Source organism: Dasypus novemcinctus, chromosome 17 (assembly GCF_030445035.2).
Source record: "Dasypus novemcinctus isolate mDasNov1 chromosome 17, mDasNov1.1.hap2, whole genome shotgun sequence".
Lineage (NCBI taxonomy): Eukaryota > Metazoa > Chordata > Mammalia > Cingulata > Dasypodidae > Dasypus > Dasypus novemcinctus.
This window is the reverse complement of record NC_080689.1, coordinates 14,081,224-14,147,580: the sequence shown is the minus strand read 5'-3', so window position 1 is coordinate 14,147,580 and position 66,357 is coordinate 14,081,224. Positions and strand designations below refer to the sequence as shown.

Below are 66,357 nucleotides of genomic sequence, written 5' to 3'. Positions count from 1 at the left end.
GATTTTGCATGTTTTTATCCCACTTCCAATTTACAGTGCACTTTTTCTGATTTTTATTATGTTTGTGAGGATCACATAATTTTTGCCCACTTATGATAATTACCATGCAAGGAACTTGTGGATCCTCACTCTGATGCTTACTGAAATAATAAAATAATAAACTAACATTTATTAAAAGCTATTATATATTGGGTCCAAATTTAAGTGCTTACTTATATTAATGTAATTTTAAAATCCTGACCACAGTCTTGCCAGGTAGATGTTATCATTGTTCCCATTTTACAAGTGAGGAATCTAAGGCATAAAGCGCTTAGAAAGCCTACTCAAGGTCACACAGCTGGTAAGGGATTTGAACCAAGGCAGATGAGGTTCAAAACCTCTTAATCATAATACTGTTAATACTCTGTCTGCAATGGAAAGAGAGGCCTCAATTGTAAAAAGGATTAATGCAGCTCAGTGCCAGGAAGTTGACACTGGAAAATGGAATTGGATCTACTGAATCTAGTTCTCTGGGAGTGTAGGATATCTGGAAATTCCCCACATGAATCCACTGCACAACAAGGGTGAAAAAACAATGACACTAAAGGAGATTAGATTATCAAACTTTTGTCTGAATAATATATATTTCAAAATTTTACATGTTAAAATGATAATTTTGGAAGCCTATCAATATACACATACAGTTATATCTATATCTATATAATGTTGCTAAACCAATATCCATAGACATAAAAGAATTTAAATTCTAAAATAGTATGTGTTTGATCTCAATTTACTTCAAATTTGTTTGTTCTTCAAGAGTGAAATGTGAGAAACAGTAAACTTCCTCTTTACAGGTATTGGCATCTTTTGGAACTTTTATGCTCTGGACTTTCAGGGATACTATTAATACTCAAGTCTTGTGCTCCATACCTGGAATGAAAATGGTGGTTATCTGAACAATGTGTGTTTACTTGTGAGTCACCAATAAAGCTTTAAACAATTGTGCTGATTCTGTTGCCCATGTACAAATGCCTTAGCATTTCTAACTGGAAGAGGCAATGGGAGGGATGGCAGAATAACAAAGGGGGAATGATCCAAGGAAGCCAGATTGCTGCTCACATCTGGAGCACAATAGTTGAGAAAGGACATGCTTATTCGAAGGGTACAGGTGAGTGGAATACAGAACATAGAACTTTATTCAGATAATTCTGAAGTAGAAAATTAGTATGGAGTTTTTATGCCTCAACTTTATAGGTAGATAGGTTGCCTTTATTTGTTCATTTACTCATCCATCCATCCAACAAATATTCATTGAGCACTTTCTATGTGCTAGGCATTACTTGTGTGTTGGTGTTGCAGGGGTGAAACTTCCAGTCTAGTGTGGGGAATTAGATAATAACAAAATAATAAACCATATTGTTGCAGGGGTTTGCAATGAAGGAAAAAAGGAGACTTATTGACGTCAGAATTTGGACCTGAAGAGTGAGAAGGAGTCAAGCTGGTGAAGAGACTTGACCAGGAAGAGGGAAAGGTGGGCTCTAAGACCCTGAGGCAGAGATGAGCTTGGCTGCCTGCAGAACTAATAGAATAATATCAGGAAAGAGTGCCAGGGGATGGGATCAGAAAGGGAAAAAATAATAAATTAAGATTTACTAAAAAGCTAATATATATTGGGTCCAAGCTGAAGTGCTTTACTTGTATTATTGTACAAGTAATACAAGTAAGGAGGCTTGGTGGACTTCGGGAGTGGGGAAGAATTTGGGCTTTATTTTAAATCAAGAGGGATCCTTTGGAGAGTTTAGACTCCTTTCTTAAAATGAGGGGTCTGATTGACATTTGACAGCACACTGGTTGCAGTTGGAGAATGGTTTGTAGGGGACAGAAATGGCTGTGGTGAGTCAGTTTAAAAACATATCTGCAGCTAAATAATTGCTCACTGGATTTTATTTAACCTTGCAGTAACCTTTTATTCAACCTTTGAGTAAACGTAAAAGGCCATTCAGTTTATGGACAATTTCTGCATTTAAAGTTTCGGCATTGGTTATGGGAGCATATGCTTGCCTAGCATTATTATAGATCCGTGTTGTCCACAAGGAAAGAATCAGACACAAATGCCAGCTCTCTTACCTGTTGGCCTCTTTTCAGTTAAAACACCTGTTAGTACATATTTAGTTACCACTTGGACATCTGCAGGGATCATTTATTTCTCCTCACAATGAAAATGTTTTCAGGGAAAGCCAAACTCACTGCTCAGTTACCTGGGGGATTTACATGCTTTCGTCAGTGGTGAAAATAAGCTCAATCATGTGCACACATAAAAGGATTAAAAAATTGTTTACCTGCTTATGAGGAGGGAGAACACATTTAGGAGCCTGTGAACAGGTGGATGAAGCAGTTGTGGAGAGTGGGGCTTGGTGGGGCTACCCAATAACTTCCTTCTTCCTTACTGCACGAAGAGGAATAAATGCAGTTGAGTGAAATTCACCTCTCAGAAAGGACTAGGACTATAATTTTAGGTAGATCTATATTAGAAAAAACAAAACAAAACAAAATAAAAGAACTCCCCAGGGGAGAAAGAGTAAACTTCTCTGAGAGATGGAGTCCCATCATCAGGAAAGTTGGGATCATTTGATTTCCTTCATGGACTCTTTTATAAGAATATTCTTGAGATCAGGGCCTGCATCTTATCTTTGTGTCCCCAGTACCTGTTATTTTTACTAGCTTGGATCTTTTGAAAATCAGCAAAAGGAGATGGCAGTTGATATGAGAAAAGAACTCTGTGGGGAGGGTCCCAGAGATGTTGGAAAATGACTCTGGATTTTAGAATGGGTGCAAGTTCTCTTAACGGGAGATTCTTGATGCCCAAGCCAGAAGATGCTGGGTCAGGCAAAAACACCTGGTTCTCTAACTCCAGAGTTGAATCAGAAGCAAATTGGTCTTGACCAATGGACACTCATTATGATGTGGAGACTTTTAAGAGCTATACAGTTAAAGCTTCCAGGCAGTGCCACTGACGACAACAGAAGCGGACAAAGAAACAAGACGCAGCAAAAAGACACAGACAACAGACAACCGGGGGGGAGGGGGTGTGTGTGAATTAAAAAAAAAAAAAAAGCTTCCGGACAACTTCTGAGCTCTCTTTTCTAATCAGGGCAGAACAATGCTTGCAGTGAGTTTCCTCTAGGTAAATTTGAAAGTTTTTAACCTCAGCTCTCAGCTGCTCTTGGCAGGTACAGCAGGAAACTAGACAGCTCAAAACAGAGTTGAGAAATAAGCTGAGATAAATTGGTTATAGGTCAAGGGAAATAAGTTTCAGTGTAAACCTTAGCAACATACTCTTTACTTCTGAATAAACTTGCTAGCATAGTAGAATAAACTTACTAGCATTGAATGAAAATGAAAGAAAAATTTAAAAAGTACAAAGGCGTAATATGGAAAGTCAAATTTATTCCCACTCTCAGTTCTTCTCTCCAGAAGTAAAACAACTGTCAGCAGTGTCTAGTGCCTCTTTCCATTAGAAAGTTATGCATATCTGTCTGTTTGTCTGTCTATCTAACCAGCTCTATCTCTCTCTATCTGTCATCTATCTGTATCTATTTCTCTATCATCTAGTTATCAGTCTATCTTTCCATATCTATCCAACTCTCTCCATCTTTTATCATTGATCTATTTTGTTTACCAAAAGGAGGTCATCCTAAAGAACACACAGTTCTTTAGCTTGCTTTTTAAAAAAAACTTAATATAGCTCATAGATCTTTCCATATCACTGCTTACAAATATTCTCTCCCCCTCTTAAACTTTTGAAGGCTTACTCTGTATTCTGTTCCATAGATGCACCGTAATTTATTTAACCATTTAGCCAGTCCTCTAAACTGTAAAGGATATCCTTGGATGTGATTTTTTTTTTTAAATTTAGGACTAGATTGGTCTGTACTGTGAATTCTTATTACTGTGATATGGGGCAAGGAATGTACCTTAAAAATTTTTGATAGATACAGTCAAATTGTCCTTTAAAAAAATGTGGCCACTATTTATACTTTCACGAGTGTGTGGGGGTGCTTATTTTCTACACCCTTTACAGGACTGGGCCTTGCCCAACTTAATCGTTTTTGTCAATCTGCTAGGAGAAACTTGTTTTGTATAGATGTCATTTAAATCTAAGAAAGAATAATATCCTTTTGTGAATTTGTTGACTTTCTTTTGTATTTTTCTTTTATCCACCACATCATTTTTTCTGTTGGCTTGTTTTCTTTTCCCTATTATTTTATATGACTTGTTTGTGATTTAATGAAGTTGACTATTTGTTTTCATATACATTGCACTTATTGTTTCCCCAGTTTATCATTTGACTTTTAAATTTGTTTATGGCAAGGGTTCTTAACCAGAGGTCTGTGAGCTTGAATTGAAATTAAAAAAACATTATTCTTGTGGGGACATAATGGTGCGGGTGTGTTATATTTATTAAATAAAACACAACATAGTGTGGACTGAGTAAGGGGCCTGTGGTTTTCACCTGACTGGCAAAGGGGTCCATGGAACAGAAAAGGTTAAGAGCCCCTGATTAATGGTATTTATCTTCTGAAATGAAAAATATAAATATAGTTATGTGTTCAAATTTACCAATATTTTCCTTTAAGATTTCTGGGTCTGTGTTCTGCTTTGCAAGGGATTCTTTACTCTGAGATTAATTTAAATTGTACTTTCTTCTTCAAATTTTTATTTCTTGTTACATTTCATTCTATGCTAATCAGGAATTAACTTTGATGGGAAAACTGTGGTGAAGCTCTAGCTTTATTTTGTCATATGTTAGCCAGTAGTTTCAATATATTTTATTGAATCCATCTTTCCCCCACTGATTTGAAGTGCTACTTTTATCATAAGCTAAATTCCTACATGAGTTTGGATCTCTCTATTTTGTTCCAAAGATCTATTTATTCTCCATGGTAAAACTTAATTTTCACGTACCATTACAATATGTTTGTTCTATTAGATGTAGGCCTATTTCTTCCTCTACACTCTTCCAGCATTTCCCCAGCTATTCTCATATGTTTATTGATAAAGGATTGTGCTATCAAATTAAAAGAAAATTAAATAATGGAAAAAATAAATATGGAAAAAATAAGGAAAATAATAAAAAAGGAAAGATAAATGATTGAACAATTTTCACTATGGAGCCGTCCTATCAAAAGCACAGTATGTTTTTAAAATTACTTAAGTCTTTTTTAATATCTAGGGATCCTTAATGCAAAATGTAATAGCCATCAATATTTACACACTAAAGAACATTGCATTAAAATATACAAAGTAAGCATTGCTGGTTTAACAGAACTTCTGTAGAATTGATCACATCTTTCTCTGAATTTGGGAAATCATATAGGTAATAATACACGAGGGTGATTTTGGGGATTGAATCATGTCCCCAACAAAACCATATTTAAGTCCTAACTTCTTGTCCTGTGAGTGTGGACCCATTTGTGAATAGGACTGTTGAAGATTTTATTAGTTAGGGTGTGGATTCATTTGGGAGTGAGATCATCAAAGATCCTCTTTAGATAGGACTGAATGGAAGCAGGGTGAGTCTTACATCATAGGAGTGAAGCCCTTACGCAGAGGAAATATGGATGAAGTCAGTCAGTAGAGGCTAGAAACCTGGAGAAGCCAGACAATGAGGCAAATTTGCATGTGACATTGGCAGAGATGCAAGCCTGTGGAGACCGTGAGGCAACGCATTCCTGTAGCTTTAGCCAACCTGTTTTGTATTATTTGTCATAGCAGCCCTTGCAAACTAAGACAGGTATAGAGCAGGGAGTAAACTCAAATACTTCAAGGACAGGCTGTCATTGTGTGGGAGGACATATAGTAAACTGGAGTGTTCTCAGGCATTCAAATTTAAGAAATATTTCCTTGAGGATAAAAACAGATTTATTGTATTTTTTTCTTTGTGTGTGAATAAGACATTTTTGTTGGCTCACAAATTGAGTATAAGGAGATATAAGGTAGAAATGGTTACCACTTGGAATCTTGCTATCCAAAGAAAACCACCAATAATATATTGATGACCATCCTTTTGTATATCTCATCTCTACATGCATTCAAACATAAATATTGTCTAAAGTTATACAATGTAAATATACCGATGTATATTTATATTTGCATATATACATATAATTATTTTTATATAGATGGTATTATATCATAGAGAACTTTTATGTTTTTACCCTTTAAAAATTTGATGTGTGTATGCTTCCTTCCTTCCTCTCTGTCTTTACTACGTCTTCACAACCCTTTAGTTAACTAATAACCTGATATATGGCCTCTTTCATGCTTCAGTTTTACATAAAGTGTATATGTGCATACTTATTATTTACTTTGTAAAAAATATTTTACATTTTATACACTAGTTTGCATTTCTTAAATCCCTAGTTACATCTTGCTGAGCTCACTTGTTTTAATGGCTGAATACCAGTCTATGATGAGCATGCATGGGGAAATAAAACTTTTTTGGGTTTCTTAGTGATCCTGTTAAAAAAAAATCTAGCCTCCTGAGACTTCTCCCATAATGAGGATTAGATCTGTAGCTATTTGTCTAGTTAATTGGACTAACTTAAAAGAATAAAAGGATAATAAAACATCTCTTTTCTCTTCCACTGGTTACAGCCTGGACCAGGTCCCCAATTAAGCCCCAGGGTGCCAGGAGGACTGGAGCATCTGTCTTCCTGGGTATTTACATTTCAAGGAGGATGAGCCCCAGAACTTGAAGACATTTCTAGGTCATAAAAGCTGTATGGGACTATTTGGCTCCTAGAGAGATTTTAAGATTTTAGCTTTTTAAAATTTTTATTTATGGAAAGGAGGAGGACAGATATGTTCTTTCTCTTTATAATCAGAAAACAACATTTTTTTTCCCTTTCCTCCCTTGGCTATGGAGTGTCCTGCTACTAGTTTATTAGGTTTTCCCATCTGCCTCTCATCGGGCCACCCCAGGGGTAAGATCTAGTGGAAGCAGTGAGAGTGGTGAACACATGTTATAATTATAGTAAGGGAATTAAGAAATCTGTCTCTGATCCAGAACACCTTGTGTGCATTCAGGGTAAAACTAATAAAGATAAATATAAAAATTGCCAGAGATGTTTGACAATTAACTCTTTTTATAGACACATTGTTTCCAAATTATAGCGACTACTCCCCAAACAATAATGCAATACATATACATATAATATAGACTATGTTAATATTATAAAACTAGGTCATCTTCAACACTCAAGGAGTCTAAAGGGTGATGCAGAAAGCCTTTATTTATATAATTCCACTGATTTTCAATTAATACGGAATAAGTGCTGGGCTGGGCAGGCAAATAGGGTCCACTTTTCCTTTGGTCTTCTTCCTCCACTCCTGAGGGCTAATTTTGGGCTTGGACAGTGCCTCAGTCAACAGAGCTTTTGCTTCATTATGTCTTCTTACTTCTCAGATTTCAAAATGTCCCAGTCTTATGTCCCAGCTTTAAGTGCATTCACAATCGAGTGGTGTTCATTGAATCTCTTATTCTTACAGCGCCTTTAAGGAGTAATAGTGGAAACGTCCCCTGATCACAGACAGAGTTTAACGTTTTTATTTCATGTAAATGGATCATAGGATGGAACGGAGACAGTGGGGTGAGGGCCACGGGGAACCCTCACAAGTCCTCCTCCCTCTGCAGGGCCACTTCCCAGCTGATTTGGACTCCCTATCCTCATTTTCTCTTCCTCTCAAGAGCAGGTCCTAGGAACCTAACTGCTTACTTGTCTTATCCACTTTATATGTCATTACCCACTTTATAACTTCAAGTTTGGTTTCCCTCCCAAAATTTGCTAGAGAAGAAGATGTATCCTCCCAGTTCCCTTTTGCCTCAGTACAAAAATTTAACACTGCTTTACTAATACAGAGACTCAGGTGGCACAGTGATCACAAACACAGGGACTTAGCTGGTTCTTTGCATTATGATCTCTGTATATTGTTTCTGATTACCTTTTGAGACAGTACCTGAAAAGACTTTTTGGGTCCCTCTAATTTTATTTTTGAATTTGAAACTTTCAATTCCTGTCTTCTCATGCTTTCCTTGTACTTTAGGGGAAGGGCTTCTTTCTGAAAGAGGTGAACTATGGGTGCCCCCTTGTCTCCAGTGGGCTGGTTGCCTTTCTGAGACCCTCAACCCAAACGTCATCCACCCCTGGCACTGAGCCTCATGAGCCCATTCTCAAGGAAGACAGTTTTACACGGTCATATAAACAGTCAGCTCTTAAATGGAGCATAGCTAAATCACTAAATTCATAATAAATCTGAGATATTTACTGTTAGCGTGACACAAAGGAAACTCATTATGAAGAGAAATGGCAATGCATGGTCACATGCTTTCATCCCAAATCTCAGTTTACAGATAAGATAAATTAAAGGGTGATTATTTATATTATGGAGAGATTTTTCAGGGGTAGTCACAGCATGATCTTCTGAATTGGAACTCATGCACTTAAAAACTAGATGCAAATAAAATTTTATAAAAGTGAGCTTCCTTTCCCATTGATTTACTTTTTATTTCAGAGGCATTTTATTTACATGTGCTTATAAATGTAGCCAATTTGTATGATTCTGAAAACTGTGTATCAGCTCTTCTATTGCAAGCTAATATTTTTATATGTAAATACCACCTGTAGGGAGCTTAGTGGTAAAAGCACCATGCATATGTATTGCCTTTTCTCTTAACAATGAGCTTTATAACACCTGCTGCTTAATTGTTGTGAAGTCCAGGTTAGATTACATACGTGATTGCAGCATACAAATAGTTTGTTCTTACTATATTTATTGTGCACAGAAAAAGCCACCCATATTTTAAAGAATTCCTATGATCCCAGCCACTGCTCTCTACTTTTCATATTTACTGGAGAACAGCTTAATCAACATTTAAAATTACATTTTAGTACTATAGCAGACTAGCAGGCCTCTGGGAGAGAGATTGAATGATTATAAACTTTAGATTCAGTCTGAATCTCCCTGCCCAGTATAATAAAGGCAAGGTATTTGGCATTTTCTCTGTGTCCCCCCCCCCCCCCCCTCATTTTCCCCTCATATCTCTGTGCAGAAGGTCAGAGTGGTCCCTGCCATCTTCTTCTTATAGTGCTCATCAAATTTCTCATTCATGGTCACAGTAAAATGGTTCTTCCAATCTGCAGGCATCCCTTGAAGGACAAGAAAGAAATTCATGTGATGGACCATCACTTAGCCTGACCTTCCGACCACAGAGCACATTGTACCTGTGTCTCATGCTACCTGCTTCAAATTTCAGAGGGGTGCCCCACTTGGGCTGTATTTTTTGCAATTCCTGCCTATTCTTGGGCCATTATGCCACCTAACACCAAGTCCACAACTGGTTCCTGTGCCATTTTCTCAGGGGCGGTGAAATGTTTACAAGGTAGCAGTTAACTGATTTGAGTAAATGTTTCTTGTGGGTGAAATTACATAAAAGACACTTCATTCCTCACAAGTGGCATTTATATAATAGTGATCTGAGAACACTTGTACCTTGGCTGTCTAACGACGCAGGATTAATCAACTAATTATGCTTTACCTTATATTTCCTCTAGCACTTTATTTACAGTGTACTTTATTCCATCCCCCACCCCCTGTACAGCAGATTAACCCAAAGAGCTTGGTATTGTAGAATTCTATGTTCTAACCCTGAACTAAATGAATCAGACTCTTCAGGAACGGGGTCAGAGATTCTGGGTTTTTAAAGGCTTTCAGGTGATTTTGAGCCAATCAAGTGAAGCAGTATTTGGGACCCAGTAGTGTAATCCCCACTTCACTCTATTATAATTAACTTTATACATTTATTTTTCTATCTAGATGTCAATTTCTTGAGGACAGAAATAATGTCTCATTCATCTAATAATTCGTTCACTCACTCAACAGGCATTTATTGAGTTCCTGTCATGTATGAGGTACTGTGCTAGGTACTAGTGGAAGAAAATGGAACATAGCCCAACATGATACTCTTTTCTGAGCAATCCATGGTTTCATGTAGAGACAATGAAAATAAATAAATGCTAAATAACTAACTGATGAAGTAGATCTCTGAACATATAGTGATGAAGCAGAGGAGAAAGTGAAAAAGGCTGCTCAGAAGCCATAAGAGACTGCAGGGAGAAGACCATGCATAAGTTGGATTTTCATATTTGCATAGTACTGTGGTTCTCAAAGTGACCAGCAGCATCAGCACCACCTGGGAACTTGCTAGAAAGGTAAATTCTCTAGCCCATACAGACCTTCTGAATGAGAACCTCCAGAGCAGGGTTTCTTAATCTTTTTTGTTCCACAGATCCCTGTGCTAGTCCAGTGAAAACCACAGACCTCTCAGTCCTCACTATTGTGTATAAAAATATATCACACCTGCACCAACACCATCCCACAAGAATAATGTTTTTTTTTTAATGTAAATTAAAGCTCATATACCCCTTGTTAAGAACCCCTGCTCTGGAGGTAGGGCCCTGCAACCTGTGTTTTAGCAAGTCCTCAAGGTGATTCTGTGCACATCCACATTTAAGAACCATAGGCTCGGGATTTCACCAAGCAGGCAAGGAGAAGGGAGTAGAGCATCTCAATCTGACTGAAGTACATTGCTTCTTCCTCAAAATTAAGTTCAAAATTATTTTGACTTAGGGGACAGAATACATTTTAGAATTAAATAAAAGAGGTGTTACCAACCTTTCCTCAAGAATTTTGAGATGGTGTCATCATATATGTAGGAAGGTAAAGAAGTTTGGTTGGCCATGGGATTTTCCTTCATTACATCAAATGAGGTATGGTAGACGATCTTATTTATACTTTCCTCTGGCAAAGTTTTCTCCAAGAATTCCAACACCTTGTGGATTGTGCATTTTGGATTCTGACCATAGAGGTAAATGTCATTATTATAAAGAAGGGAAAGAAAGAGAAGCTTGTCATATTTAAAAGAAAAAGAAAGTTTATTGTCTAGGATGTGATTGTCAGGAATCTTTGCTGCGTTCTGACCCAACAACACTTCAGTACCATTTATCTTTAAAAATTTTTAAAAAATCCTAGTAACATATATACAACCTAAAGTTTCCCCTCACCTTTTTTATATCTTCATAGAAGACATAGAGGATATGGTGCTTGTCCTTTGCATCCCACCATCCTTTCACGTGGTCATACCAGGAGCCATAAGCCACTGCAGGAGTTAAGAACACTATTACTGTTCAATGCAAGGGCCAAACCCAAAGCATTCAAATAAGTTATCATGCATTCAAAATAGTCTTCCTTAGCTGTTATTCGGCTGTAGCCATCTCTATAGGTTAAAAAAAGAGATTTATAATATGTATTTAGTATACATGACTTTGCCCACATAGACTATTTCTTGGGACTCACCTTAAGCCTCTAGGTGATTAAGTAACTCACCTGTTCCTGGTTCAATTACTGACTCAGGTAGCTTAGTCTTGGGGCTAGAGTCCTCCTGCTGGTCTCACCTCACAGCTGTGCTCTGCATCTTGCCAGTGCCTATAAGAATGGTATCCTCAGAGAGGTACCATTGAGGAGGACTTTTAATTTCCACTTAAGGGCCTTTTCTTCCTGGTAAAGGTAGGTTGATTGTCTCTGAAGCAGGTGGTAAAGAAATGCGTGGGAACCTGAATTAGCCAGTATCATATTTTCAATTCATTCCAGTGCTATTTCAGTGTCCCTGATAGACTAGAACGGATTTTAGTTCTGGTCAGTAATTACAGAAACAGCAGTAATCTTTATTGAGTGTTTACTCATTGCATAAAGTGGACATGAAATTTGTCCAGAGGTGGAAAGTCCACAGAACAAATTGGCAGGTGGGTAAAATTTTCTCTTCTGAATTGACATTAGCAGAGATGTATTTTTTTTCAGCGGACTTTAACCCTGTTAACATAGGACTTGAGACTATGTTATTTTTTCAACTCTGAGAAAACCTGCACTCCCCCCTTGAGTTGGACACTTGCTTAGCTCTGTAATAAAACCTTCCTTTCACTCTTGAAAAAATAAAATAAAGTAGGACTGAGTCATAACAAATGCCTTGGTTCCTTCTCCTTCCCATGCTTCCACCTACCGTGCCTCCTCATAAAAATTTCCTGCACAATTATTGTGAAATCCATTCAGTTGGAGTTTTATCTAGATCTGTGATTTTCCTTATAGTCACCTGTCTCTCTTTTTCCATCTATTTACTTCTAGAGAAGTTTTTCTGACAGTTACCTCCCTTGAGCACCATGCTTGATGGACTTTTTTTACCCTGAATAATAATAGAATTTTTTAAAATCCCACGGCATGAAATATATTCAGATTTGATGGATTTTTAATTGGCTTTTCCAAGGATTCCTGTTTTTATTTAAATTGTGTTGAAGATGTCATTTCATTTTGATCTTTTTGGGTTTCTGAAGAGAATATGAATGCTGGTCAGGATTGGTTATAATGAATTCATGGGGGCAATGTAGAATACTTTTTTTGATTTGGGAATTTAATTAAATTTAATTAAGTAAATAGGTTATCAGTAGGGACTCTGATTTTTTGGAATGTATATTTTGTCTCTGCCCTCTCCATTTGCTCTTGGAATGGGAAGAGCTATTTTGGGTCCTCTAGTCCTAATTCCTACTTGGAGTCAACCTTTTTTTGCCCTAAACCCTGACATGTGCTTGCCCAGGGACAGTCATAGTGCCCAAGAAATGGGAGCTCTCAACATTACAAAGCAGTCATTTCATTATGGAAGCTCTAATTATTTGAGAGATAGTCATTATATGGGACAGACACTATGAAACTTTCATCCATTTGTCTGAGTTCTTCCCACTGAAGCTACAATGAAATATTGTAATCTTGTGTCCACATCAATACTCTCCATCCTCCAGCAATCCCCATAAGCCTCCAGTCTATTCTTCTGTCTAAACATAGCTGTTTCCTTGCTTAATTCTTTTCCTGTTAAGGTTCTGAGATCCTTACTAGTCTAATTTGACTCCTGGTCAATTTTGGCCATTGCTTTCTTGAAATATGTGTCCCTAAAGTGCTCACTGCTGTCCTAAACTGTCCAGATGTGATCTCATTAGTGTTGAGGACAAGGGGCCCTAAGTGTTAGTTTGAATTTGAAGACTCTGCTAGGGAATACTGAAATTGCTCTAGTTGAACAGCTGTAGATAAATACCAGTTGCAAACCTCAGAGAATGCCTTTGGCATTGTGTTCAATGGGAATGGTACCTTCTGTGGTTGTGCAGAACATGACTTTTATGTCTATACACAGTAGCCCCTGCAGCCTGATAATATGCTTGGACCAAACTAACACAAAGTCACCTTCCCACTGCCCCAGGTTTTCCTGTATGAAATATGTCTCCTCTTATTATTCTTGAAATTGAGTTTGAAAGCTCAACTCCAGGACTTCAGGAATTTTCCCTTCCCCCACTTGCTCTTATCACACATGTATATGACCTCATTTACATTTGTATCCAATTTTGGAAAGACTCTCTTTTACCCAGCTTCCTAAGTCCTGTGGGGTAAGACAAGACCTGGTCCCTCAGAGTGGCATTTGTTACCACACTCCACCAGAATTCTAGAGGCTGTTCTTACTGTTATTAATAGAACCTCCTGAAAGACAGAGTATCAGAAAATCAATTTGTACTCACGTTTCCCAAACATGAATCCTCACAAAATTCCTCCCAGCTTTGAGGGTCAGGCAATAATGAGGTCATCCTATGAAAGTGGTAGTAAGATACAAGGCAATCCTTGGCATTTCTGGCAACATAGATAACCTAAAATCAAGGAGAGGGCAGGAATCCAGAGAAAGAAAAATAAAACTGAGAAAAAAATATTGCAGAAGAGTTTTCCAATACAATGAAAACTTCATTATAAGTATGTAGTATTTTATAAATTTTATTGATCAAACTGAGCCCCCTCTTTGAACGTCTAATCTGTTGGACCTGGAAGATACAAAGATAAATGAGAGTGCTTATGCTGTTGGAGTGGTCATAACTTATATAGGAAGATGAATATAATTTTAGGACAATCCTAAAATCTACCCAAATGACCAAGGTAAAAACTTGACCAAGGTAAATAATGATTGAAATATGATCTAATCTCTAAATGGTCATAATATGAAGAAGAGATAGAGCATTCCTGGGCATTGAAGAAAGATACCATGAAACAACAAGTCTCAGCTTCATCTTGATGGGTGAGTAGAAATTTTCCAGCTTCAAAACTGAGGTAAATGAGGGATTGAGAAAGCCTATTCACTCATATGCTGTCTTATTTGACTCCCATAAACGTTAGGGTTAGGTAGTAAGAGGAGTAGTATCTTCCTTTAATAAAGTTCTGAGAGTTAGAGAATTTGAGTGACTTTCCCACTAATATATAGTGGGATCATGTCTGGAAAAGAGAAATTAGGACACTGAGACCAATGCAAGTATAATGCATTGATATACCCAAGAGATTTTACTGAGGATTATATATAAATACTTGGATTACTCTTGGCTTCTCTCTGTGAATCCAGGAAAAAGGTAGAAAGTAGCATGGCAATCTTCTGGTTGAGAACTGATGATCATCAATCCAACTAATATTTAGTAAGCCCTTATTATATGCCACACATTTCTGAGAACATAAAATTGAACGACCTAGTCTGTTCTTTCAGAAAGCTCACAATATATCAGAGAAGCAAGAAAAGAGAAAATCACAATACAGTGTTGAATACAATGATGGGACAAATATACCACACTTATGCCTATGTGTATACACAAAACATATCCAGCCATGTGTTGTCAGGGGAAGTTTCTCAAAGTAGGTGTTCTAAAGAATAACAAGGATATTAGCCAGATAAAGATGGGTGGGGAAGAGAATTTTTGAGTCTTTTGGAACAGCATGTGAAATGGTTCAGTGTGTGAGAAAGCACTGTGTGTTCAAGGACCGGACAGATTTTCAGGATGACTGTTACACAAATGGGGGAGCATGAAGAAATTGGGCTGGACCTGAAGCAAAGTCCAGAGTCCAAGGTCTTGAAAAGTCATACAGAGAATTTGGACTTCATCATTAATCTATCTTTATAAATATTTAAAGTAGAGAAGTGCCTTAGTCAGATCTGTGTTTTAGAAAGATGAAAGGCAGGCAGAGAAGTTGTTAGGCAAGAGAAGAGTGGATTCAGGTGGTTGTGATGTGTGCTGGACAGATTAGAAAGATGTTATGGAATTAATTGGACTTTGTGAGAGATCAAATATGCAGGCAAAATAATTAATGATGTCAAGTTTTTACCTTGGTCATTTGAGTAGATAATGCAAGTATGGAAGCCTAAGGAGAAGCAGATCCTACACATTTTTTTTCTCTTTATTTTTTAAAATGTTACATTAAAAAAATGAGGCTCCCATTTACCCCCCAACCCCTCACCCCACTCCTCCCACTTCAACAGCCTCTTTCATCATTGTGGGGCATGCATTGTATTTGGTGAATACAGTTTGGAGCACTGCTGCAACACATAGATAGTCGTCTACCTTGTAGTTTATACTCTCCCACAGTCCACCCAGTGGGCCATGGCAGGACATACAATGTCAGCATCTGTCCCTGCAGTACCACCCAGGACAACTCCAAGTCCTGAAAATGCCCCCACATCATATCTCTTCTTCCCTCTCCCTACCCTCAGCAGCTACCATGACCACTTTCTCCACACCAATGCTACAATTTCTTCCATTACTAATTGCAACAGTTTTGTAGTAGAATATCAGTAAGTCCACTCTAATCCATACTCAATTCCTCCATACTATGGAGCCTGGCATAGTTATGTCCACTCCACCTCAATATCGAGAGGAGCTTAGATTCCACATGGATAATGGATGCAATATTCTCCTGCTTGCAGTTGTGGGCACTCTTGACTTCCTGGTGTGGTGGTTGACCTTCTTCACCTCTGTCTTAGCTGGCCAGTGTAAATCCAATAGACCAGAGGGTAGGAGTTGCAAATAGGCTGAGGCTCAGGGCCTGGCTGTCACATGGACAGTCCAGAGATTCAGCTCTCCTGACTAGACACCAACTCCAGCGCCAACCACAGGTTGTGTAAAAGTAACAGAAGAGGCATGTGTAGAAAGGTCACATCTGAGTCCAACTCCATCACACTCAGGAACACAAAACCCAAAGTAGGGCCAACTGACATGGCACTGAACTCTAGAGCCATCTGCCATGACCATAGAACCTGTGAGTCTATGTAGCCCTCAGGAGAACCAGTACCTGGGCTTATATCTACTTTGGCTGTCTCTAGGACCCTGATGAGGCGTGCATAAGTGTGACCCCTCTGATGACCTTCTGACTCTTTTTTGGAGACTCATAGCCATACAAACTCATTTGTCCTGTCCATTTTCCCCTTTATTCAAGGTCAAAAGTCAGTTTTTAATACCTGATATTACATGTAGGATGAGATATTCTGCTGGTCTGAGTTGACCCTTTTATTCAAAACCTTTTTCTAGTTACATCATCAGCTGGTGCTTGGTTGAAATTCCTCAGCACCAGGGAGGCTCATCCCTGGGAGTCATGTCCCATGCTGGGGGGAAGGTAATGCATTTACATGCTGAATTTGGCTTAGAGAGTGGCCACATTTGAGCAACATGGAGGCTCTCAGGAGATAACTCTTAGGCACCCTGCAGCTCTTGGTCTAGTTCATATTTCAGGCACACAGGTTCATAAGTATTGTCATCAGTATCAAGGGCTCATTGTTGGACCATCTGACTTTATTGGTCCTTGCCATTGCACTTCGGGGATTGTTGCTGTTCATTGGGGGAATGTGATAGAGCTCCCCTGGCTAGGAACTCAGCACTCCCTCCCTAGTCACTTTTAAATGTAACCACTATGAAAATATCCAAACATTTTTATTTTCCCTGTATACATGCCCTGGAGAACTCCCTCCAAATCATGTGCCCCCTATCAGTAACACCCCACACCAATGTTCCTCCCCTGTCATAGTTGAACCTCTCTGTGGTCCAAAACTTCTTCAAAAATGAAGCTTAATATGCTGCCAGGTTCCATTAATAGTAAAATGGAATATAGTGATGAGCTTAAAGGTTAGATATAGAATACATACTATTTTAGAAAAATTAAATAAAGTAAAAGTAAATTGGGATATCAAAAAATGAAAAAATGAAAATCTTTATTTTTGATGTTTTGCCTTTCATCACTGCAATAAGTGTTGCCCTGTATGTACAGTGGCAAGGCAATTTCTTCCAGTTTTTCCACAGTGTCTACATCCTTTGTTTTTCTTTTTCTTTTTCTAATTACTAAGTTTGTCTTCACAAAAGTTTTAGATCACAGTAATTCATATATACAATATACAGTACTCCCATATATCCAACACCAAACACTTTATCCCCTCCCCAGCAATGATCTTTTTACATGTTCATATTATATTTGCTGCCACTGATGTACAGATATTGAAATAATAGCTTTCAAATATGGTTCCATTTGGGTTTACATTATGGTTTATATTTTAGACTATACAATTTTCTAAATTTTTAGTTATTTTATACATTATGGTTTACATTTTAGCCTACAGACTTTTATACATTTTTGGTGTAATTTAACATGTCATATATCCATCATTGCATGATCTTGTGGAACACTCCCATTGCCCCTCAGTTACATTGATTTCATCTATTCAATACCTCTTTCTCCTTCCCTTCAGGGCCCACAGTGACAATCAAATTTCGTTACTTGAAGGATCATATTCAGACATACTTGCAACAATGTTGAGGGCTTGACATGCTCAACTGCCCTAAACCATTTGGAGCCACCAATTTTCTTGAAGGATACAATTCCCTCTATTTGAGAACATCAGTCCTCCCCAGGATGTGTGTATACCTTCACTCTCATTCCTGGATCTCTATCCAATGATGTAACCCACTGTGACAAAATGAGCACTAACTCACTCCCTAGAAGCCTGCTTTGTGTCAAATGCACCGCCTTAAGCATCTTAAACAGGCAAGCTTCCTTATTATATTTTCAAAAGAGTTTTATTAACATTATAGTTTCAACCACATACCTGACAATTGCCTATGTTCAAATGTTCCCCCACCCTCCCCCCAATTTCTTGGGCCATCTGACCCATCCTCCAATCTCTAGCCCTGCTCAAGCCTACAAAGCCCCACCCAAAATTATCCCTATGCTCCCATTTTAACCCTTCCCTGTACAAATATTTTCCTACAGCTTATCATAGATTTCACCCATGTAGGTGTCAGCTCTCAACCTTCCTCTACCCCGCAATTTCCTTTAAGCCTATGATCCAGTCTTTAACTCTCTGAGACAGCTTGGTTTACTTATTTCATATCAGAGAGGTCATGTAGTATTTGTCCTTCAATGCTTGGGTTGCTTCACTCAACATAAGGTCCTCAAGATTCATCCATGTTATCACATGTGTTTGTATTGTATTCATTCTTATAGCTGAGTAGTATTCCATTGTATTTATATATCACATTTCATTTATCCATTCATCTGTTGATGGGCATTTGGGTTGATTCCAATTTTTGGCAATAGTGAATAGTGCTGCTATGAACATTGGTATGCATATATTGGTTTGTGTCCTTGTTTTCAATTCTACTGGGTATATAACCAGTAGTGGAATTGCTGGGACATATGCAAATCTATAGCTAGTTTTTTGAGAAACCACCAAACTGTCCCCCAGAATGGCTGGATCCTTCTACATTCCCACCAGCAATGAATGAGTGTTCCCATTCCTCCACATCCTCTCCAGCACTTATAGTCTTCTGTTTCTTGGAGAGCAGCCAGTCTTAAGGGAGTAAGACAGTATCTCATTGTAGTTTTGATTTGCACTTCCCTAAAAGCTAGTGATTTTGAGCATTTTTTCAAATGCTTTTTAGCCATTTGTATATCTTCTTTGAAGAAGTGTCTGTTCAAATCTTTTTCCCTTTTTTTAAATGGGTTGTTTGTTCTTTTATTTTTGAGATATAGGAGTTCTTTATATATGCAGGATATAAGTCTCCTATCGGATATATGGTTACCAAATATTTTCTCCCATTGTGTAAGCTCTATTTTCACTTTCTTCACAAACTCCTTGGAGGCGCAAAAGGCTTTAAATTTGAGGAAGTCCCATTTATCTATTTGTTCTTTTGCTGCTCATGCTTTGAGTATGAAGTTCATGCAGCCTTTTCGTATTACAAGGTCCTATAGATGCTTCCCTACCTTGTTTTCCAAGGTCTTTATGGTCTTGGTTCTTATACTTAGGTCTTTGATCCATCTTGAGTTGATTTTTGTATAAAGTGTGAATTGGTAATCCTCTTTCGTTCCTTTACATATGGATATTCAGTTCTCCAGGCACCGTATATTGAAGAGGCCATTCTCTCCCATTTGAGTGGGTTTGTCCTTGTCGAATATCATAAGTCTCTATACATGAGGATCTATATCAGAACTCTCAATTCAGTTCCATTGGTCAGTGTGCCTATCTTTGTGCCAATACCATGCTGTTTTCACTACTGTAGCTTTGTAGTATGTTTTGAAGTCAGGTGGTGTGGTTCCTCCAATTTCATTTTTCTTTTTCAATATGTCTTTGGCTATTTGGGGACTCTTCTTTCCAAATAAATTTCATAGCTAGTTTTTCTTGTTCATTAAAGAATGCTGTGTTGATTTTTATTGGGATTGTTTTGAATCTGTAGATCAGTTTTGGTAGGATAGACATCTTAATAATATTTAGTCTTCCTATCCATGAACAGGAAATATTCTTCCATTTATTTAGGTCTTGTTTGATATCCTTGAATAGTGCTGTGTAGTTTTCTAAGTATAAGCCGTTTACATCTGTAGTTAAATTTATTCCTAGGGATTTGACTTTTTTATTTACTATTGTAAACGGTGTTCATTTCTTGATTTCCTCCCGAGATTGCTCATTATTGGTGTACAGAAATGCTACTGATTTTTGCACAGTGATCTTATAATCTGCAACTTTACTGAACTCCTTTATAAGTTCTAGAAGCTTTGTTGTAGACTTCTCAGGGTTTCTATGTATAGGATCATGTCATCTGCAAATAGTGAAATTTTGACTTCTTCCTTTTAATTTGGTTGCCTTTTATATCTGGTTCTTGCCTCAGTGCTCAAGCAACTGCTTCTAAGACAATGTTAAATACAAGGGGCAATAGTGGGCATCCTATTCTTGTTCCTGATATTTGAGGGAAAGATTTTAGGATTTCACCATTGTAAACGACATTAGCTGTGGGTTTTTCATATAAACCCTTTATCATGTTCAGAAAGTTTCTTTCTATTCCAATCTTCAGTAGTGTTTCTATCAAGAAAGTGTGCTGTATTTTGTCAAATGCTTTTTCTGCTTCTATAGATATGATCATGTGATTGTTTTCCTTCAATCTGTTTATATGGTATATTGCATTAATTGATTTTCTTATGTTGAACCATCTTTGTATACCCAGAATAAATCCCTCTTGGTCATGGCGTATAATTCATTTCATGTGTTGTTGAATATGATTAGCCAGTATTTTGTTGAGTATTTTCACGTCTAGTTTCATTAGAGAGATTGGTCTGTAATTTTCCTTTCTTGTGGAGTCTTTGTTTGGCTTTGGTATTAGGGTAATGTTGTCATCATAGAATGAATTAGGCAATGTTCCTTCCGATTCAATTTTTTTGGAAGAGTTTAAGGAAGATTGGTGTTATTTCTTTCTGGAATGTTTGGTAGAATTCACCTGCAAGCCATCTGGCCCATGGCTATTCTTAGTTGGGAGTTTTTGTTTTCCTCTCTCTCTCTTTTGTTTTTTTTTAATGTTACATTTAGAAAATATAAGATGTCCCCACATACCCCCACCCCCTCACCCCACTCCTCCCTAATCAACAACCTGTTTCATTGTCATGGGACATTTATTGCATTTATTCATCTTTGTGAATACATTTTGGAGCACTGCTGCACCACATGGTAATGGTTTACATTGTCATTTATACTCTCTCCCATTCCACCTAGTGGGCCATGGCAGGACATACATTATCAAGTGTCTGTCCCTAGAGTAGGGACGTTTATAATGACTGATTCTATCTCTTTACTTGTAATTGGTTTGTTGAGATTGTCAATTTCTTCTTTTGTCAATATAGGCTGCTTATGTGTTTCTAGGAATTTGTCCATTTCCTCTAAATTGTCCTTCTTGTTGGAATATAGTTTTTCAAAGTATCCTCTTATGATAGTCTTTATTTCTGTGGGGTCAGTGGTGCTATCTCCTTTCTCATTTCTTATTTTGTGTATTTGCATCTTCTCTCTTTTTTTCTTCATTAGTCTAGCTAAAGGTTTGTCAGTATTATTGATCTTCTCATGGAACCAGTTATTGGTTTTGTTTATTTTTTCAAGAGTATTCTTATTTTCTATTTCATTTAGCTCTGCTCTGATTTTTGTTACTTCTTTCTTTCTTCTGCCTTTGTGGTTACTTTGTTGTTGTTTTTTTTTTCTATTTCCTCCAAGTGTGCAGGGAGTTCTTCAATTTTGGCTCTTTCTTCTTTTTTGATGTATGAATTTATGGCTATAAATTACCTCTTAGTAGTGCTTTTGCTGCATCCCATAAGTTTTGACATGTTGTGTTATCATTTTCATTAGTTTCAAGGTAGTTATTTCTTTTGAGATTTCCTCCTTAACGCACTGTTTTTCTAAGAGTGTGTTGTGAACTTCCATATCTTGTTGCCAAATCTGGGTCTCTGGCCCTTACAGATTTCCAGCTTCATTCCACTGCAGTCAGAGAAATTATTTTGTATGATTTCAATCTTTCTGAATTCATTGCATCTTTTTCTATGGCTATCATGTGGTCTATCTTATAGAATGACCCTTGTGCAATTGAGAACAATGTATATCCTGCTGTATTTGGGTGTAATTATCTTTATGAGTCTATTTGGTCCAGCTCCTCTAATATATTGTTCAAAGTTTTTGTTTTTTTATTGATTCTCTTTTGAGATGTTCTGTCTAATAGTGAGAGTAGTGTGTTAAAGTTCTTGAATATAATTGTAGTTGCATCTATTCCATCACTTAGTTTTTCCAGTGTTTGCCTCGTGTATTTGGAGGTGCCATTGTTAGGAGCATAAATGTTTATGATTGTTCTTTCTTCTTGAAAGATTATCCCTTTCACTAATATGTAGAGTCCATCTTTGTCTCTCACAATAGTTTTGCATTTAAAGTCTATTTTGTCTGGTATTAATATAGCTGCTCCCTTTTTTGGTTATTGTTTGCTTATAAGACTGTTTTCTGGCCATTCACTTTCTACCTCCATGAATCCCTGGGTCTAAGATGTGTTTCTTGTAGACAGCATATAGATGGGTCATATTTCCTTACACAATCTTCTAGTCTGAGGCTCTTGATAGGTGAATTCAATCCATTGACATTCAGTATTATTACTTTCAAGAAATTACTTATATTAGCCATATTTCTATGGATTTGTGTTTGTCATATTTTGTTTGTTTTTTTCCTGTTTTTGCCTTTTTATTTGCTTTTACACTCTCCTCCAACCCTGTCTCTCCTGTTATTTTCTTTCTTCCTGCAGAATTCCCTTTATTATTTCTTGAAGGGCAGGATTCTTGTTGGCATACTCTCTTAGTTTCTGTTTATCTGTGAATATATTGAACTCTCCATCATTTTTGAATGCCAGATTAGCTGGGTAGAGTATTCTTGGTTGGGAATTTTTTTTCTTGACTATTTATTACCTTTTTTTTTTTTTAAAGATTTATTTATTTATTTAATTTCCCCCTCTCCCCTGGTTGTCTGTTCTTGGTGTCTATTTGCTGCGTCTTGTTTCTTTGTCCACTTCTGTTGTCGTCAGTGGCATGGGAAGTGTGGGCGGCGCCATTCCTGGGCAGGCTGCACTTTCTTTTCATGCTGGGCGGCTTTCCTCACGGGCGCACTCCTTGCTCGTGGGGCTCCCGCACGCGGGGGACACCCTTGCATGGCACAGCACTCCTTGCGCGCATCAGCACTGCGCATGGCCAGCTCCACACGGGTCAAGGAGGCCCGGGGTTTGAACCGCGGACCTCCCATATGGTAGACGGACGCCCTAACCACTGGGCCAAAGTCTGTTTCCCTATTTATTTCCTTGACTATGTCATAGCACTGCCTTCTTGCCTCCATGGTTTCAGATGACAAATCAACACTTAATCTTATGGAGCCTCCTTTGTATGTGATGATTCTCTTTTCTCTTGCTGCTTTTAGTATTTTCTCTTTGTCTTGAGCATTGGATAATTTATGGTGTTTGGGGTGCGTTGTGCTTCCTGGACATGTACATCCATCTCCCTCAATAAACTTGGGAAGTTTTAAGCCATTATTTCCTCCAACACCCCTTCTGTCCCTTTTCTATTTTCTCCTTCTGGGATGCTTATAAGGTGTATGTTTGCATGTTTTGCATTGTCATTCAGGTCCCTAAGTCCCTGCTGGATTTTTTCTATCTTTTTATTGATCAGTTCTACTATCTGTTTAATTTCAGATGTACTGTCTTCCACATCACTGATTCTTTCCTCTGCCTCTTAGAACCTGCTGTTATTTGCTGAGAGTGTATTTTTGATTTCTTGAATTGTGCTTTCATCACCATCATATCCATTATCTTTTAGGGTACGATTGCAATTTCTTCTGTATTCTCTCCAAGTGTTTTCTTCATATTCTTAATCTCTTCCTTCATGTCATCAAATTGGTCACTAATATATGTTTTGAGAGCTTTAGTTACTTGTTCAATGTTCTGCTCTTCTTCCTGGTCTTTAGTTTGTTCATTGGATTGGACCATGTTTTCCTGATTATTGGTTTGGTTTGTAGCCTTGGTGGTGTCTGGTCATCATTTTATCTTGATGGGTTTAATCTGTTCCTTAGCTTCTTTGTCTAGTTTTGGGGTTTAATTAGTTGTTGTTTTTGCATGCATGTTAAGTCTTTTCTTTGTCACTTTGTTCTTCTTATTGTATTTCCTTGTTGTTGGCTAAGTTCACTTGAAGGAAAATATTAGGGCCAGAGAAAGCAAAATGAGTAAGAAAAGAAAAGAAAATGTATAATAGTAGTATTATTAGTAAATGTTAACAAAGGAACCATGTGAGATCTAGGAGAATGGATATTACACTCATGTAAGCTGTGTAGTATTATAAGAGTAAGTAAAGTAGAATACCTATAATGAGACAGTTAAGTGAATTTGGGGAGGAATATTGTATAAATTAAAAGGCCAGTGTGTTCAGGAGAGAGGGAAAGAAAAAAAAGGACAATAATATAAAGGGTGAATAAAAGACAGAAAACAGAACAAAGATATTAGAAATAAAATATCTGAAAAATTGGGAGCCAAACAAAGAGAGGTGGCATGTAAGAGAAACAATAAATGATGGAGGGTAGAAAGATGTAGAGGAAAGGGGATAGTGTTAGTGGCCAAAATCAATACACACAGGAAAGATGAAATGGAGGATGAGGAAACACAGCAAGTGTGAAGCACTCCCTGCAGCACCTAATATGAAAAGTAAAAATAAAAAAGAAGAGAAAGAAAGAAAAAAGGGGGGGGAGGACAAAAAGGGGGTGGAAGCAAGAAAAAGAAAAGATAAGAAAAAAGGGACTTGGGGGTGTAAAGAGGAAGGAAAAACAAGAAGACAATCCAACAAAAAAGTCCATACAAAGTTTCAAACAAGGAATCCTCTCTGCAGTTAAATAAAATGCTTAGGAATCTGATGTTCCCCCTTTCTCCCTTCCTCACTTCCCTCTCTCTCAGGGCAGCTGGAAAGCTGCATGAGGGGTCCGGTAGGGAATTAAAGTGGGTACTTGTTGAACCAGATCAGCACAGAAAGCAATGACTATTTCCAGAGAGAGAGCACCCACAACTCACCAGGAACTCCAAATATGCTATTGGTAGCTTGGAAAGCAGGTCCTATAGTCCATCTCCCTTAGGTGTGCTACAGGGAGACTAGTTGATTTTTTGACTCCACCTTCTCTCAGACCAAGTTTCCTATCACAAGGCATTTAGGTAAATTGGGTTTTCTCAGCAGATTTGCCTCTCCTTTCTTCCCAGGCTCTCCCCAAGCCAGCTGGTATGCTCCTCCAAGTTCAAAAAAAAAAAGGGGGGGGGACCAGAAAATTGAACATGCACTCGTTTGGCCCCACTGCACCTCTCACCAAATCCCTTGCACTCATGGAGTCCATCCAAGACCGGAGGGCTAGGGTAATTCTGGACCTCAGGGAGTGCTGAATTCAGGAAAGGAAGTCTGGGATAGTGCACAATCAAGGTATGTGGGTCTGTGGAACATGGGCTATGAGGGCTTAGGGGATACCGCCCTGGGGACCACGTATCTGGGGAACATGGTCTTTGGGAACTCTGCCACACAACTGACAATTTTCAGGGAACACTGCAGCCACCAGCCCCAGTGTGGAGGGTCCACAGCTTCTGACCTCTGTGCTAGAAACTTGCAATTCTACCTTTAGCAAGCACTACTTCTGTCACAGTCTCTCCAAATTGACATCCAGACACCTCCTGACTTGCAAGCCCCCAAAACAACCTGATCAGACAAGATTCCAACCCTACTCAGCTGCTTCTTTGCAGGAGAGATTATGAGCTGCACTCACTCAGATGCCATCTTGCCCCGCCTCTCCCTACACATTTATTTTTGAGGCCATTAGAATATCCTCTTATAATTTACCATAGCTAAGCAAAAACTTTGTTTTTTTTTTTTTTTCATTTAGACAGTTCCTACCTGTTTAATTAGTTTTTCTGGTGAAGGGACTGATTCCTGGACCTTCCTCCTCTGCCATCAATAAGGTTTTTTAAAAACTTGTGTTTACACAGGAACATATTCTTTCTTCCTTCTACCCCAGCTATACTTCATACACACTTATTTGCTACATAACAGACCATATTTTGGAAGATTTGACCAAGGAATTAGGATCAAAGGAAAGAGAATGTTAGGAAACATAGCTGTCCAAAGATTCCACCTGATGCAATCCTTTATTTTAAGTACCTAAAGTCTAAGAAAAATAACAGATATGTCCCATTGAGAGATATTTTCTGTTACATAATTTATATCACAAAGCTTAGAGTATTTTGAAAAGCCAGTTCTTTTTACCTTGCACTTCTGTTTCCAGATGGATGGTGGTATTAGGTGTGAAGGAAGGTGAGTTTTTAATATTTGTGGTGAAGGCATTTCAATAGCTATATCCACACCTAGAAAAACAATTTACATTTTTCATTTTTGTTGTCATTCTTGAGAAATCCTCAAATTTTTATTTGTCTATAGAGTGATTTTATTTCATTTATTTCCCCTTGGAAATTACTGTATATTCATATGAAAGTGTACAACACTACTTCCTTCCTATTCTTCTCGTAAGCCTTTTCCTTTTTTTTTTTTTTTTTGGCTATTTGGACTTTCAGGAAAGGTCTTCAGCTCCCTTAATTAATTTTTGAATGTCCATAATTTGTTATGAAATGTACTCCTCCTACTCCGCTTCCACTTCTCTTCATTCTCCTCCTCCTTTTTCTTTGGCAATCATTCCCATACTTTTATAGTAGTTTAATACTGATTTCTGTTCCTTACACAAGGGGTAGAAAAAAACAAGGAGGAGCTTATTTGCCACTGGTTCATTGGGAAGGAAAAAGAAGATAAGTAGAAAGAATACCATGTTGGGAAGCTAGAGGCCACCAGCTAAAAATATTTGACCTCTTGGCCCATGCAAAGCAGGCCATGAGTAATAGACAGGCTAACTCTTTCTTCCACTGAATCTTCTTTCCAAGTCAGTGCACATTATTTTGTTATCTTTTAGCCAATTCAATGTTGTTGAATATTACTCACCATATTTTTCCTTATGGGGAAATGATATTTCAAGGAAAGGGTGTCTTTCTAAAGAGTTGGCTCGTTTACACTTTGCCACATCTCCATCATTTTGAATCATGTCTAAAATTTCCTGCATCCAGGTTGTACCTGAAAACATTAGAAGTAATTCTTTAATCTTAGTCAAATGGTCTTTCATTTTAAGTAACTGACTACATAGTTTGAAGAAAGACAGAAAGCAATATGAGAACACTTTGAAATTAGATTAATATTGTGGAGGCAAAAAGGAAAATTTTTGATATAAGGTCATTACAAAATTTCTTTGTGGTAGGACTTTGAGCAATTTTTCCAACTTTCATCTTGAAAAATATTAAACACACAGAAAACTAAGAAAATAGCATAAAGAGCACTCAAAACATTTTCAAATTTAAAAAATGATTTTGCTAAATTGGTTCTATCTAATCAATTGACTGGTCAATTGATCTAGCATCTATTTAGTTATTTTCTCTATCATTATATTTAGTTATGCTGTACTTTCAGTATGAGCACATAAAAATATCTGTTTGAAAGCATGTCATAAGAGGTTTTTCACATTGCAATATAAGATTTGTTTTATATCTATCCTTCTGCCAGTACCATGCTGTTTTGACAACCATAGTTTGTAGTAAGTTTTCTTTTCTTTTTAAAAATTTTTTTATTTTTATTTTTTAAAGATACTTAGTTTACATAAATGTTACATAAAAATATAGGGGGTTCCCATATGCCCTGCTCCCTGTACCTCCCACATTTTCCCACAGTAACATCCTTCATTAGTGTGGTACATACATTACAATTGATGAAAACACTTTGGAGCATTGCCACTAAGTATGGATTATAATTTACATAGTAGTTTACACTCTTTCCTGCACAATCCTGCAGGCCATGGCAAAACATGCAATAGCCTGTATCCATCACTGCAATATCATTCAGGACAAGTCCCAAGTCTCGAAAATGCCCCCATATTACACCTGTTTTTCCCTCTTCCTGTCCTCAGAACCTCCAGTGGCCACTGCCTCCACATCACTGACATAATTTCTTTTATTGCTAGAATCAAAATAAGTCTATAGTAGAATACCAGTAAGTCTACTTTAGTCCATGGTTCATTCCCCAATCCGGAGGATTCTGGGATGGTGCTCCCACTCTATTTCTAATTGGGAGGGGGCTGTGATCCTATAGGGCAGGTGGATAGGATTCTCTTGCTTGCAGTTGCAGACCCTCTCAGTTCCTTAGGATGGTCATTGTCCATTGTCATCTCCCTGTTAGTTGTCCTGGGTGAGTCCAATGAACTGGAGAGTAGGTGTGGCAACTCTGTTGAGATTCAGGGCACAGTTGGCACATGGACAGCAAAGATTTTAGTCTCTTGGACCTATACCTATCAACTCTACTAGTAATTATAGGCTCTAATAGAAGGGTCAGAAGAGCCATATTTAGGGAAACCACAACTGAGTCCAACTCTGTCACACTGGGGAGCATAAATTCCAAAGTAGGGCCCACTGGCAGAACACCAAACTCCTTAGCTATCTACCCAGCTATAGTGTCTGGATGTCTCCAGAGCCCTCAGGAGCCCTCTATTTGGGGTAGTATTCGCTTTGGCAGTCAAAGAGATCCTGACTGAGAAGTGCATAAGGGTAACCTCTGAAATGACCTCCCTACTCACTTTGAAGTCTCTTAGCCATATAAACTTATTTGTCTATACCTTTTCCCCCTTTTGGTCAAGGTCTTTTTTCCAGTTGCATTGCTAATTGGTACTTGGTAATAATCCCTTAGTACCAGGGAGTCTCATCTCCAAGAATCATATCTGACAATGGGGGAAAGGCATCACATCTACATGCTGAGTTTGGTTTAGAAAGAGGCCATATTTGAGGAACAATTGTTAATTTTCTAGTCTATCATTTCTTATCATATTTATTACGTGGATCTTATATAAAGAAGAACTTTCTTAAGCTGGTGACAAAGTACAATTGCTCTGAATTTTTCCTTATTTAGCCATTTTCAGAAAAAGGCAATGAATAATATTTATCCTTAATAGTGATAAACACATTTTTCTTTTTATTTCTGTTACCATCTCTCCAGACTCCTGGGTTTTTCAAGGTCAGCTTTGTTGTAGTATAAATTGCTTAGAATAGAATGGACCTGTTTAAAATGAAAATCTTGAATTTAAACATATATATGTATATATATATATAATCACAGTTGAAACATGGAACCTTGTACCCAATGGCAAGGAATCATCTCCCTTTTGATCTCTTGCCTCAGGCAATTGCTGATCTAGTTCCTGTCACTATAAATCAGTTTTGCACATTCTGGAATTTCATGTTAATGGAACCATACTCTTTGTGGCTGACTTTTACTCAACATAATGTTTTTGAGATTCATCTATGTTGTGTGCTTCTATAGTTCCTTCTTTTCATTGATGAGAACTACTAATTTTATGGATATGATATGATTTGTTTATTCATTCATGTCAATAGACATTTAGATTGTTTTTGGCTATTTTAAATAAAACTTCTATATATTCTTCTTCTATATATGTTTCCAGAGTTTTATAGAGTTAGTTTTTTTTTTGTCTTTATTTTTTTAATATTACATTAAAAAAATATGAGGTTCCCATATAGCCCCCACTCCCTTCCCCTCCCTCCTCCACCCATAACAACAATCTCCTCCATGATCATGAGACATTCATTGAATTTGGTGAATTCTAGAGTTAGTTTTGAACTCTGGTCCATTTCATGTTGTTTTTCTGTGAATGTTGTGAGGTAAGGCTCAATCATCTATCTGTATGCATTAATTTGATTGCTCAAATGGAACAGAAAGTCTTGAAGTCAGATAATATAATTCCTTCAACTGTACTTTGCTTTATCAAAAGTATTTTGGCTATTATAGGACAACTGCATTTTCATATAATTTAGAATCTATTTGTCAGTTTGTGATTGAGATTGCATTGATATAAAGTTCTGAATCTTTTAATCCAGGGAAATGGTATGCCTCTCCATTATTTAGGCCTTTAAAAATGTCTCCAGTAGTTTTCAGCATACCATCTTGCATGCCTTTTGCTAGATTTATTCATAAGTATTTTATATTTTTGATGCTGTAGTAGTTTGGCATTATTTATGAATTCCGAAAATAGTTTTTGGAATATGTTTGTAAACTGGTCTGTCAGAGGTATCACTTTTAACTGATTAAATTATGATTAAGACTTTGATTGGGCCACATCAGTAGGGCATTGAGTCCCTACCCTTGGTGGGCAGGGACTCACACAGAAAAGACATGGCAAAGGACAGATTTGAGAGTTTTTGAGCTGAAGCCTGGGAAGTAAGCACACAGAGGAGCAGAGCAACTGAGCCCATAGTGAAGCAAGCCCTGGGAAGAGAGGAACCAGGAAGCCTGAATGCTTCCAGACATTGGCAGCCATCTTGCTCCAACATGTGGCAATAGACTTTGGTGAGGGAAGTAACTTACACTTTATGGCCTGGTAACTATAAGCTTTTACCCCAAATAAATAACTCTTATAAAAGCCAACAGATTTCTGGTATTTTGCATCAGCACCCCTTTGGCTGACTAATACAGATGCTATTTATTATAAATGACATTTAAAAATTTAATGTTCTAAGTTTTTTTTGCTAGAATATTGAAATACAATAGATTTTTGCATATTGATTATGTATGTTGTGACCTTGTTAAATTTACTTATTAGGTCAATTAGTCATCTATTATATTCCTTAGTATTTTCCATATACATCATCATGCCATCTATAAAAAAAAAGTTTTACTTTTTGTCCAGTGTTTGGGCCTTTTATTTATTTTGCTTGCCTTTTTGCACTAGCTAGACCCTCCATTAAATACTGAATAGAAGTGGCAAGAATCAACATGCTTATCTCGTTTCTGATCTTAAAAGGAAAGCAATCCTTCACCATTAAATGATATTACCTGTGGATTTTTCATAGATGCCCCTTATCAGATAGAGGAAGTTCCCAATTTGGATTTAATTTTCTCTAATTTTTGAGCTACTTAGATTGAAAGCTTCAATTGTTTATTTTAGATCTCTCATATATCTACACATATAAATCTGCATACACACATATAAAATTAAAAATTAAGCAAAGCATTTCTCTTTAAGCACTGCTTTACTGCATCTCAAATTTTCAGTATGCTGTGTTTTCATTGTCATTTGACTCACAGTATTTTAATTTCTCTTACAGTCATATGCTATTTAGAATAGTGTTCTTTAATTTCTTAATATTTGTGGATTTCCAGATATCTTTTCACTATTGCTCTCTAATTTAATTTCATTTTGGTCAAAGGGCATGTTCAATAGAATTTCAATACTATTAGATTTATTTGAAAGCTTATTTTGAATCCTATCTTGTGGTCTATATTTTCAGTATCCCATTTTCACATGAAAAGAATGTGGGTTCTAGTGCTATTGTCTAGTGTTCTAAAAATACCAATTAATCCAAGTTATTTGATAATATTTTTAAAGTCTTCTCTATCTTTACTGATTTCTTATTTATTTGTTCTATGAATTACTGAGTGAAGAGTAATGAAATCTTTAATTGTAATTGTAGATTTATTTATTTCTTCTCTCAATTCTCACTCTTTTTGCTCTGTTATTAGGTATATACACATTTCTTTTTATCCCTGGTAATCATATTGGTTATGATATTGTATAGTCATTCTAGCTCATTTACAATTATTATTTTTATAGTATATATTTTTCTATCCTTTTACTTTCAGCCTATTATGTCTTTATATTTAAAGTAAATTTTAATAAAAGTTTAGGAAATTTATATTTAAGATAATTATCTGGATAATTGGTCTTCAGTCTACCATTTTGCTATTTGTTTTCTATTTTCTTATCTTTGTCCCTTTTTTTTTTTTAATATATATATATTTTTTTTATTCTTTTTTTTTTTATTGACTTTGTAATAATATTACATTAAAAATATATATGTGAGGTCCCATTCAACCCCACCCCCCCACCCCCCCACCCCCCCTTTCCCCCCCCAACAATACTCGTTCCCATCATCATGACACATCCATTGGATTTGGTAAGTACATCTTTGGGCACCTCTGCACCTCATAGACAATGGTCCACATCATGGCCCATACTCTCCTCCATTCCATCCAGTGGGCCCTGTGAGGATCCACGATGTCCGGTGATCACCCCCGAGGCGCCATCCAGGGCAGCTCCACGTCCCAAATACGCCCCCACCTCTCATCTCTTCCTGCCCTTCCCCATACCCATCGTCCACCATGTCCACTTTTCCCAATCCAATGCCACCTCTTCTATGTGTCTTTGTCCCTTTTTCTTTTTCTTTTTCTGCTCCGTTTTGGATTAATTGATTGCTCTGTATAATTCCATTTGGGTTTTTGGCAATACCTCTTTATTTTCTAGCAGGTGCTCCAGGATTTACAATATGCATCTTTATTTTATCATAGTCTATGTTGAAGTAACAATATATTCCTTCTTATCTGTAAGAAACTTAACAGTATACCTTGATTTCCCCTTCCCCACTCTATAATTTTTGCTTTAAGAGTTCAATTATCATTTTAAAAAATTGTCTGTCACATTTTATCACACAAGACCATTTCTAACATTCTTTTTTCCTTTGTGTCATATCCAAGATTTCATTTAGTATGAAAGTTTTCATACTGAAAAATTTCCTTAAACATTGCTTTAAAATGCAGTTCTGCTAGCAACATATATTCTCAGCTTTTGGTTGCCTGTAAAAGTCTTTATTTGGTCTTCATTTTTAGAGGATATTTTGCTAGGTAAATATAATTCTTGATTGAAAATTTTTATTAATTTTCTTTTTAAAGTTGCATTTATTGTCTTCTTATTTGCATTGTTTAAGGCCAGAGGTCTGTGGTTATTTTTTACTTTTCTTCCCCAAAAGCAGTATTTTCTTTTTATGGCTGCTTTTAAGATTTTCTCATTGCTTGTCAGCAATTTTATTGTGGTGAAGTGTGATGTTTTTGTTCATTTCCTGCTTAACGTTCACTGAGCATCTTGGATCTGTAGGTTTATGTTTTCAACAAATTTTGGTTATCATTTAAAAACTACTGTTTGTTTCTCCATCACTTTCTGGAAATCCAACTCAACTGCATGATTTTGTCCCAAAGGTCACTTTTTTCACTCTTTTTTTCTCTGTGTGCTTCAGTACAGAGAATATCTATTGCTGTATCTCTGTCATCTTTTCTTCTGCAGTGTAAAAACTGCTCTTAATCCCACCCAGTCAATTTTTCATTTTCGATATTGAAATTTTTAGCTCTCAAAGGTCTGGTTCTTTTTATTATCTCTCATTATATTCATATTTTCCACTTAAATATTTGGAATATAGTTACATATTTCAGCTGTTTTAACATCCGTGTCTGTTAATGCCATCTCTATAATTTCTGGATCTGTTCCTACTGACTGATATATATTTTTTTGCTTTTGAGCCAAAGGTGTCTTTGACTGATTTATACCTTTGTTAATGATAATATTTTCCTGTGGTTTGACATTTTGAGTAATTTTGAATGCTGGACATTGAAAATGTGAGGTTATTAAGTGTTAATTTTTTTTTTTTTTTTGCCTTCTTTTAGGGATTATGAGCAGTGAGCAGTTAGTCAGTTAAAGTACTTACGGATTAACCTTATCCTTGTAGAGCTACTTCTTTGTTATGGTGTATCAAGTGTTGCCTTTACTCTAAGGTAATTTGGCACTACTACTAAGCCATAACAATTTTAGGGTTTCTACTCACTATCCAGGGTGTTCACTGAGACCCTTCCATTCTACTGTGTATCAGTTGTTTACTGATGCTATAACAAACAACCACAGACTTATTGGTTTCAAACAGTATCTGCGTATACCAGTTTCATTCGGTGATAATTCTGGCAAGGGATGGTTGGATTCTCTGCCTAAGGTCTCACTTTTTATTTTGTAGTAAATAACAAAGGACATTTATAAAATACTTTAGAATTTACAACCTGCTTTCACATACCTTATTGATTAGACCATTGTAACATGTGCATCTACCCACTAGACTTATCCTAGCACAGTATGAGATTATATACTTAAACTTTACACAGGTAAGAGCCTCATATGGATAGCAACATAGAGATATTTGCCTCACCTTTATCAGGTTTGGGATGGGAAACCAAATTACTTCTTAAACATTTATAATTGAGGAAAGCAGTTTGTTTCACCCCTGAATATCACTTCATTTTTGATGCCTCACTGATTCTTCTATAAAACCTCATTTCCTCTGTCACTTCTTCTTCCTAGAGCCAAGAAGCAATTTGGCTCAAAAATATGGTTTCTCAAGAATTAAACTACAGTGAAACTCCTCTCTCCGTAAGACCACTTTTCACCCACAAAGTATCGGCTAGGGACCTTCTCATCTGGGGTTCAAAGTCCTCTTCCAGACTCACTGGTTGTCAAAAAACTTAGTTTCTTGTGGTTGTGGGACTGAGATACCCATTTCTTTTCCCAATGGTTCTCTTCATTTTCAAGCCAACAATCATATATTGAATCTTTTTTGTGGTCTGAATCTCTATGACTTTCACATCTTCCATGTCTCTTGGATATCTCTTCTGCTTTTAAGGGCTCATGTGATTCCATTGGGCCCACTCAGATAATCACCATAACCTAAGGGCAGCTCATTAGAAATTGTAATTATATCTTCAAAGTCCCTGCAATATCATTTAAGACAATTCCAAGTCCAAAAAATGCCCCCACATCACATCTCTTCTTCCTTCTCCCTGCCTTCAGCAAGTATCATGGCCACTTTCTCCACATCAATGCTGCAGTTTCTTCCATTACTAGTCACAATAGTTCTATAGTAGAATACCATTACATCCACTCTAATCCATATTTTATTCCTCCATCCTGTGGACCCTGGGATGGTGATGTCCACTCTACCTCTATATTGAGAGGGGGCTTAGATCCTGCATGGTTGATGGATGTGATTCTCCTGCTTGGAGTTGTAGGCACTCTCAGTTCCCTGGTGTGGTGGTTGACCATCTTCACTTCCCTGTTAGCTGACCTAGGTTAATCCAACGAACTGGAGAGTAGGAGTTACAACTCTGCTGAGGCTCAGGCCCCAGCTGGCCCATGGATAGTCAAGTCTTCTGGGCATACACCAACCCCAGTGCCAACCACAGATTCAGTAAAAGTGATGGAAGAGGCATGTGTAGAAAGGTCACATCTGAGTCCAACTCCCTCACACTCAGGAGCACAAATTCCAAAGTAGGGCCCACTGACAAGGCACTGAACTCCAGAGCCAACTGCCATGACTGTAGAACCTATGTATCTCTGTAGCCCTCAGGAACACCAGTACCTGGGGTTGTATCTACTTTGGCTGTCTCCGGGATCCTGCTTGCAGGGACAGATGCTGGACATTATATATCCTGCCATAACCCACTGAATGTACTGGGGGAGAGTGTAAACTACAAGGAAAACTATAATCCATGTTGTACAGCAATGCTCCGAAATGTATTCACCAAATGAAATGAATGTGCCACTCTGATGAAAGAGATTATTGATGTGGGAGAAGTGGGTTGGGTGGGGTGTGGGGTATATGGAAACCTCTTGTATTTTTTAATGTAACATTTTTCTGTGATCTATGTATCTTCAAAAACATACAATGAAAGAAAATAAATGCTAAAAAAAACCACCAAAGTCCCTTTGGGCATGCCACATAAGATAACCATATTATCGTAGGACTAAGGTCATTAGGGCCAACCACAGGCTGGTTGTAACACAAAAGACTCTCAGCTCTATGTGATCCCTGGGAATTATAGGAATTATTTGGCTGACAGTTTCCCATTAGTTTCATGCCTGACATCATGGAATTTCCCCCTATACTAGCGTAGTTTACTATTTGCAAAAGCCTCAACGCATCAGCTGTGCATACATCTGGAGTGCTTTCTTTGTGTAGCTTCCTTCTCTATGGTACTCTGCCCTGCAAATTCCAGCCATCTTAGCCTCCCAGAAACCTTATGTCTGGCTTTTCAACTTAGTGACTCTGTCATGCTTTGCTTATTTTCTCCCTTCTTGCATCGTGGTTCTGAAAGTATCTCCGGACTGAAGTGGACACAAGCTTTGTCCAATATCTGATAAAAAGTTGTTTCATATATTTTGTCCAGTATTCCATTTGTTTTTAGTTTGAGGAAAAGTCCAGTCTAATCCCTTCATGATGGCTAGTCAGTAGGTATTAGATGTTTTTTTTTAACCAAACAGTTACAAACATTATTCTCTTGGATGCTCAAACTGTCCCAGACTTTGCCAATGTGATCTCCTTTAAGCTGATCCTTATGTTTTTTCTGACATACCCTCATTAGTTTTTGAAAATTATTTGCTTTCTAGAAAACGAGTCTCACTTTTAAAATTTCCTGTCCAGGATGGGGATCAGCTATTCTTCAAAATCCTTAGTTGCTTTTGGTAGGAATTCTATTTGAAACCCACACTGTGGGCATTAGGTATGCTCATTGCGACTGGGATGTATTTGTTTCTAGGACTTTTCAGGGGACAAAGTTAGACATTTAGGTCATTTTTAACCAAGGTTAAATCTTTGTGTTTATTTGCATGAGTCTTGATTAGGCTAGAACAGAAGGTTCTTAGTTGACATCATTCAAGAACTTTGCGGAATTTGATAGTCGGTGTTTGAATAGCTGGGATGATGGCACAATATGTGGAGCATGGCACACTTGAGGGGTAAGGCTGCCCTGGCAGAAGCTTCACATTGAAAGAAACACTAAACCTATTTTAACTTGTTGACCCCATACTTTATCTAGTTGTATTGGTTCTCAAGTGAAGGCATTATCATCCGCATTCCCAAGGCATTTAGAAATGTGTTTCTGGTGATGAATAGAGAGTGTTATAGGTATTTTGCACCCTCGGGACCATAGATGCTAAATGTACTGCCATGCTAGTTTCAGGCCTGCAAAATTAAGAGTTATCCCACCCAAAATTCCAAGCATTCTTCATTGATCAATACATTGTACCTGAAAGTTTCATTCCCGATCTTGGAACAGTTTTATGTTTTAATACACTTACCTGACTTTGGGTAAGTTGCCAGAATTAGATCATCAGACTTGGCTTGGAAATTATAGATTTTATTCCACATTTCTTTTGATACTATTGGCAGAGGGACCCCATCAACGTCCAGTATATTCAGCAGTAATGACTTCTTTTCCAGAATCTGAGCTTTATCTGCATTCTATGCCATTGGGAATTTGAAACTGATATGGTCAGTCCTATTTAAAAGAAAATATTTCATGGCTCACAGTTAGGGTTATCATCTTAATTACTGCTATTAATTGGAATAATATAAATAAATAAAAGCTACCATATATAAAATTTTAACAATGTTTTTATTTATTATTTTTACCAGGACAACTTGGCTTTATTGTGTTCAGGCCTGGAGAGACCAAAGTCGAGGTAAAAAGGGGTGTGGAGGGGGCGGGGTCGACACCCCAGATAGCAGGGCCAGCAGAGGAGGAGGCGGGGCGGGGCTTGGGGCGGGGCCAAGGGCAGCTTCTAGTAGTCTCCGAGGTCCTTTATATACTGCGGAATAAGCTGGACGTTTATCAGGGAGCCAGTGACCAGCAGCACGATCAGCACGATGGTCAGCAGGAGGCTGGAGATCAGAGTGCAGATGTTCAGGCACTTGGCGGTGGAGGCGTAGGTCTGGGCCCCTGACACGTCACCCACCATCTTCCGGTCCCTGGACTTCACGGAGTAGGCGAAGGCCACGAACCCCAGGCAGCACCAATTCATGAAGAGCGTGTTGAAGAGCGACCAGACGACGTGGTCGGACATGCAGGTGTCGCCGTGGATGTTGATGACGGTGGTGGACACCGGGGCCTCGCCGTGGGGGGGCCCCAGCACGGTCACCTCGTGCTCCTCCTTCAGCATCTCGTAGGTGGTGGGGAGGCCGGCGCTGGCGCGGGTGAACACGGTCTGGAACGAGCGGCTCATGCTGCCGGGTCTGCGGCCGGAGGGTTTTTGCACAAGATACTTTATGTAATTATTTCATTTACTCTTCACAACAACCACATAAAATAGAGACTATTATAATTTCTGTTTTTAAATGAGGTAACTTGAGATCTTGATAAATTAAGTAATTTGATAAACATTATTAAACAACTAGTAATTGTTGGAACTGAAATTTAAACCCAAATAATCTGTTTCCTAATCCATGTTACCTCTTGAATTAGTATCTAAAATAATACTTATTCATCATAATTATATATTGCTTCATAATTTTCAAAATGTTATATTGCATAATTATTGTGTAGTTAGAAATATGGCTGTTATCTTTAAGAAAAAAGCAGTGGTTTAAGGGACATTCTAGGGGTGACTTTCTTGTTGTAATTTCTATAGTGAATCTTCAAAAAATAGGCCTTTCCAGTGGTCATAGTTCAAAATATGAAAGGAAGTGCACAATGAGTTCTCACTGATTGTTCTATTTCAAGTCTAGAACTACAGGGCTTTGCCCAACCACCTTGATCTTATAGTTGTATCACCTTAATCTCATGCCAAAAGGTATGAATCTTGATAACTCTAGCATAATCCTCATTTGCTTTCTTCAGCAGTGCACAAACTCAGAATAACAATACTAGCTCTACTGCCAATAATATAACTGAAAATAGTTTGACTTTACAAGACATTTATTTAATATTCAAGACTTAATTTCTTCCTCTTGTTACTCTGCCTCCTTAAAAACCTTATGTGTGATGACTTACAGTTGAGTTATGCCAAAATACCAAGGAACAGATAATCTTGATTTTATAAACGTTGTTCCAATAAGTTGAAAAATATTGAAAGCTCCTTTTACAAGGCTAAAAGTTGCTTCAAAATCAGTTCATTTATAAACACATAGTAATCCTAAATAAAATTTTAGTCAAATAATTCAATAAAAGTAACATAAATAATTACATAAAGTGAGACGAATATCATGGAAATGGAAGCACTATGTATTAGCATAATGTAAAGCTGGAACACAAACCACATGAGGGGTGTGAATGGGATCAGGGAAATTTTGCTGAAGGAAGTGACATTTGGAGTGAAATTTGAAGAATGAATGTTTTATCCAGATCATGGGAGGAGAGGAGGAAACAGGTTCCACTAAAGAAATGTAGCTAGTGCTCATGGAAATAAAGCAGTTCAGTTTGGCTGCAGCGTTGTCTGGATAGGGGGCCAAGAGGAGCCTGATAGAACAATTTTAGGAAATAGCTGAATAAAGTTATCAAATGTCAAAAATAAAAACTCCTATGCTGATTCTGCCAGGAAAAGCAAGTATTTTTTTCCTTTTTTTAGGTGGCATTGTTATATCACTGTATCTTTTTTTTTAATTTAAAAAATTATTTATATCAATTTTACAAGTTACTCAATTAACATCTTCAATAAGAGTAAATCTACTTTGGTCCATGGGTACAACCCCCCCCACCCCCCCGCTCATTTTTGTTCATTCTTCAGTCTTGAGGGGTTTTGAATGATGATGTCTTCTCTGACTACTTAGGGCTGAGAAGGGATACATTATGGGACAGAGAAATGGAATTGTATCCTTTGCAGTTGAAGATACTCTCAGTTTTGGGGTAGGGTTGGTCCATCTTCATCATTTTGTTGGTTATCCAGAACAGGCCTGAAGAGTTGGAGAATAGGAATTGACTGCATATGTGCTAAATTTCAGGACTCAACCAACATAAGAACAATCTGAAGACTTTTAGTCTCTGAGAACTCTACTTAACTGGTAAATTGAAAATTATAGGTTCAGATAAAAGGAGTAGAAGAGTTATGATTAAGGAATTTATAAATGTGTATATCTATGTTATAGTGAGAATATAGATTTACATATATTCCCAGATAGGGCTTGCTGAGGGGGTGTTGATTTCATGAGATCATATGGCTTGCCTATGGTGTCTGGCCATCCCTAGGGGAAATCCTGCTACTTTCTCAAATAATATGGAGAAGCAAGTCTTTCTAAAAATCTTATTGTTATGTTTTTTTTTAAAGATACATGGATCACACAAAATGTTACATTAAAAAATGTAAGAGGTTCCCATTTACTCTGCTCCTACACTCCCCACTCCCCCACATTGACAACTTCTTTCATTAATGCGGTACATTCATTTCATTTGATGAGTAAATTTTGGAGTGTTTCTATATAACATGGATTATAGTTGATGTTGTAGTTTACACTCTCTCCCAGTCTATTCAGGGGGTTATGTTAGGATATATAGTGTCCTGCATCTGTCCCTGCAATATCATTGAGAGCAAATCCAAGTCCGTAAAATGCCCCAATATCACACCTCTTTTCCCCCTCCCTGCCTTCAGCAACTCCTGTGGCCACTGTGTTCACATCAATGATATAATTTCTACCATTCCTAGAGTCACAATGTTTCTATAGTAGAATACCAGTAAATTCACTGTAATCCATATTGTATTCCTCCATCCTGAAGACCCTGGGATGGGTCCACCTCTAAATCAAGAGTGACCTTAGATCCCACATGGCTGATGGATGGCATTCTGCTTGCAGCAGTAGACTCTGTTGGTTCCCTGATGTGGTGGTTGGCCATCCTCACCTCCCTGCTAGCTGATCCGGATAAGTCCAATGAACTGGAGAGTATGTGTTGCAACTCTGCTGAGGCTTAGGACCCAGGAACATAGATAGTCCAGTCATTCAAGTCTCATGAGCATACACCAGCCCCAGCACCAACCACAGGTTCAGTATAAGTGACAGAAGTGGCATGCATATAGAGGTTACATCTGCATCCCACTCCATCACACTCAGGAGCACAAATTCCAAAGCAGGGCCCACAGGCAAGGCACTGAATTCCACAGCCATCTGTCATCACTGTAGGGCCTGGGTGTCTCTGTAGCCCTCAGAAGCACCACTACCTGAGGTTGTATCTACTTTGACTGTCTCTGAAATCCTGCTGAGGTGTGTGTAAGTGAGACCCCTCTAATGACTTCCCAACTCATTTTGAAGTCTCTTAGCCATATAAACTCATTTGTCTTTACCATTGCCTCCTTTTATTCAAGGTGTTTTTCTAGTTGCATCACCAGCTGGTGCTTGGTGGTAATCCCTCTGTGCCAGGGAGGCTCATCCCTGGGAGTCATGTCTCATGCTGGGAGGAAGGTAATGCATTTACATGTTGAGTTTGACTTAGAGAGTGGCCATATTTGAACAACATGGAGGCTCTCAGGAGGTAGCTCTTAGGCTCTAGGCCTAGTTGAAATTTCAAGCACACAGTTTCATAAGTATAGTCATCAGTGTCAAGGGCTCATTATTGGACCTTCTTTTTTCACTGTTCTTTGCCCTTGTACTTGGGAGATTGTTCCTGCTCCATTGGGGAGTGTGACAGAGTTTCCCAGAATGGGAACACAGCACTCCCTCAGTTGTGGTCTGAAACTCTAGCCCCTATGTCAACACCCAACAAACATCTGAACATATCGGGAGAACTCTCTCCCACCCATGCATCCTTCATCAATAACACACATATCAGTGCTCCTGCCCTGCCATAGTTGAACCCTTCTGTGATCCAAAACTCCTTCAAAATTGAAGTCTAATATATTGCCAAATTAAATTAATAGGAAAACAAGATAGGTTTAAAGATTAGAAATAGAATATATAATTATTTAGAAAATAAAATAGAGTAAAAAATAAACTGAGGTTTTAAAAAAATGAAAATACCATAAGAAAAATGTTTTTGACATTTTGCCTTTCATTTCTATAATAGGTATTGCCCTGTATGTGAAGCAAGTCTTTTATGAGGAGGAAAAGTTAGGCTGGTCTTAGATTTTCTTTTCCAATACCTAATTGCAGAAGACAGTGGAACATTGTCTACAGAATGTTAAAAGAAAAAGTATAGCTGAAGAATTTTTATACAGCTTCCTTGCATTTCAAATACAAAGGAAACAGACAAAATGATTAAGCTTATAAAAATTTGGAAATTCATTCTTTGGTCTTTCTTGAAAAACCAACAAAACTATTTGATGTGGAAATCTAGTCAGTCAGACATGAATCATTTTAAAATTGGGTATGGTGACTCCATGGTGAAAAGACAAAGGTTGATGAGCATTAGTCCATTTAAATAGAGATTCAAGGCTGAATAACTATAAGAATTATGATTAAAAGGCTAAAATTATATACAATTGTAAAAGCAATAATTTAGCCCAAAAAATTTAACAACAAAAATGAGTGTGTAATTTAAAAGAAACATCACTCAAATTGTTTAATGTTTCCTATAATCTTGTTTCTTAACTTTACTGGGTATCTTGAGAATAATTATTGTTCATGGTGATGAACTTTTACTCAAAGTTCAGCAATTCCTCTAATTTCGATTTAATAATAAATTATATATATATGTATTATGTTTTATAGAAATTCTATGCTCACTATTTTGATCTTTTTGTTTATGAATTTATCTAGAATTTTCTAATGACATGCTCTTGGCCATTCTTTTACTGTCATCACTATTTAATAGAGTTGATTTCACTTTCCTTATTGAAACCTAGATTTAATTGGATTCTTGGGCAAAATTCTCTTGTACTTTTATGCCTACCCCTCAACCAAAGTTTCTTAGTTTCTTTGCTGATTTTCTTCCTGACCTTCAAACATTTAAGTGCCTAGGTGCTCAGTACTAAATATCTTCTGAAATCTGCATTCTTATAGCCAATTGCCTACTTGGAAACCTATTTGAATGTGCAATAGGCATGTCAAGTTTAACATAGTTAAATTAAACTCCTGATTTCCATACCCTGCTTCCGCTATTCCTTTTTCATCTTTGCCATGTTGATAAGTATCAACTTTGTACTTTCTGTTGCTCATGCCAAAAATCTTGGCATCATCCTGATTCCTCTCTTTTGTACACACTCTAAATCCAATCCATTTTCAAATTCTGTTGACTCTACCTACAAAATTCTCAGCAACAAAAGAAGTCTAGACTCAGACTGAGAATTAAACTCACAAGACACAGTAGGTTTTCCAAGCACCAAGTGCTTCTCCTTTGAGAAACAACATAGGATTTGGCACACACAGCTACAGCACAGTCTTGTGTTTTCTTTTTTTTTTTTTTTTTTTTTTTAGTCTTGTGTTTTCTTGATGAGGCTTCTAGTGGCCCGTCAGTAAGCATGGACGCTTTGATTGTCATGGGAAATGGCGCTGAGGGTATAGGTGTACACCACTTAAACTTAGTGACACCATCCCTTATAAGGGATCCCTCAGCTTTAACACTTGGCTAATCATTTATCCCCATTCTCCAGTGTAGCAGCATCTCATGAATTACAAGTTATGCAATAAACAATACTGAAACCAGTTATAATGTGTTCTCATAATATATGGAGACCTTAGCAGAACCTTTATTTGCCTGGATCTGATATATTTCTATGTTTTCTTTAACTTTATGCTGCAGGGAGTTTGAGTAGTGATCAAATCCTCAGGTGTCTCTTGGACTGAAGGATGATTTATATCTACTTCTTTATTCTTTCTTTTCAAAAATCTATTCAAAATATTTTTTACATATCACCACCCTGGTTGCTTCCCATCAAATCTCCATGATCTCTCCCCAATATTAGTGGAATAGCCTCAAGACTCATTGCCCTGTTCCCACCCTTGCTCTCTTATAGTATATTCTTCATAGAGCAATCAGAATATCTTTACCAATTATTAAGATATATAATAATCAGTGATTTGTATACAACCTTCTGGTGACTTCCACTCTCAAAGTAAACGCCAAGGCCTTCATGGTGCCTGTGAGGCCTGCATGCTGTGGCTCCCTAATCTCTCTGACCTCATTTTGTAAATTTCCCCTTTGCTTACTTTGCCACAGCCACATTGGCCTTGAAAACTCTGCTCTCAAATAGCCCCACTTCCTTTAGTCTCTGATTAGATATCTTCTGTTTTTTCCAGAGAGTCCTTCCATGAACACATATCTAAAGTAGTAACCCCCTCTTCATTCTGCTTTATATTTTCTCCATAGTAATTGTTTCCATTTGACCTCTCACCATATTTATTTGTTAATTTGTTTATTGCTAACATAAACTGCATGAGGGCAGCGACTTGCTTTTATTCTCTGCCACGCCTAATCTCTAGTGCCCAAACAGTATCTAACTCATAGTAAGAATTTACTAAATTGTTGCTGAATAAAGGAATTTATCTATTTCAATATCTCCTGCTAGCTCTCTACACACTTAAGAGAAGTGTGGACTACAATGTGTACCACTGTCCATGTGGTGCAGTGATGCACCAGAATGTATTCTCCAGGGGCAGTGGATGTGCCACAATAATGGAAAAAGTTGTTGATGTTTGAGGGGTGGGGTAGGTGGGGTGGGGGGTATATGGGGATCTTACATTTTTTGAATGTAGTATTTGGAAGAAAATAAAGAAGAAAATAAAAACAAACAAAAGAGAAGTAGCATCCAGTAAAGCTGCTGAGATTGAGGACCTTCAGTTGTTCCATGCTGTATCCCCTTCTTTCGATGGCCACCAGATGGCGTGCTCTTTCTGTTAAACTTTCGAAAGGGTATGAATCTGGCATTTGTTGGTTAAGGTTTTTGTGTACAGTCAGCTAGATTCGGGTTCAAATATCAGGTGGATTTCTTTTAGTTCATTTTTAAATTTTCTAAGACTAACTTACCTCATCTGTAACTCAAAATATTGCACGAGAAAATGATATAAGGAAGTTAGCATAATACTGCCACATAGCAAACGTTAAACATGATACTTTGTACTGAGTAATTGTTATTATTGTTTTTGTTTTTGTTGATAATATTAATCTCAGCCAGGCAGCAGGAGGCAAAAAGGTGATGTGTGTGGAAAAACATCTTATCATAAAATCTGAAACAATAGAAGAGACAAATGGAATAGTTGATAGATATATTAATAGTGTAGAGTGTGGGGGGGATGCTCTTAGAAAATTTGGAACTTAATCACAGAGGCGTAACAGCAGATTTGAAGTTGAGGAAATTAAGAAAACAATGAAATTAAGAAGAAATGGCATGGAAAGTATAGAGAGTCTTCCATATCTGTGCACTGGTTCGATTATTTTTTCTAGCCTATCCTTTCACTAAGGGTGCATATCTTTGCAAAATTCTAACAAAATATAGGGGCTTCAATTCTAACTTCTGAATTCCTATGTCCACATGGTCATTAAAACCCAAGGCTTCATCCTTGCTATTCAAAGCAGGCACCTGGAGGGTGTTAGAAAATGAGGACCCTTGCTTGGCTTGGGCCAGATTTACTAAATCACAATCCACATTTTAACAAGATGCTTGGGGAGTTCTGCTGTTTTATGTGCTGGAGACAAGTACTTACTGGGAGTCCCCATCCGATGCCCTTTTTATACTTGCCATTCTGGTTTTCATTTTTGTTTTTTGTAACTGGCAATTTGGGATTGCTTTCTTTCTTTTTTTCTTTCTTTTTTTTCTATTGAACTTAGCTATTCATTTCAAGGATATTTAAATGACAAGATTATCTTAAAGAGATATTCCCAGAAGTTCTAGGTGTTTGCCGTGGGAGCTTGTTCAGATAATCTATATTGTCGAATTGGAGGAGAGAGAAGTCCACTTTTCTTTTCCTTAAGCATTTCTTTCCTACTTATTTAACAAGTATCTATACTTGGTCAGGCACTGGATTAACATCTGAGAATACAAATTGTAAGGGAGAGGACTGTTAGGAGAAATTTGAGTAAGTCTCCCCAGATCCTCTTTTGTTAAATGTAATAACTGTTATTCTCATAGGAAAGAGATGGTGTGGCTCATAGGCTGTGAGAAATGTTATTGTAATTTTAAAGGATGAATGTATACCATTGTCTGTGTGCCTTTCTAGGAAAAAGTAAATAGCAATATGGGCAGAGATTGCCTGCAAATCTGTTGAAGATCTCTATTTGTAGAGAGATTCTCTGGCTGACTTTCAATATTTTTATTTAGTAAAGTGAATAGTGATTGGGACTTCATGTGCTAACAATCTTTGCTCTGGCCAAGTGATTGAAGAGGTCACAATACTTCAAATCCCCATCCTTGGAAAAGTTGTTAAATTGTACCTACAGAGTATTTAGTCTGCATGTGTCCCTCACTCCCTGGCCAAGTCGGCCAAGTCAGCTGAGGTAGAGGGTTATAAAATGTATGGGCAATAGCTGACCAACCTTTGCTAAAGTGACTTTTATAAGGAACAACAGTGAAAACCCTATGTTTGTTCTCTGCTTGGTATCATAAAAATTCATTTCATTCAGTGAAAAGAATAAAAGTAAGACCTATTCTAGAGAAGGGAATCAGTTTCAAATATGGCAGATTCCAGGACAAAGCTTCTTTTATTCAATTGTTTTCTTTTTTAATTTTAAAAGAAGCTTTAGATTACATAAATGTTACGTAAAATATATAGAGGATCCCCATATACCCCACTCCCTTCCCTCCCCCTCCCACACTTTCCCACATTAACAACATCCTTGATTAATGTGGTACATTTATTACAAGTGATGAACCCATATTGATGCATTACTACTGACCATGGACTACAGTTTACACTCTGTCCTGCACAATTATTAAGTTATGACAAAATACACAATGGCCTGTATCCATCACTGCAATGTCCTGCAGGACAAATCCAATGTCCCCAAAATAGCCCTGTATTACATTTATTCTTCCCTCTTGCATCTCTCAGAACCTCTGGTGGCTACTCCCTTTACATTAATGATAAAAATTCTTCCATTGCTAGAATAATAGTAAGTCTATAATAGAATAATAATAAGTCCATTGTTCATTCCCCATTCTTGAGGATTCTGGGATGGTGATGTCCAATCTACTTCTAAATGAGAGGGGGCTTAGATCCCATGGAGCAGATGGATGGAGCTACCTTGCTTGCAGTTTCAACACTCTCTATTCCTTGGGATGGGTGTTGTAGGACAAAGCTTCTTAATTTTAGTGAGCCAGGAACTCTTCAGTAGTCTGGTCAAACCTAGGGACTCCTAATCAAAATGATGCTTTTCAATGCCTAATATAAAATGTACAGCATCTCAAAGAAAATGAAGTAAAATATAATTTTCAAAATATTACAAAACCAAATGTGTTAAACATAGAAATCTAAATGCTTCTTTATTAAGACTTTAAAAAATAATAAGATCTAGCAGAGGATTGATTAAAACTAACATAATTTATAAATAATTATGAGTATAAATGGTATTTTAAAAAAATATTTATTTTTCTTCCTGCCCCCCCCCCCCAATTGTCTGCTCTCTTTCTCCATTTGCTGTGTGTTCTTCTGGGTCTGCTTGTATTCTCATTAGGTGGTTCTGTGAACTGATCCTGGGACCTTCCAGAGTGGGAGAGAGGTGATCAGTCTCTTGTGCCAACTTAGCTCCCTGTTCTGCTACATCTTCTTATTGTATCTACTCTGTGTCCCTTGTTGTGTCATCTTGCTGCGCCAGCTCTCCACTTTGGCCGGCACTCCTGCATGGGGCAGCATTCCTATGCTGGGCAGCACTCCCGCGTGGGCCAGCTTACCATGCGGGCCACTTGCCTTGCACTCTGCGTGTGCCAGTTCTCCACACAGGTCAGCTTGCCCTGACCAGGAGGCCCTGGGCATTGAACCCTGGACCTCCTATATGGTAGATGGGAGCCCAACTGCTTGACCCACATCCGTTTCCCTATAAATGGTATTTTACAACTGTAATGTGATAAGAAAAAGCTGTGGTTTCTATTCAATTTGAGATAAAGTCACAGGTACTGCTAATAATACATTCATAATGAAGGGAATGCTAAATTTTAATCAGAGGTTAGTGAAAATCAAGATAGAATTTTTAACTTATCCATATTTATGGGCTCCCCTGAAAAATATTCATGGTCCTCTAAGTCAAAAGCACACCAGATACACAATATCAAATATAAAGATGACATGAATGAGAAAGGTATTATATATATATGGTACTATGGAAATAAATTCAAAGTCACTTAAGGAAGTGAGCTGTAAATGGTATTGAAAGACATATAAAAGTTAAGTTTGTAGAGGACAGCATTTTTATTTGGAACACCAAAAGTTTTGCTGCGTGGAAGCTGATCACTTACAAAAGCAGAAGCAACATTGGGCTTTATGAGCTGGTAAATGATTTTTATAGACATGAAGAAGGAATTTAGCTTGAGTCCCACTGACTGGATGGGGGTTTGCCCATCTTGTGGGGTGAGATTAAGGCAATCAGGCCTTTATTTTATATTGGGTCAAACATAACTAACAAGAGGCTTTATTGGTTACCTGGGTTGGCCACTTTGCTATGGTTTTAAATTTTTAAAGATTTCAAGAAGAAACTCAATAGAGAGTTCAAAGTTTGTTTTGTTTTCTTTTCTTTTTGGCTCTGGGGTGTCCTCAGGGCTTTCTCTATATAATTTTATTAGTAGTAATTTCTGAGCTGGGACTGAAAGGAAGAAAGTAGGAGACAGTGGTCCAATGTGAGAGGAGTTTATATACACAAGTGTGCAAGGATGGGGTGGGAGGGGATTTGAAGTGTTCTATTTTGGACATGTTGAGTGCCCTACAGGAGGATAAACAGACATACTAGAGCATTTCCTGAATATTAGGAGGTTGTATTGGCCGGGAGACGCTGATTGGGGAATCACCAGGGCTGAAATGGGAGCTGATGTGATAGGGGTGGAAAAAATGGTCAGGAGTCTTTGTGGAATCAGCAAAACAGAGGGTTTAAAGAGAGGGAGAGGATCCCCGGGAGGAAATTGACCTGGAACAATTAGAGGGGAGGAAGGCAAGAAAGAGTAACATCATTGAAGTGGTATCATGATGCTAAGTGAAGAGGAAGCTCACAAAACTGGGAGTGTTTAGAAGAACCTGAACTTTTAGAGAAGTTGAAAGATAAGACTAACTTTAGTTACTCTGTTAGGACTTGCCTGCAATGAAACAATCCCTTGTCCTTTGGTTGTGAACTCATTTGTAAATAGGGTCTTTGAAAATGATTTAAAAATAAGTTTAGTTTCAGGATAAGTGACTTACAAAGTCTGGGGTTAGAAGTAGATCTTCTGGCTTGGCGGACCCTGAGGCATTGCTCTTGCAATGGAGCAGTTGGGAAGATCTTCAGAGGTTTTGGCAGCAGAGCCCTGTCCTAATTTGGACCCGATCTATCTATCCCACCCTTCTGCCTCCCCAGTTTTTCCTCACACATGACTCCAAGCCCAAACTCTGGCTTGAATGGGGATCTATCCCCTTGAGTGCAGTTCTCCTCAAGCTGCTTGGAGGCCCAAGGAGCTGTATGGCAGGTGGGCAAGCCCAGAAGCTCAAAGGGGTAAACCTGAGCTCCAAGAAGAAAAGGGTTTCTCTGGAAAGAAACCTCTTGGAATAAGAGCTTGCTGGAGCTCTCTTACCAGCCCAGTTGTGTTGTTTTTGGTCACTGTTCAGGGCCTTCCCCTGTCTGGCCTGCCCCAAGCTAGTTTGATGTCCTTCCCTCTAGGAGGCTTCACGGAAGATTTTATGTAGAACAGAGCTGAATAGGAAGTGGACTTGGCCCAGTGGTTAGGGCGTCCGTCTACCACAGGGGAGGTACTCGGTTCAAACCCTGGGCCTCCTTGACCCATGTGGAGCTGGCCCATGTGCAGTGCTGATGCGGGCAAGGAGTGCCCTGCCACTCAGGGGTGTCCCCCGCGTAGGGGAGCCCCACTCTCAAGGAGTGTGCCCCATAAGGAGAGGAGCCCAGCACGAACGAACGTGCTGCCTGCCCAAGAATGTCACCGCATGGAGAGCTGACACAAAAAGATGATGCAACAAAAAGAAACACAGATTCCCATGCTGCTGACAACAACAGAAATGAACAAAGAACATGCAGGAAATAGACACAGAGAACAGACAACAGGGGTGGGGGGGAGAAGGAGAGAGAAATAAATAAATCTTAAAAAAAAAAACAGAGCTGAAGTCTTGGTTGTTTATTTGAATATATACAAAGCATGTGATATTGAAAGTTGTTCCCAAATTATGAAATAGCCATTCAGAAAAAATGCATTACAAAATTAATATGCAGCTCTGCTTTTTTGGCATTTTCTCTAACCTGATACTTGCTTCACATGGATTTTCTAATTCTACTTCAGAAGGGGATGTTATAATTCACAGTCATACTATCTGTTGACAGGAGCCTTCAGATGGTCTCTGAAGCCATCCTTGATTATTGTCAGGTGTCCCAACCTGCCCTAATGAATATCCCTACTAAGTCATTAAACTTTTTTCTTCAAATCAGGCTATTTTGCTTACTAACATTATTAACAACACAAAAGCATTAACTTATTAAATGTATAATTGGTATAAAGCTCTTTACTGAAATTCTTATATTTAATTCTTACAATAACTATATGAAATTACTGCCCATTTCTCAAATAAGGAATCTGAGATTTAGAACATTGAAGCCATTCACCTGATAAGTGATAAAGCTGAGATTTCAATCCTGGTCCGTCTGCCTCATGAGGTTTAACTCTAAATGGCTATGCAGGATTCCCCTTGTAGAAGAGTGAAGGCCACCTTCCTGCTGGTAGCTTCTCTATTCTGCTTGGCACAGCCCAATGATATTATAAAACATGACTGTTTTAGTTTGCCAAAGGGCTGCCCATGCAAATTACCAGAAATGGGCTGGCTTTTCTAAAGGGGATTTATTTGAGGAAAGAGCTTACAGTTCCAAGGCCATGAGGTAGTTTCTCATCATAGTCAACAACTACTGTTGATTCTTTTGTGGCATGTGGCAAAGCGAGTTGACCGCCGATCACTGTTGAGGTCTCAGCCTACCTTTGCAGACTCACCTTCTCCTCCTGAGCTGCTCTGTGGGCCCAGTGCCCTGGGGCTTTGTGCTTAACCAATCCTCTAGTCCTCTCACACATGGCAGGATTAAACATGCTGGCTTCCTTTTCCTGTGTATATGTCTCTCTGTGTTTCCGTTTATATCAGACCCAGCAAGGGGACAGAGACCCAACCTGAATCCTGCATCACTGATGTAGTTCTTTCAAAAGCCCTGAAACGATCTTATCAAGCAATCTAATCAAAGGACCCTCAACCGAATTTAATGCCAAGAGTTTCACACCCACGGGAATAGAAGAGTTTACAAACATGATGTTCTTCTTTTGGGGATTCATAAAATAATTTCAAACTGCTACACTGACCATCCTTTAGCATCTCCTTTCAGCTCATTAAAAAACATCACCTCAGTAATGTTAAATTTCTCTTTAAAGGTATTTCCTTAGAAGGACCCAAGACCTGATGAAGGCATGCAAGGCATTCCAGATGGTGCCTCATGTGGTTTTTTACTATAGGCAGAATTAAAGCATTTTATTTAGAGCCCTCAAGTGCTGACAGCAATCTGAAGGCTCCAAACCCTAAGCGTTAATTTTTTTTTTTTTAGTGATTATATGTGCCCTATTTTCCCAAGCCCTTTTGGTCATCAAGGTACTAGAGCAAGATTTTTCAAAAGCTGACAATGCCTACCTGATGAATTCAGAGCCAGAAGAAGGAGCACACTGATGTTCACCAAAATTTGGTTTGTGAAAACTCAGAACCAAGTCCTGGAGGCACTAAGCACAGCAACGCCAAACTTGACTGGGGTCTAAGTTTAGAACCAAAAAGTCTGACTTGGGCTAGATATGTTTGGAGGGTTGGTAGGTGAGGAACTAGTAAGGAAAGTTCCCGAATGACTTCCTAGGAACTTATAAAGCCAGAGGGTGCAGAGGGTGGGTGGTGCATCTGCCTAGTTTTTCTCAGGTGGCGTTTGAAAACAACCATAGAGTATGAAGGAGCAGGTTAACAGGGGTGAAAAAAAGTCAATAACCCATTCATCATCACAGTAATGACCTTTGATGGAGGCTTCAAATTCTGGCTCCCAGTTCCTGGACTTTTGTTCCATTACTTCAGCCCATCCTCATGACCCCTGTCTCTATCTCTCTTTTCCAAATGTCCTGCTACCTCGCCTGTAAACATCCTCTATCATAGGAATTGGTTGAGGAGAAAGTCCATTTTAGGGAATCACAAAGCGTGTAGCAAAACCATAAATCTCTTTTTAAAAAAAGGGCTTTAAAAAAGAAAAAAGAAAAGAAAAGAAAAAAGCACACACATAAGTCTCCCATTTCCCAAATTGTACGCATTTTATTTTTTCAGAGAATGAATATTGGAAATAGTGGGCAGGAATTTTCTGAGACAAACTATGGCTGATAAATGAGTAGAGAGGATAAAACATGGCCTTCAGGGCTTCCAGCTTTGTATCTGCTCACCTGATCCTTAATTAAATTTCATTTTCTTCAGTTTATCTAATTGCCGATTTTACCTTTTCTTTCTACGTAGTACTACCCAGTATTCCATATTAAAAATTGATATTTACAGAACTCATTGTTAAAATTCTATTTGATTCCATATGTCAGATCTCCATTTTGCAAGACTCCCAGATAACACTGTCAAACTACAATTTTAGTCATATTTTTGGAACAAAGTCATGGGTTCTTTATCTTAAACCCTAGAATATTTTTTTCCCTGCTATTTCTGCCTGTCCTCTAGCTGGGTTTTGTTGTTTTTTTTGTTGTTTTAAATTATTTATTTCACCCCCTTGGGCTTGTTTACTGTCTGTTCTGTGTCCATTCGTTGAGTGTTCTTCTGTGTCTGCCTGTCTCCCTTTGTTACGTCGTCTTGCTGCGCTAGCTCTCAGCTCTGCATGGCACGGGCCAGCTTGCCTTCAAAAGGACACCCTGGGATATGAACTCAGAGCCTCCCATATGGTAGATGGGAGCCACAGCCACTTCCCTCTAGCTGTTTTCCTGAAAGAGATGAGAGCCCCATGTTTTCTAGTCTACCATCTTCCTGGAAGTCCTCATAAATTTTGGCTTTTGAGGAAAAAAGGAGTGTTAACTCTATGTAATATTTCATTTGTGTTAATATTTCACTTATTTTAAAGGGGCTTTAAGCAATTTGATGAAATTATTAACAATTGTATTCTAGTGTTAGTGAGCATGGTATTATAGTAAACTGTGCCCTTTATTTTTAAAAACTTCTCCTTGATCTCACTTGAATTACCAGTAGGAAAATCCCTGAAGTGGAGATCTTTGCCTCCATTCAAATTTTATGTAAATTTAATTTATGAAGAAACCTCTTTAAATTATTTTACCTTCAGAGTTCCCTTTTAAGTTGAATATGTTCCTTACCACTAAGTCCTGTTTGTAAAACTTGCTCTGGGATGATCTGAGTGTGTACTGACCTGGGTGGATGCCAAATGGGGAACTCATGTGTGCAGGTGGAGGCTGTTTTGCATGTTATGTGGAAGTCCTCTGGGTGATGAGCTGCAAGAGCAGATAGCCAGAGCATCAGTAATGCCTGGAAGGAGAGCTTTGGTAGATGAAGGCTGGAGAGGGGTGGGGAAGCGGGGAGAATGAGGGCAGCAGAGGGGCCCAGGGTTTATCTAACCCATGCTCCTGCGAGGGTCCCTGGGCAAGGCTGGAAGAGGAGCTCATGTGCCTTTATTGTGACCAAGAGGGGACGGTTGGGCTTTCCTGTGGATACTGGGGATTGGCAGTTTTAAGCTATATGGTGTAAAAGGCAGAAGTAGCAAGGGTCCTTGGAGGAAGCTTAGGGCAGCTTCTTTTCATTCAAGCCATATGGAGATGAAGGTCTTGCAGGAGAATTATACAGTGTGAAAGGGCAGAAAGGCATGGGGCTGTTCTGAGGGTTAGAGGCAGGGGCCATTTGGAGAAACTAGAGGTGGCTCTTCTCATCCAAACCATACAGAGGTACAGGCCTGGCTAATTGCAGTTAGGCCCAGGGCAGGGCTAACTGGGGTGGTCACTCAAAGGGAAACTTAGGGCTAAGCCAGGTAGGATAATGAGCCACCGAATGTAATTTCTCTTATGTCATTACAATCCATCCTGTGGTGTTCCAACATTGTTTTTAAAGAAGTCTATGGCCCAAGTAGTCAAGATATTTAGGGACATATTTAAGCTGTTTGTTACAGTTCAAATGCTCAGCCTAAGTAATGGCACCATAATCATAGTTAATACTAGTACTGTGACTAGTAATTGGAAGGCCTGGCAGAACATATCCCTAGATAGTGGGGCTTAGCTATGCATTAAGGGTCCGGGTAGACTTGAAGGTAGTGAGGGTTTGGGAGGAATTACACATTTTCACAAAGATGTTCGAGATATTATTAATAGTGTGTCTCTGTCATTGCATTTTTTGTAAATTATATTGGACTTGCCCTGAGTTGTTGATGTACATGCAACAGACCACACCATTCATAGCACAGACATCCCCTCCTTAGCCAACAGACAACCCAGTGTTGGTCTATTGTCAAAGACCATTTGAGCTTGGGAGCTGTGCTGTGGTTGCATGTGGCCCAATGTCTGTTGTAGCAGTTGTATATGCTGAGCTATCATGGCTGACCACTGTTGATTGGCCTGGAGGGTATTTTTTTTCATTCTAAGATTGTGACTTGTATAGTTCAGCAGCCTTTAAGGTACAGCATAGGCTCACTGGGCAGGCAGTTGGCAACCTCTGCCCGGTATAATTCCAAATCTGAATCCCAGGGCAGCAAGCAGTGCTCCAAGTCCTTTATTGCAACCCCTGTGGTGAATCTGTCTGGAGGGGAGGTCTCTCCAGTGGCGAAGTCGTGGGCTGGTGAAGTGATTGCTGGTGGCCAAGCCCAGGGTGGGTATCCCTCCAAAGTAGCAATCCATAAAGGATGGGGAATTTTGCCATGGGCTTTTAAATACCATTGGGCATCTCTAGTAATGATATCTCTGTAAGTTTTGTAAAACGGTTGTCATTGCAGTACTCCGTGAATTTTAGGGGGTTGTCTAGGACACACCTGGCATGGGCTTTGGCTTTGTGTTCCCACATGGCCCCCAGCACATGAAAAGATGTTCAACATCACTAGCTATTAGGGAAATGCTAATCAAAATCACATTGAGATATTTCACACCCACTAGAATGGCTATGGCTGAGCCAGCAAAGAAGGATGGTGCAGCAATGAGCCCTTGATACTGATGACTATGCTTATGAGCCTGTGTGCCTGAAATATGAACTAGACCAAGAGCTGCAGGGTGCCTAAGAATTACCTCCTGAGAGCCTCCATGTTTCTCAAATGTGGTGGCCACTCTCTAAGCCAATCTCAGCATGTAAATGCATTACCTTCCCCCCAGCATGGAACATGAATCCCAGGGATGAGCCTCCCTGGTGCTGAGGGATTACTACAAAGCACCAGCCGATGATGTAACTAGAAAAAGACTTTGAATAAAAGGGTCAACTCAGACCAGCAGAATATCTCATCCTACATGTAATATCAGGTGTTAAAAACTGCTTTTTGACATTGAATAAAAGGGGGAAATGGAAAGGACAAATAAATTCATATGACCATGAGTCTCCAAAAGAGTCAGGAGGTCATCAGAAGGGTCATGCTTATGCAAGCCTCAGCAGGGTCCTAGAGACAGCCAAAGTAGATACAAGCCTATGTATTGGCTCTTCTGAGGGCTACAGAGACCCACAGGTGCTATTGTTATGGCAGATGGCTCTGGAGTTCAGTGCCATGTCAGTTGGCCCTACTTTAGAGTTTGTGTTCCTAGGTGTGATGGAGTTGGACTCAGATGTGACCTTTCTACATATACCTCTTCTGTTACTTTTACCCAACCGGATGTTGGCACTGGAGTTGGTTTATACTCAGGAGACCTGAATCTCTGGATTGTCCATGTGACAGCCGGGCCCTGAGCCTCAACATAGTTGCATCTCCTACCCTCTGGTCTATTGGACTTACCCTGGCCAGCTAAGAGGGAGGTGAAGAAGGTAAACCACCACACCAGGGAGCCAAGCATGAGAATTGCATCCATCATCCATGTGGAATCTATGCCCCTCTCAATATAGAGGTAGACATAACCATGCCATGGTCCACAGTATGGAGGAATAGAGTATGGATTAGAGTGGACTTACTGATATTCTACTATTGAATTGCTGTGATTAGTAATGGAAGAAATTGTAGCATCAATGTGGAGAAAGTGGTCACAGTAGCTGCTGAGGGTAGGGAGAGGGAAGAAGAGATATGATGTGGGGGCATTTTCAGGACTTGGAGTTGTCCTGGGTGGTACTGCAGGACAGATGCTGGACATTGTATGTCCTGCCATGGCCCACTGGTTGGACTGGGGGAGAGTGTAAACTACAATATAAAACATTATGCATGTGTTGCAGCAGTGCTCCAAAATGTATTCACCAAATGCTATGAATGTCCCATGATGATGAAAGAGGTTGTCGATGTGGGAGAAGTGGGGTGAAGCAGGTGGGGGTATATGGGGACCTCATTTTTTAAATTTTTAAAAAATGAGAAAACAAAACAAAAACACAACAAAATAAAAATACAATAAATTACAAGTTTTGGAGAGGATGTGGAGGCATAACAACACTCATTCATTCTTGGGGGGGGGGAAAGGCGGGTAGGTAAAGTGGTGCAGTCTCTGTAGAAGACAGTTTGGCAGTTATTCAGAGAGTTAGGAATAGAATTTCCCTGTGATCCAGCAATACCTCTATATTTGAAAATTTGAAAGCAGGGACTTGAACAGATATTTGCACACTGATATTCACAGTTGCATTATCCACAATTACCAAAAGAAGGAATTGACCCAAATGTTCATTAACTGATGAATAGGTAAATAAAATGTGTACAGTGGAACAGTATTCAGCTCTAAAAAGGAATGCATTTCTGATTCGTGTGACAACATGGATGAACCTTGAAGACATCACAAGTCAGACTCAAAAGGAAAAATATATGATCTCACTGATATGAAATAATTTGATTAAGTAAACTCCTAGTCAGAATCTAGAATATAGGTTACAGGGACTATGGAGGAGGTAGGGAATGGGATGTTAATGCTTAAATTCCAGTTTTTATTTGGGTTGATGATATTGTTTTGGTGATAGATGGTGGTGATGGTAGCACAACATTGTGAATGTAATTAACAGTATATATGTGAATGTGATTAAAAGGAGAAATTTTAGGTCATATGTATGATACCAGAATAAAAATTTTTGAAAATGTAGGATTGTGCAACACAAACTGTGAACCCTATTGTAAACAATGGACTATAGTTAATAGCACAATTATAAAATTGTTCTTTCATAATTGGAACAAACATGGGGCACTATATGGTCTATGGGGGGGTATATGGGAACTCTGTATTTTATGCATGATTTTTTTGTATACCTACAACTTCTCTAATTGAAATTTTTTTTACTAAAAAAGATAAAAGGAGATATACCTATTTCACTATTTCTATTTTCAGGAAGTCCCTTACTTCCTTTACATTATCAGGCTTTTTATCCTGGTTATGGGACAGCCTCTCTTCCTTTAAAATGTAGTGATATCTTGGTGGCTGTGGATAAACTTAACACGGAGGCCAGGAGGGTCCAAGAGTTATGTCCTTGGCAATGCTAACTGTTGGTCTCATCTCTTGGGGAGGGTACTAATAATTCAGACCCTGTGTTGAATACCCTTAGCAACAAGTCAGCCACCATTCTTTCCGCCTGCTGAAGTCTTTAAGAATGGTTTTGAAATTCTAATCTGGTAAAATTTCTGGTTTTGTTTCTGTAGGCCCAGGGCTCCTGTCCTGTCCAATCCCCTACTCCCTCTGCCCTCCCTTCCCCCTCTTACTGCAGGTGCACATTTCCTGCTCCCTCCCTAAACAGTCCCATCATAGCAAAGTAGCAGCCCACATCTGAGGGACACAAATGGAACTACAAAGCCCATATAAATTCTCTCACCCTGACCTTAAAACTGCAAAGCCAGCGTAAACTGTCACAAACTAGCCCTTGTAGTCCAGCCCCAGGACTCTCTTCCCCCGCCCTTGCTGCTGCCGTCCATTTCCAACGCAGCCCCTTGTTAAGCTCATTAAAGGCTTTGTTTAAACTAACCTCCACTCCCCATCGGCTTTCTATGATGCCTAGCCTCCCTTCCTCAGCTTCCCTCCGAATCTAAGTTTCAGTATTCTCCTTGTTTGGGGTTTGTTTAACCTTGTAGGTCATTGCCAGAAAATTTTGGGTGAGTCCCTGTGCTCCGTGTAAGATTCAGCCACTCTTCTCTCCAGGGTGTCCCCATTGATCTCAGAGGGGTTAGGGTCCACAGCCAAGGATTAGTCTCCCCCAGCGCCCATGGGGCCAGGGAATGATAAGCAGCAGCAGTGAAGACAGTGGCAGCATAAGGGTGGCAGATCCTGGTGTCCCTTTCGCCAGCAGGGCCATGTTATCCCCGTGAGGACTACTCCCCTTGCTACGTGCTCTGCCAGGGAAAACCTTCCTAACCCTAAACCTGGGGATGGTGTCATTCCCTTGGACAAGGTCTGCCAACACAGCTCAGACAAGGCGACCAGCGGAGATCCCCATCTCAAAACAAGGCCGTGCTCGCGTCTCCAGTGACTTGGCAGATGCAGACCCACCAGTCCTCATCCTGGGTGGCCTAAGACACAGACCTGGAAACGGCCTCTCCTGTATTTTATATGAGCCTCTATATCTTCTCAGATCAAGATCTAATACCTTCATACCAAATTTGCACTCATCTCGCCCAGTCCTGTTCTCCTTTTCAGGGGAGTAATAAGGACACATTGTACTCTCCCTTGCCTTATGAAGGCAGGTGGCTGAATGAAACCATCTCCAGGGAGCCAGCCCATGCTTTTCTGCAGGTCCCCGAGCTTTTAATGGATCCACAATTTGGGGAGAGTAACTTAGGCAATACCCAGCAGACCCAAGGTAAGGCAGCACAAAGCAGCACCAACAAAGCAGCCAGCAGTGGAGCCAATTGGGACAGCATGTTAGTAAACAAGAGCAGCAGAAAGGCAATCCCCTCTGGCTGCTGTCAGTACATCAAATCATTCTGTTCATTGTGTCAATCATTTGTGTGAAGTTCTTTGGGTGATGAGATGCAAACACAGATAGCAAGGCAGGACAGGATAGCTTTGCTAAATCAAAGGCGCTGGAGGAGGAGAGAGGAGAATGAGGGCAGCAGAGGGGCCTGGGGCTGGCTTACCTAACCTGCTCTCCAGCAAATGTCCCTGGAGGAAGGGTGGAAGAGGGCGCATGTGGTCCTGGACACTTGCCTTTATTGTGACCAAGAGGGGAGGGTTGGGCTTTCCAGTGGATACTGGGAGTTGGTAGTTTAAAGGCAGCTCCTCATCAGCCAAGCCCTGTGGAGATACGTGCCTTCCCAGCTAATTATGCAGAAGAGCAAGGGGCCATTTGGAGAAGAAATAGCCAGGAGCTTTTGGAGAAGCTAGGGGCAGCTGATATAATCCAAAGCTTACAGAGGTGCAGGCCTTGCTAGTCGTGGCTTTGTCTAGGGCAGGGTCAACTGGGGTGATCCCTCAAAAGGGACACATATGACAAAGCCAAGGATGACAAGGCACCAGTATAATTCATTTTAGGCCATTGCAGAGGTCCAGCTGTCAATCTTTCTTCCCTCCACAGGCTGTCAATAGAATAGGGTTTGGGGATGATATCAACTATAAACCCCATTGATTTATATTCCAGAACATTCTTCTCAGCACCTCATGGTTTTGAGTTCCTGGGACTACTGCCTGGCTTCTATACATCACCAATGGAAACATGAGTCTAGCGATCCAATGTAAGGCTATCAGAACAATTTTTTGCATGTTATTGTGGCTGCCAATGATTATATCCATAACCAAAGCCTGCCCAAAGTGCTCTAAGTTCAAGAAGTGACATTTGGCTTCTTAAGAAGTCCACAGTTACCTTCTCATGATCTCACAGATGTTGTGTCCTGTGCACTCTGTCCTTAAGACCTTGTGCTTAGAACCAGTCGTGATCTGTTTTAAGGACATTGCAAAGGTTTTACTAAAGGCTGCAAATCTTTATTTCTATCCTTTCATACATTACCCACTTAGTTGTTAATAGGTTCTTCAGGTTAACCCTTTTGACAGAGGCTTTGAGCTTCCAAATGCTGAGCTAGTTCTTAATAACTTATTGGACAGAAAGGTAAAAATGTAACATAGTTGCATGTGCTACTATCAATGTTAAGCTCTCCATACCTTTTCTGTATCTTTTCATTATGAAGTGAATTTTTGCATGTCTGTTTGCTCAAGATGAAACAACTTTCCCCTAGAGAATGTAACTGTTAATCTTGATCTTTTTCCTTTGGGAAGAGGTTATGAGTTTGTATGCTTGATTTTTTTTTTTTTGGGGGGTGGATACAAATGCTTTTGTTTTAGTTCTTTTTTTTTAGGTTTTTTAAAAATAGATTTTTAAGTTTTTTTTTTAAAAGATACATAGATCATACAAAATGTTACATTAAAATATATAAGAGGACCCCATATACCCCCATTCCCTGCTCTTCCCACATCACCAAATTCTTTCATCAGTGTGGCAAATTCATTGCATTTGATGAATATATTTTGGAACACTGCTACACAGCATGGATTATAGTTTACCTTATAGTTTACACTCTCTCCCGCCATTCAGCAGGTTATGGCAGGACATATGATGTCCTGTATCTGTCCCTGCAATACCATTCAGGACAAATCCAAGTCGCAAAAATGCAGCCATATCACACCTCTTCTTCCCTCTCCCTACCCTCAGCAACTCCCATGGCCCCTGTCTCCACATCAATGATACAGTTTTGTCCATTGCTAGAGTCACAATAATTCTGTAATAGAATACCAGTAAGTCTACTCTAATCCATATTTCATTCCTCCATCCTGAGGACCCTGGGATGGTGATGCCCACTCTGCCCCCAACTAGAGAGGGGGCTTAGACCCCACAAGGTTGATGGATGGAATGCTCCAGCTTGCAGTTGTAGACCCTCTTGGTTCCCTGGTGTGGTAGTTGACAATTCCTACCTCCCTGTTAGCTGAGAACCAGCTCAGCTTCCCTTTGACTCAAAGGGAAGGTGACACCGACGCAAAACTTAACAATTAAAAGGACAGAGAGAGACACAAGAGTGGAAATAAAGATGGGACCAGGGGACTCCCAGCTTCTGAAGCTGAGAGCCCCGACCCTAGTTTCCATCTTGTATTTATTGGAAACTACTAAGCAGCTGTTCCCTATCAGAACAGCAACATCTACAATAGAGAACAGGTGCAACATTTACAATAATAGGGAATAGTTCATACAAAGTTTAAATGCAATTTAAACTATTTTCCCACATTTCCCCCTTTTTGTTTTTGCTGAGTAATGAATACAACTCAGGAGGTTTCTTATTTTAATCCCTAGAGGGTTTGTAGCATGCATCTGAGGACGACATACAAAACAGACAGGAATAAATAATTAATATACTTTCTAGAAGACCCCTCCCCAACTCTTAATCCATATCATAAGTTTCAGGGATCTTAATCCATCTGCAATTCCTGTCACAGTTATGCTGATGCCTGGTATTTGGGCTTGTAATTGAGAAATAACCAAGCCCAAACTGTCTCTGTGGCTACACAAATGATGTGTTACTGATTCCAAAGGAATATCACTGCTATTATATACATAGGGGGTCACACAAAAACTAGATATATTCCAATAAATGCCCTCCTAGATAAAATGCTTTTCTAATGCTTTATAACATCTAGCTCATGGCTGGGAAGCCCCAAACCAGCAGCCAATTCCAGAGTCTTGATTAAAAATAAGTGCACAGCAACCTCTCCCAGGGTAGGACTTCAACTGGCCTGACCAGAGACTGTCCCTTTTATTGACCTCATATCAATGAACTTGATATTATACATGCCAACTTGCAAGTACTGAGTCAATTCCTGAGAAAGTGGCCAGAATTGCCAGGAAGGACCACAATACTCCCCAGGACGTACACTATAAGTTCTTATTTAAAACATGCCCAGTGTGCCCACTGTTCTAGTTCTCATCACTGCTCCTGAAATAAGAAAAGTGCTGAATTATAAGGCATTGGTTCACTGATTAACAGAGCTTCCTGCATGATACTTTCACTTTTAGGTTTGAACAATACTCATTAAGTTTTTTCTCAATACATTCAGTCCCAGGATTGTTCAAATTTAAAACAAAAGATTTACATATACATTCAACAAGTTACATTTATATATCATTACAGTTCATCAAACCACTTACGTACACAGATATATCCCCAAGTATTGGTTCTTCTGAGGGCTACAGAGACCCAGTTTCTATGGTCATGGCTGATGGAGTTCAGTGCCATGTCAGTTAGCCCTACTTTGGAGTTTGTGTTTCTGTGTGATGGAGCTGGATTCAGATGTGATCTTTGTCCACAAGCCTCTCCTGTTACTTTTAACGGATCTGTAGTTGGTGCTGGGGTTTAGTGAATACCCAGAGGACCTGAATCTCTGGACTGACCATATGATAAGCAGGCCCTGAGCCTCAACAGACTTCAGCTCCTACACTCTGATTTATTGGACTTACCCCACCAGCTAACATGGAGGTGAAGAAGGTCAACCACCACACCAGGGAGCCAAGAGTGCTTACAACTGAAAGCAGGAGAATTGCATCCAGCATCCATGTGGAATCTAAGACCCCCTCTTGATATAGCTGTGGAGTGGACAGAACCATTCTAAGGTCCACAGGATGGAGGAATAGAGTATGGATTGGAATGGACTTACTGATATTCTATTCATGAACTACTGTGGTTAATAATCGAGGAAAATGTGGCATTGGTGTGGAGAAAGTGGCCATGGTGGCTGCGGGGGGTAGGGAGTGGGAGGAAGAGATGTGATGTGGGGGCATTTTTGGGGGTTGGAGTTGTCCTGGGTGGTGCTGCAGGGATAGTTACCGGACACTGTATGTCCTCCCATGGCCCACTGGGTGGACTGTGGGAGAGTATGGGCTATGGTGTGGACCATTGACCATAAGGTGCAGCGGTGCTCAGAGATGTATTCACCAAGTGCAATGAATGTCTCACGATGATGGAGAAAGTTGTGTTTATGAGGGGATGAGTGGGATGAAGTGGTGGGGAGTATATAGGGACCTCATATTTTTTGAATGTAACATTGAAAAAATAAAGACAAAATATAAAATTCTCATTAGTATTCAAGCATTTTATACATAATCCATAACTGCAGATTACACAAAAATAAACAATAAGACTTCCAACTAGCAGATATTTAATGAATAGATTTTCATTTTTCATGAACTTAACATTCCCAACCAGCAAGGCTATATAGACCAGTACTTGGTCAAAAATGACCTCCTTTTCCCCACTTTGTGTAATTTGAGGCATAGGCAGTGACAAATTATTGTTACTCCCCCAGTTTGGGCTGTGGGGCAGTTGGAAGTCCATCGCATAATTTCAGTGCCTTCATTGGTCCTGCTTTTAGCATCTTCACTGAACCTGGGGACACAACTCAGTGTTGAATTTAAACTTAGTCCGTCATTGTGAGGACTCATTTTCCAGGCAGAAAACAATAGCTGGCCTGTTAGAAGAGTCCCAATGCAGTTTCCACAGCATGAAAGGATACCTTGCCCCTTCCAAGAGCAGGAGGGGGCTGATGTTCCAGTCATCGAAGTGAGCATTCAAGACACTCATGGGTGATGTCCACAAGCTGTTGGTGAATAACAGGCAGCTGGAACTGTTGGGCTAGGCACCACAAGGTCTGGTATTCATGATGTCCGCCTTTCTACTGGAGCTACTCTGCTTCTTTTCAGGTCTCAATTGTATGGCTCTGGATCTTCTTGAAGGCATCTGTCTCAACAGTCCTGAGAGGGTTTTAGAAGAGTGGGCAGGGAGGTGATAGACAGTTACCTGTCACTGCTGGCAGGCATCCCAGATGTTCTTCCACAGATCTCACGCCCAAAGAGGGTGATTCACAACAGTCCATTGTTTTTGTCTTGCTTTTAGTATTTACAATCCACCCCTAGGATAGGGATGGCAGTCTTCAGAGTGACCAGACTCTATTGGGTTAAGTCCTTCACTTTCAACAGGTTTCCTATGCTGCACACAATTGCTTTTTTATATTGTACTTTTGGGCCCTTCCTACAATTATAACTAAAACCCAAAGGGCACTCAATTAGAATGTTGCCTTTGCCACAAACCCCACCCAAAGCCATTATTAGTGCTGGTCACATCCAATACACAGGCTAAATCAATATCTACTTTTTCTCTTTTTTTATTTTTCAAAGCAGCCTGCTGGACGTTCTCCTACTCCCATGAAGGACCTTTCCCAATTAACACATCTAAGTGAGAGATGAAAGATTTTTAGTATTCCAACAATATTACAAACTCCATTAACAGGAGAAAACATTGTACTTTATCAATACAGCAGAGAGTATAGTTTTGTCTTACCCAAACAAATTTAAGAATTTAATAGAGCAGCAGGGCCCTTGTAGCCTGTCCCAATTGTTTGCCTATTTTAGGCTCTTAAGATAAGATACTGTTGTCTCTGATGCTTCTTTTAATTTTGGAAAAAGGCATTACTGATCATCAGTAGGGTTTCCACCACAGATTTCTTCTATGCAGCCAGATTCTTTGCCACCAGGCCAGGGAAGATGGTTGGGCTATGAACAACACAGCCTTGGGAAAGCACTACTAAAGTTTATTGTTGGCTTTTCTACAGGTAGGAGAATATGGGCTGGTTTTCAGGACCTGACTTTGGGAAAGCAGGTTTGAACATTATGTTCCTTTAGAAGTGATAAGACTTGTTTTTTTTTTAGAAAACCAAGGAAATGATAAGGTTAAAGTACCAGAAGCTATTTTGATAAAACAGACTTTCTTTGTATACTGATTATTCGGGAGAAATACTCTTTATAAACTGCTGCTAAAACAGAGACTAATGACTTGAGAAACTTTGTCACATTAACAGAAAAAAGAAGAACATTTTAACTTTGCATAACAAAATGATTTTGGAAACCGTTTCCAATCAAACCTTTTACAATATACAGTTACTATTAACATTAAACAAACCTGTTAAAATAATGATTCAGTTTGGTTATATGTATATATACTTTTATTTCAAATACCTAGTAGCATGCAATACTAGACACAGTCTTTTAGAAACAAGTTGGCAAGGGAGGTTAGTTGCCACCATGTTCTCCTGTTATAAGATTACTTTTTATTTGATCAGTTCAGGTTTTGTTTATTAATGACTTCTTGGAATTAGCCATTAAGACTTTAATTCAAACAATACTTCCACAAACTTCTTACAATTATTTATAACCATAGGCTATATTAGTTTAAGACAAATTTCACCTTCACAGCACACATTCCCTCACTTAAAAGCTACCACAATACCATCTACACCTTGCCACATGCCTCCAAGTGCTGTCTTGCATATGTTCATTCTAATTTTATGAAAACCAGCCATCTTATCTTAGGACAAAACACACTTTTTGAACAAACTTATTCAATTTCAGTCAGAACTCCCACAAGCACTTTAATTCAGGCAAAACTACACTTTATGAAGAGACAATTTATTATTGTAGAGATCTTAACATTTAAACTTATGTATTAATATAAATGCTTATTTAATTTTTGGACATTTGAATAGAGCTCGTAGAAATTTTTATTTATAAATTTATATTACTTACTGTAGGTATCAAAATATACACTGACATTGAACAAATACACAAACAAAACAATTACAACACACCAACAGAAACATAGAGTTTACAGTTTGATAGTTTTTGGTATAGCTGTTTTTAAGCTACCCATCTTTTCTCATCCTAGATTTTACTGCTTTTAAGATATCTTCTAGAATCTGTGCCTGTAATATGCGAGCTTGTCCTTGGAAACACCTTTATTAGTAATCAGCAACCAGTTAGGATAACTTCAGCAGCATAAATGCAGTTAAGCGCTTATTTAGCAGTTGAGACAGGGGTAACACACATTTTTTCGATTATTACTCTTTAAGACTACACTGAGCCTTGAAGTTCAGGAGTGAGCTATTGATTCAAAACCGAAAATTCCTTTTAACACCTTGATAAAAATTTTGTACTAATTTCATTAGTTTGGCTAAATAGGCCCAAGCAAAATTAGCATGGAAACAAAAGAGAACACCAGTGTTGCCATGTTTTCCTCCTCTACCAGTGGCTCAATTCTATCAGCGCTCACAGCCACGTTATCATGTAGGCAGCAGGGGGTTTGCACAGTTGCTGCCAGAATATTTTCCTTATCTTAGTTAACACTTTAACTAAGAGTTTTCTTACAAGCATGATTTCACTAACAAGAGTCTTATTCAGCACTTTTGCCTTTGTGGGATGTTGTATTCATGAGTTAACCTTTCTTTGCATAAGGAGCTCAACGTGATTTCCCTCCACTCTAGCCTGTAAGATTTCCTTTTGTAAAGAGGATAATTTAGGCTGGGTATTTACAGACACCTGTGTAAGGGGTGAAGAAAGAGAAGGTATATCAGTTTCCTCAAAATTATGAAAGCCGCTTGAACATGTAATTTTTAAAAATTCCTTACCAACTTGTTCCCAATCAGTTATTTCTAAACTACCCAAGGTTGAGAACCCTGAACAGAATTTTTCAATAACCTGTAGGAGTTCTAAAATACTAGACTCACTTTGGCTCCTCGCACCCTGAGGAGTTATTTCAAGAGACAGACATACGGGTGAACTGTCTCCGTTTCCCAACATAACTCTGCGAAAATACCGGAGAGTGTCCTTACTTACTGAGGACTTTGAAGGCCTTCTA

At 38.8% G+C, this 66,357-nt stretch overlaps 2 protein-coding genes across 3 annotated transcripts; both read right to left on the bottom strand.

Annotated features, from left to right (window-relative positions):
* Nucleotides 1–7,257: 7,257 nt before the first annotated feature.
* Nucleotides 7,258–37,068, bottom strand: LOC101433009 (sulfotransferase 1C3-like). Its single transcript, XM_012519615.3, has 8 exons — nucleotides 37,054–37,068; nucleotides 36,824–36,986; nucleotides 26,767–26,895; nucleotides 26,044–26,141; nucleotides 13,676–13,778; nucleotides 11,106–11,224; nucleotides 10,717–10,897; nucleotides 7,258–9,191 (listed from the first exon to the last, which is right to left on the bottom strand). Exons 1-8 carry the CDS (start codon nucleotides 37,066–37,068, stop codon nucleotides 9,079–9,081), a joined length of 921 nt encoding a protein of 306 aa, XP_012375069.2. The 3' UTR covers nucleotides 7,258–9,078.
* Nucleotides 37,069–37,121: 53 nt separating this feature from the next.
* Nucleotides 37,122–51,426, bottom strand: LOC101434182 (interferon-induced transmembrane protein 3-like). Of its 2 annotated transcripts, none has more exons than XM_058278295.2 (2): nucleotides 51,225–51,426; nucleotides 37,122–37,757 (listed from the first exon to the last, which is right to left on the bottom strand). In XM_058278295.2, the coding sequence occupies exon 2, from the start codon at nucleotides 37,745–37,747 to the stop codon at nucleotides 37,307–37,309; it is 441 nt and encodes a 146-aa protein (XP_058134278.1). In that variant the 5' UTR covers nucleotides 37,748–37,757; nucleotides 51,225–51,426; the 3' UTR covers nucleotides 37,122–37,306. The 2 variants fall into 2 exon arrangements, with proteins under 2 accessions (XP_058134278.1, XP_004478465.1); XM_004478408.5 differs by lacking the exon at nucleotides 51,225–51,426 and adding an exon at nucleotides 50,167–50,332.
* Nucleotides 51,427–66,357: the final 14,931 nt, after the last annotated feature.

Bases quoted from the DNA above. Each gene is read 5' to 3' on its own strand.
- LOC101433009 (XM_012519615.3), bottom strand. The intron at 26,142-26,766 runs GTGAGTAATATT...TTGTTTTTCTAG, and splicing joins TCCCCATAAGGAAAAATATG to GTGTGGATATAGCTATTGAA. The intron at 13,779-26,043 runs GTAAAAAGAACT...CCTTGATTTTAG, and splicing joins TCTGGAAACAGAAGTGCAAG to GTTATCTATGTTGCCAGAAA.
- LOC101434182 (XM_058278295.2), bottom strand. From the start codon at position 37,747: ATGAGCCGCTCGTTCCAGACCGTGTTCACCCGCGCCAGCGCCGGCCTC.